This window comes from Ascaphus truei, chromosome 7 (genome assembly GCF_040206685.1).
Source record: "Ascaphus truei isolate aAscTru1 chromosome 7, aAscTru1.hap1, whole genome shotgun sequence".
Taxonomy (NCBI): Eukaryota; Metazoa; Chordata; class Amphibia; order Anura; family Ascaphidae; genus Ascaphus; species Ascaphus truei.
The window spans coordinates 30,770,290-30,842,378 of record NC_134489.1 but is presented as its reverse complement, the minus strand read 5'-3'; the positions used below and the strand labels follow the sequence as shown (position 1 = coordinate 30,842,378).

The following is a 72,089-nucleotide window of genomic DNA, read 5'->3' as shown; positions in this document are numbered from 1 at the left end:
GACACACACACACAGTGACACACACACACAGTGATACACACACAGTAACACACACACAGGCACTCACAGTGACACACACACCGTGACACACACACACACACACACACACACACACACACACACACACACACACACACACACACACACACACACACACACACACACACACAATAAGCCCCCTCTCCAAATACACACATAACAAATAAGCCTTGTCCCCCCTTGTGGTGGGAAAGGTGCCTGGGATTGTTGTATACGTGGGGTCTGGGGCATGTGAGCTTAGCTGGGGCACTAGGGTGGGTCTGCTGGCTGCAGCATGGGCTGTACAAGGCAGAGACCAGCAGGCACGCAGAGGCCTGGGGAGGGAGAGACAAATGGGTGGTACTGAGGGGAGGAGAGGGCCCTGCAGTAGAGAAGGGAGGGGGGCAGCAGCCAGGAAAGGGGAGGGCCCGGCTTGCCTGAGGAGGGAAGCTTGGGGTGGTGCTGAGGAAAGGGTGGGTCTGGCTTGCCTGCAGGAGAGAAAGGAAGGGGGCGGCAGATAGGAAAGGGGAGAGTTCGGCTTTGCCTGCACAGAATGGAAACTGTAGTTTTGCTGACAGGGAGGCTGGGCCCCTTGACTGGGCAGGCCCAGGACAGCAATACTGGCTGTCCCCTCCCTGTCGGCGGCCCTGAGCATAGAACATATCTATTTTGCAAAACACAGAACTACTGTAGCTCCGTTTTCAAAATAGATCAATCTGTCAGCAAAGTGATTCCTGCTTTGATGATGTTTTGCCTTTCAGCTGCTCTATTATGTCAAAAAAGTAAACTTTAACAACACTGCTGGGGAGACAATATTTTTTGATGAGAATGGTGATGCTCCCATGTATATGGATATCTTGAACTGGCAGCTCTACCCTAATGGGAGCAGTCAATATGTCCACATTGGCAGCTATGATGCCCGCTCTCCGAAAGGCCACGAACTGCAGATTGACCAAAGCAGAATCTTATGGAATGGAGGACGGAGTCACGTAAGTATTATTATACAGTGCTCAGTATAACTTATATAAGCTATTATCTGTTTATCTGTGTACTTATAGCTGCTTCCTGATGTAAGTACAGATCTGTATTTAAACTGCAAATTCATAATTAAACTCATTGGCATTTACAATAAGTTGAACTATATAAGTGATGTGCATATACTTTACACAAGACTAAAAAAAAGCTGTGTGTGCTGTGCACGCGCATAGTAAGTGAAACTTCTTTGACTTTTGTCACAGAAATTGTGTTTGTGATGTTTTAATTAAAAATCAAAATACAATTTCTTTGACAAAACGCAAATAAATTTGGACTTAGAATGTGCGTGCTCGGCACACATCCCCTGTATTAGCTATTTGCACTAAGCGTGAATTCCTCGTGCGTGTGACTGTGTGTGTGCGTGTGACTGTGTGTGTGTGTGCGTGTGACTGTGTGTGTGTGCGTGTGACTGTGTGTGTGTGCGTGTGAATGTATGTGTGTGCGTGTGACTGTGTAGTGTGCGCGTGTGACTGTGTGTGTGTGCGTGTGACTGTGTGTGTGCGTGTGTGATGTATGCGCACCCATCCTGCACCTTGCATATGCCCCTGCACCTCGCATATGCCCCTGCACCTCGCATCACCCCCCTGCACCTCGCATCACCCCCCTGCACCTCGCATCCCCCCCTGCACCTCGCATCACCCCCCTGCACCTGGCATCACCCCCCTGCACCTCGCATCACCCTCCTGCACCTCGCATCAAACCCCTGCACCTCGCATCAACCCCCTGCACCTCACATCAACCCCCTGCACCTCACATCATCTCCCTGCACCTCACATCACCCCCCTGCACCTTACATCATCTCCCTGCACCCCCCTTCACCCCCCTGCACCTCACATCACCTCCCTGCACCTTACATCACCCCCCTGCACCTCACATCACCTCCCTGCACCTTACATCACCCCCCTGCACCTCACATCACCTCCCTGCACCTTACATCACCCCCCTGCACCTCACATCACCTCCCTGCACCTCACATCACCCCCCCTGCATCTCACATCACCCCCTTCACCTCCTCACATCACCCCCCTTCACCTCCTCACCTGCACCTCCCCTCACCCCCTGCACCTCCGATCACCCCCTGCACCTGCGAGCACGGCGGCAGAGCAGTGTGGTAGGAGGAGGGATGGGCACAGGTTGTGTTGCCCCGCAGTGCCGGGGATCAGGGCAAGGAGGACGGCACATACGGCGAGGAGGCCCATGTGACGGCCCCCCCCCCCAGGGAAGAACACCATAATGCCGGTGGGGGGGTGTGGGGGGAGGAATAGAGGGGGTAATTGGGGGGAGAGGGGTGGGGGAAGGTTGAGACGCGGCCGCACCGGGCCCGCCGTATACGTGGGAAGCGGCGCGCTCAAACCCCCCCGCTTCCCACTTTACCCGAGCAGGAGCCAGGAGTCACTGGCGCCATCGCGCATGCGCGGCACGGTAGTAGGAAGCGGGCGGGGAACGGCGGCCATTATGAGCGGCGCCGGCGGCTATCGCCGCCGCCGCCGCATGTCAGCGGCTGTGTGGGGGGTGCGGTGGCCATTAGGAGTGGCGCCTGCGGCTATCGCCGCCGCATCTGATTTGTGGAGCGGGTGTGATGTCAGTGTTGGGGTCGGGCTGAGCCAGAACACAGCCCAGCCTCAACTGCCAGCACTGACGTCACATCCGTTTCATTTCTGTCTCCACAATCCATTTTTGCCCCATCACGAATGAGGTGCCACTAAAGAAGTTTCACTTCAAAAAAGGACCAGCATGAAACACTCCCCCCCCTTAGTGTGTCCAAAATAGCATTGAACAGCAGGGAACCCTGTTTCTGACACAATTACAAGGAGTAATCTATAAGTGTACATTCTAAAAACATATAAGGTGAGATTCGCTAAGTTTTGGTAAGTTATATCAGAGCTAGATCCTGCGCTAAAGGCAGTGGCAGATAATGTGGGATGGAGTTCTGATACCCCTTATCGGAGATCATTGATTTCCAGCTATAGCAATCTTTTATATATAAGGATATACAGTATAATCAGAAAATCTGAATGAGAACATACTTTGAGATCCAAGACTGGAACATCAATTCATTTATAGGTTTAGGATTGAATAGCCATTCATACCTCAGTACCCCCTCTCCCCCCCCCCCCCAAAGGTAAAAGTATGTGAAATTTGCACATGGTATATGTACAGGTATGGTGTGTTTTTATCTGCTGATATACCTCAGCGTGCCAACCCCATTGATAATGGGATACCATGGGCAATAGAAATCCTAGTTTGCACTGGTAACCCCAGGAATTGAGAAAAAGGTTGGAGATGGACATTTGATGATCAATCTTTTAAATATCTGGGTGAATAACAGAGACAACAGGGATATGATTTTGCAACTGCTATATACAGCATATACTACACCATAATGGCTTTGTATTCTGAACTACAATACCACCAACCACAAAATTCCTAACTGATTCACTGCAATCACTACTTTTATACCCATGATTACATATCATGGTCCTAAAAAACAGACCTTGTGCTTGTGTTGATGCTATTGAATTATAGACTCAATAGACACACCCAATTGGCAATCCCCTGCATAATCTGTGTGACGTGACATAATTTTTCTGAACTCACTTTCTTCCAGGCTCCTTTATCAGTCTGCAGTGCCCCATGCCCAAAAGGCCACAGAAGAGCCACACGTCAAGGACAAAAGATCTGCTGTTTTGATTGTTTACCATGCTCCGAAGGCGAGATCCTCAATCCTGCTGGTGTGTACAGTAATACTTACCCTTATAATTACTGTACTTCCAACATTTGATACTAATTTAGTTACTAAAAATATTAGCATTCATATCTCTGAAATCTATGGTTAGTCCTTACTATATCTGAAGGCTGGATATAATTTGTCGGCAACCACAGATCGTTCATATATCTGTACGTATCATCTTACTTAGCAGCATAGGAATAGGCATAGGATGCAGGGATCTGTAGTTCGGCTCCAAATTACAAATTCTCAAAAAGTCTGTGTGCTGTAGACATAATATAAATTATTGTTTGCTACAGTATGTATGAAAAGATTGGAAAACAAGGATCTAGAAAACCATATTAAAATCTTGCCTTGTGTGAATTCTTTCACAGTTGAACAACTTCATCTCCAAGACAGGAGCAGTGACTGTGTTAGTCTAATAATTATTTTTATTATTTTTTCCAGATAACAGTGAATGCCTCAGGTGCCCAGAAGATAAATGGCCTAATACCATAAAAGAGGTGTGTGTGCCAAAACCCAGCCAGTTCCTCTCCTATGAAGAGTTTTTAGGAGCCTCTTTGGCTGGTATTTCACTCTTTTTGTGTTTGCTCACAGTTTCTGTGCTCTGCTTGTTCATAATAAAGCGCAAGACTCCCATAGTAAAGGCCAATAACAGAGAGCTGAGCTACCTCCTCCTCATCTCCCTCATTCTATGCTTCCTCTGCTCCTTGGTATTCATTGGCCGCCCGACCATGACGACCTGCATGCTTCGCCAGGTGGTGTTTGGGGTCATATTCTCTGTTTGCCTTTCCGTGATACTGGCCAAAACTATCACTGTCATCATGGTGTTCAGTGGTACCAATCCGGTCAGCAGGATAAGAAAGCTGGTGGGATTCAGGATTCCCAGATATATTGTTCCTTTCTGTACAATGATCCAGATAATCTTGTGCACTGTCTGGCTGGCCAGTTCTCCCCCCTTTGCAGAGCTCAATATGGCAGCAGAGATTGGAACCATCGTTATTGAATGCAATGAGGGATCCAAAGTGTTATTTTCATGCGTTTTGGGTTATATGGGTCTCTTAGCCTCTATTAGCCTCCTGGTTGCATTTCTGGCCAGGAAACTCCCTGATATCTTTAATGAAGCCAAGTTTATCACTTTCAGCATGCTGGTTTTTGCCAGTGTTTGGTTGACATTTATCCCAGCTTATCTCAGCACCAAAGGCAAACACATGGTGGCTGTAGAAGTTTTTGCAATCTTATCTTCAAGCTCTGGGCTCCTTGTTTGCATATTTTTTCCAAAATGCTACATCATTATAATACAGCCTCAGATGAACAGTAAAAAGTATATAACAGGGAGAAGCAGTGATAAGAGAGGATTGTGAGTAGGACCTGGTACATCTCACTCGCTGATCATCTCAATCTGTCTATCTGGCTTAGATCTGAAAAACATGGATAGGAATACTGGCCACATGAGTTGAGCAGCGATAAGGGAGGATTGTGAATAGGACCTGGTACATCTCACTCACTAATCATCTCAATCTGTCTTAGATCTGAAAAACATGGATAGGAATACTATAACTCAGAGGTCTAACACTCCAGTATGAGTATACAAATTTACAGTATATCAGAATAAACACATTTTTAAAGGGAGTCAACGTTCCTATTAAAATGTAGCCTCACAAGTGTGTGTGTGTGTATATATATATATATATATATATATATATATATATATATATATATATATATATATATATATATATATATATATATATATATATTTATATGTTAGTTCTTTTAAAATAACATACTCCTCATGGCATTTTGGTATATTAGTCCCTCCAGGATTTTTTGGTATATTAGTCCCTCCAGGATTTATGACATGGTCCGTTTCTCCTTTAAACCCCCATTTCTATAGTTACTAGTGTGGTAGCAATTAGTAGATTGAGTTCTCATTGTTGTAGTGTCCATTCCAGCTGGTTCAAGGGGTTGCTAAGCTACCATTTGTGTATATATATGCATGCGTCCATCCCCTCTCCATCACCCTTTGATAAAGTCGCCCGTGTGTGACGAAACGCATCAGGGAGCGCCATCACGCAAAACGTACGGACATTACGTCATCACGTGTGCGCAGGAACAGGCAGGTTCGTGTGTTCAACATCACAGAGGCCATCCAGCAAGGAGATTTTCTGGGATTCTAGCACGATTTCGTTGATACTTCCTTCACGCCCTGAACATCCTGATGATCACGGTTCCTTCACCTCCTAGAGACTGACGGACGTTTGATCAAAGTAAAGATACCGGATGGTGGTGATATTATCACGAAATGCTTTTAATACTTGTACCCTTGTAAGTGTATTTTTCCCCCCCCTCCCCCTTCCCATCATTAAATATTCAGTTTTATACTATGGGGCGTGCGCTCTCTCCTCTCTCTTTTATATATATATATATATATATATATATATATATTTATATATATATATATATATATATAGAAGGAAAAAAGCTGCGCCTTAAAGGAACATATAAACTATGTATGTCTATGTAGAAATATCTGATGTATAACCTAAATAGTCTAAGCAATATTGTAAAGGTATACAGACCTATAACCATAAGATAGGCCCATAACAAACTTACAACAACAACACATGAAAAAAAGCAAATGAAAGGATAAACCAGTCCTCAAATAGTTCCGATGATGAATATGGGTGCTGGTATGTAGGGTCTCCGGCAGCTCTCAGTGTGGACCTACCACGTCCACAGGTTATCTAAAAAGGAAAAAAGAGGAGAGAGCGCACGCCCATAGCGTATAAAAGTATATTTAATGAAGGGGAGGGGGGAGGGAGGGGTAAAAAACGCACTTACAAGAAGTACAATAAAATCAAGCATATGTGATAATAATCACCACCATCCGGTCTAACTGCAAGCTCTTGGGGCAGTCCCAGGCTCCGTTGGTGAAGGAGCAGCGTCTCAGCAGATTTCCAGGACTGATGTAAGTCATCCGGTCAAAATGCAGACTTTGGGGGCATTCCCAGGCTCCGTTGGCAAACGAGCAGCGTACCAGCAGTTTCCCAGGGCTGGTGTGCTGTGAATAGTCCCAGACAAAAAGTTCCGTATAGGTAGTGCCTGCAGCACTAGCGCTAGGATCAGTCCGCTCCTGCGCTGGATATAGACTTCAATGTCAGTGCGTCTGACGTCACGACGCTCCCTGACGCGTTTCGTCAGTCTCGGCTAACTTTTTCAAAGGGATAACGTGAGGGGGGAGGTCCGGTATTATATACACACTCCAATGATGGTAATTGATGTAAAAACACCCCTACTCAGCTGCAGTCATTATCCGTGCTATCAACACTATAGAAAACATAATTACATAAAATACAGATATTTACCCTGAAAGAATTGGAGGAGATGATGAAATAAAACTAAGATATACATTCAATATCCAATCATATTACTAAATATACATATACAGTTAACACACAGTTAAATATATATTAGATATAAAATAGTTATCAATAACCAATTATAAAACAACATAATAAAACAACATAATTCTCTAGGGCTCAAACCCAAATTGAAAATACTAATCCTGTATGTGAATCAAACCCCATCAGTTGTAACCATGGGATACATTGCAATACATCAACATGGTGCAATGATAATACATATCTAGATCCCACCTGTAGATAGAGGGATGATCACACACAGGCCAGTGTGGAGTATATTACTTAAATATTGATGATGGAACAGGAGATCATATGACATTATATACATATACATATATGCAACCACAATCAATTAAATATTAAATATTGCACCCAGATGAGTGCATAAATCAAATACCAATTCCTATGTTCCCATATGATTGGACTAAGGACAGAATGAAATTAGATATAAATTTATATATAAATTTAAATATAAATAAGGATGAAAATTTGAAATTTGAAATGTGAATATAAATGTTCATACAAATGAAAGCCTAAACTCAAAAGGAGAATATATAACTGGAGTCTGTATGCCACAAACAAGGCAGGGGCCCGGAAAGTATATCTGCATATATGTGCTATACTGTGATCAAGTAAGATAAGTGTTGTGTGGAAATATTATATGTGTGCTATGAACTATATACTATATACCTATTTTTACCTAATTCTATAATGGTAACTACCAGGCCCTAGTTGGCCATACTAAGTGAATATCTAATTAAATAAATTGAATATGTATATATAAAAGTGCTATTTTAGTGTTATACAGTGTATATAGGATAAATTCCTCGTATCATCTATTTCACCCAGTGTCCCTAGTTAAAAGTGTCTATTTTATGAATCAACATTAATGTGCAATGAATGGATCATCCATCTGTCAGACGGAAGGGAGGAGGGTGGGGACTGGGAAGGGAAGGATGGAAAAGGGCGGGGCGGGGGGGGAAGGGGGGGGGGAGGGGGGGGAGGGGGGGGAAGGGGGGGGGAGGGGGGGGGGGAAGTGGGGGAGGGGGGGGGGGAAGGGGAAGGAATAGGGAATAGGAATGGGGGGACCTCTGGAGGAGATCCAAACAAGTGATGAACTGAGAAGCAGAGGAGGAGAACAGGAAGAGGCATCCGAGGAAAAACTAAACTAAAGTACTAACGTCTAAACATTCGTTTAGTACCCCAGGACTGAGAGTGCCCAATTGGTGAATCCAATAGGATTCCCGCCTGCAGAGCGTCTTGAACCGGTCGCCTCCCAGAACACAGGGAGAAATGGTCTCTATTCCCATAATTTGCATGGTCTTGGGATTCTGTTGATGAAATAATTTAAAGTGTCGAGGGACACTGTGATTATTCAGACCTTTAATAACATTTCTCCTATGTTCTAGGAAGCGAGTTCCCAGAGTCCTGGTGGTTCGTCCAACATATTTCAGACTACAACCGCACTGTATAAGATACACAACATAAGTGCTGAGACAGGTGATAGAGCTACTGATGGCATACGTGGTACCCCTCATTGGAGAACAAACATGAGTTTGATTCAAAAGATGCCTGCACGTAATGCATCGACTGCGGCCACAGGGATGGTTACCCAATGGTCCCTTCTGTTTTACAGTATCACACTTGGAGGATGATTTAAGCCTAGTGGGAGCTAGTATGCTTTTTATACTCCTTGCTTTCCTATATGTAACAGTAGCTCTATCCGGCAGGATAGGTCCTAGATAAGGATCACACTTTAGAATGGACCAATGATCATTTAAAATCCTATTGATAAATTTGGATGACTGGTTGTAGGTGGTAATAAATCTTACAGTCGACCTCTCCATCTCTGAATGTATTATTGGGGTGTCATAACCTGAACGTTTTCCTCTCTGTTGTTTATTTTGTTTGCTTTTTGATTTCTCAAGTAAAGTCGATCTAGCAATGGAACTCACCTTACTGAGAGAGTCGGACACCACGACGGGATCATATCCCTTGGAACGAAACTTCTTTCCAAGTGTGACCGACTGGTTTTCAAAGTCAACATCCCTTGTGCAGTTCCTACGAATTCTGTGGAACTGCCCCAAGGGAATATTGTTGAGCCAGTGTTTGTGATGGTTGCTGGACGCATGGACGTAGCTATTCACAGACACAGACTTGAAATGTGTGGTGGTAATGATATTCAGGTCTGTGTCTATGCTCATTAGAAACTTTAATGAAGGATGAAATGAGACATTGGTGGGACGCTTGTTCCTTACAAGACTATCTAGACCGTAAAATCATCCCCAGAGGTCTAAGGGTAACTAAATCCCCCACATTTGAAACCAATCCAGAATTTAGCAGGGAATGGAATGAGACACTTGATAGGTGCTCATTCTCATTAATGAAACTTTTAATAGATTTTAGAGACAAAAAAGTGAAAGAATTGGAGTTGGAGATTGAGAAAATTCAAGGGGTACTCAAACCTTATTGTGATACTGAGGAGTTCAAGGAATATGATGATAAGACTAGTAGGAGAGTCATTACCTTTGAAAAGGAGATCATTGACAGGAAAGATACGAAACTCAATCGGGATAAGGAGGATTATGCCACGAACAAGGTAAGGGTCTGGAAGCGACCACATAACCCCAATTATAGAAAGGGAGGGAGATATAGGTCTGGCTCCAGGTCTGGTAGAGGTGGTTCCCATACATATAGGGACACATCCAATCACGCCCCCCCCCCCCCAGTCATGTTGAGCCTGAAAGGGTTCGGGGCCCACCCAATGGTTCCTCGCACATACACACTAGTGGGAGATTCTCGGTCCTGGAGGTAGAGTCTCCCACAGGAGACACTGGGGTGAGCTCTGACAAACCTCATGTGCGGGATACAAATGGTACATCAGCTGATACTGCTAGAGGGGCCAGGCCTAAAGAACCCACCACCCACCATAGATCTGCCCATTTTTTAGACGGGACCCCGAGGCGGGAGGGGGGACTGAAGGGGAGAGATCCGGACAAGCACTATCCCCTTTGGGACCGCGAGGCCCCAAACAGGCCTTCGGGCCAAGGGAAAAGAGGAGCAGAGGAGTTAGGGCAGGCAGAGCTGTCCAGAGGAAGAAGGAAAACAGAGGAAGAATAGTTACACCATCAGAGTGTAGTAATATTTTCAATCTTTCATCCACTGTATTGACTGAATGTGAAAAGTCTTTATTAGAGCGGGGTTTATCCTTTGCCCCCAATACAGGCCCTAACTTATTTCAATTGTTTATTGATCTCAACAGTTTTGTGAGGAAAATTACATTAAATAGACACTATAAGATTCAGGAGAATAATATCAAATGTACTGACCCAAGAATTGTCTTTAATACACAGGAAGAACAATGCATTGATGCACTCACTTCATTGCTGAGGGAGTCGGATTCACCTTCGGGATCACAGGTATCTCTTGACTACTTTGAGCGGTCCACCAATCCGACCAGGTATTTGGAGGGAGATTTAGATGAGGATTGCAATATTTTGCACTCACCTTTTAGACCGAAATCAGTCTTCTTCCCATACCAGTCCAAGGGCGGATTTGTGGATACGTTCTACAGCCTGGTTTTACGTGACTTTGAGTCCATGTGTGCAAAATCCACCAAATTTAACCCCAATTTAACAAAAGGTGAACTGGGCGCATTGGGCGGGCTGAAGATCAATCATGATATAGTTATTAGACAGGCCGACAAGGGGGGGGGCATAGTCATCCAGGACTTACAGTAGCGACATCTTTTATTCGAGTAAATGCCGGCGGCATGCCGGGATCTACCCCAGCTGCCGCCAGTCAGAAACGCGCGCCGCCGCGTTTCCCCCACGCACCCCCCCTCCACATCGCGCGCAATTACCCCCCCAAAGACACCCCGAACCCGGCTTCTACTCTGCCCCTCTGCTTCCCCGCACCCCCGCTTACCTAGATTTGAACTCCAGGGGTGTCGGGGAAGCCTGGGGAAGCCGGGGAAGACGGGGAAGCCGGGCGCGCTTGTGACCGTGACGTCACAGTGCGCCGCCACGCGCCGCGGCTACCCGCTTCCCAGCCTCATTCAGCCAGCGGCATTTGCTCGAATAAGAGCTGCCGCTGCTGTATCTGCTATCTCACAGAGGCACGCAGACTCCTGGGTGACTCGGCCTCCTATACCTTGTTGGAATCCGATCCAGTTGACACTTACCAGTTGTTGCTGAAGGAGCTCCTCACATCTGCACAGGGTGATGGTATTATTTCAAAAGTGGAATTTAAATTTTTGTTTTGTACACATCCACGCACTCCCATTTTTTATCACCTCCCCAAAGTGCACAAATCCTTGTCCAATCCCCCTGGTAGACCCATAGTATCGGGCGTGGAGTCGATGACATCGACCCTATCCCAATATGTAGATTACTTTCTTCACCCCTATGTAACTGCACTGAGGTCCCATGTTAAGGATACGCTCCATGTCATCGACTCCATTTCCAATATCAGGTGGAAATCCACCTATCTATGGGCTACATGTGATGTATCATCACTATACACCTGTATTGAACATACCAAGGGGTTAGAGGCAATTAAATATTGGTTGGATAAGGATTCACGATTCCCAGACAAACATAAGCGATTTATTTTACAAAGTATTCACTTTATTCTCACGCACAATTATTTTTTATTTGAAAATGATTTTCACTTGCAAATCTGTGGAACGGCCATGGGTACGAGATTCGCTCCCAGTTATGCCAACCTCTTTATGGGGCACTGGGAAGAATCCCATGTCTGGCAAAACACCTCACTTGGAGCGGGTCTCGTATACTATGGCCGTTTCATAGATGACATCATTATAATTTGGGACGGAGAGGAGTCGGTCTTACACGATATCCTGAGCTCCTTCAGCGACAACTCGTTTGGACTCAAATTTACTTTTGATATTAACAACTTGTCCACTGTATTTCTGGATCTGGCCCTGAGCATAGACACAGACCTGAATATCATTACCACCACACATTTCAAGTCTGTGTCTGTGAATAGCTACGTCCATGCGTCCAGCAACCATCACAAACACTGGCTCAACAATATTCCCTTGGGGCAGTTCCACAGAATTCGTAGGAACTGCACAAGGGATGTTGACTTTGAAAACCAGTCGGTCACACTTGGAAAGAAGTTTCGTTCTAAGGGATATGATCCCGTCGTGGTGTCCGACTCTCTCAGCAAGGTGAGTTCCATTGCTAGATCGACTTTACTTGAGAAATCAAAAAGCAAACAAAATAAACAACAGAGAGGAAAACGTTCAGGTTATGACACCCCAATAATATATTCAGAGATGGAGAGGTCGACTGTAAGATTTATTACCACCTACAACCAGTCATCCAAATTTATCAATAGGATTTTAAATGATCATTGGTCCATTCTAAAGTGAAGATTGTTGTCCAGGGAGGGGGGAAGTTCCATACCTTATCAAACCCTGAAGATGGTCCACATTTTCTGGGAGGCCTGGGTCTGCCCCACGCAAGCGACGGATCAGCCCCTGAGGATACAGTGGAAGCGCAAATCAACATCAACAGGCGAGGATACCAAGAGCATCTCAGAGAATTGCCACAGAGAGGACCCCAGTTGGGGAGGAATGAGAGGAACCAGACGCTTCACACCAAACCCCTACAGTATTTGACTGACTACCCTGCCTCCCTTCCCCCCTTCGGGCTTCTACGAAGACTCGTATGAGGTTTCCCTACTTCAAAATCACACTACTAACTCCCGCGGCTGTGGGAATCCCCCTTGACCCAGGAGCGCTATGGCGCCTGCGCCCCTTCAGAGGCCCGCTCTCAGATAAGACTGGAGTGGCACGACTCTCTTTTGGCTGGCTGCATACACCCCAGACTGCATATCGTGGGGAAGACCCGAGCAATGACGCCTAAAAGGAGTGATCATACCTTTAACTCCCTCTCCGTGCGACAGATTGGAGCCACCTACACCACCAGATATGGCTACCCGAAGACCGACTCACCTTCCCCTCTTCTGTGGTCCGTGGGAGGGGATTCGATCTGCTGTCCTTGGAGGTCCAAAACGCGATCGATACCCTGGTATACCCTGTCTGAGGAAATTCTCGGAGAAAATGAACGGAGACAGCTACTAAGAAATACCTTAGAAAGCTTCTAGAAACAAACAATCTAAACTAAAGAGGGAACACTTAAAGACACAGTTGTACAATACTTTGATAAAGGGCATGGGGTGGCCAACTCACCACCAATGTTAGATTAAGTTTCCTTAGATTATAATGTCCATTATAAATGAATAGATATAAGGTATTGTTTATTATAATGCAAAATAATCCAAAGCGTGTCCTAGGTATATTTGGACTCATAACTCCAACAGTAGTTACTTACACAAAAATCAGACAACAATAATGCAATTGCACCACCTAGTGAAATTTTATATATACAGTAGGGGGGGGGGGGGGTGAAATAATAATACTAATTGATATAACTTTGAGTCCCAATATAGAAAGGCTTAGATCTCAAATTGGATTATAGATGAGAAGAATTTTAAGATAAAAAATTATGTTTACACCTCTATTGAAGAGATGAGAGTTCGTTAAGGCCCTTCAATAGGAGGGATTTTTATCTAGGGACCTAGAGATTCTAACTATTTGAGAAAGCAAAAGACTGTAGTGTCATGTTAAGACTGGTTATAATGTTAAGATTGGTTATAATGTTTTTTTTTTTTTTTATGTATAGGAGGGGTCTGTACTCTCCTTGACGAGTTCCAGAATGCGGAACTCAGGGAAGTCTCCCAGGGGCACTATGCCCACTTCCCTCATTCTTAGCGAGATGAGGGTTTCTATGTTAGGGTATATTGCCCACCTTCTGTTTTCTTTTTCTCTCCTTCTCTTCTTCTCTTTTCTTTCCCACCACCCCGACTCCTGTCTCCCTCCAATACCCCTACCACATACCAGATGAGGAAAAGTTTACAGCAACAGCAGAACATCCACTCGGACCAAATATTGTACATAAAGGTTAGTGTACTAAAAGAAAAAAGAAAAACGACCCCCCACCCTGGGAAAGTGAGGGAGTTTAAAGACTTACTGTGTTCAGGAAAAAAAACAAAATGGCCAATAAAATGTCATTAAAACTAATAACGCTAAATGTAAAAGGCCTAAACTCAGTGATAAAGAGAAAACTTGCCCTTCAGGAAATCAAAAAAATAAATGGAGATATCGTGTTTTTACAGGAGAATCACTTTAACACAACAACTCCACCAAACACTTTTTAGAGAGCCTACCCCCAAACATATTATGCATCCTTCACAGCCAAAAAACGAGAAGTGGCCATACTATTTAAAAATAATGTGCCATTCATCCTAAATAAAAAGGTTGCAGACCCAGAAGGCAGATTTCTAATTTTATATGGATCCCTATCTGGAGTGGAGACAGCATTGGTCAATGTCTACACTCCAAATAAAGGGCAAACAAAGTTTTTGAGGGAGGTTTTTGAATCCATTTCAACTCAACCCAATACTGCAATATCATAGCAGGAGACTTAATCAAGGGCAGACGCCTGAAACGCGTAAGAGATTTTTACTCACCACTTACCATGATGTCAATCATGCAATAAAGGACTTTTATTTATCTTGGTGTTTAGCCCCTGCATTTGCTCTGCTGTGCTCCGCTTACCTCCCGCAGGATTTCTTCTACTGTTTATCATCAGCATGACGCACGCCAAAGGAACAGCTGATATCTGCCAACCGTGAGTACCCCAGTCCGCTTACCTGCGTTCTGGGGCTAATGTTCCTTGTACCCACACAACTCCTAAGGGGGACATTATACTGTTCTTAGGTAATCAGATATTTTACACTGATTTCACCGTTAGATACAGGTCCCGCCCGCCACAGAGGAGCAAGGGTTAACTGTATGGAACACACGGTTTACATGCTTCATAAGACGGATTCTCCAACTTGTTATTGATTATATGACATATACCTACAATCATCTTTACAAGGAATACCACTTAGCTGAGCACGGTACTGGGGATTTATTTTTCCCTATTTTTTTTTCCCTATTTTTTCACTGACTACCTTGGAATATTTTATGCTGAACAAGGGATCGGTGGAATCCCCAGCAATGCTATGGGAAGCCCATAAGGCCACAATAAGGAGAGCGATTATCTCAATAGCATCATACAAAAAGAAGGAAAAACAAAAACTTTACAAAGAACTAGAGGAAAAAGTAAAACTACTAGAACAAAAACATAAAAATAATCCTTCCAAAAAATTATATAAATTACTAGATAAAACCAGGACTGAATTCAAGCAGATCCAACTGGATGAGGTAGAGAGGGCACTAAGATGGACCAAGCAAAAATTTTATGATAAAGGTAATAAGGCGGATCGACTCCTAGCCTCCAAGCTTAGAGGCCTAAGAGTTAAATCACAAATTTCGGTTATACAAACCAAAACGGGAGTAAAAACATTAAACGACAAACTGATAGCCAAGGAGTACTCAGAATTCTACTCCGAACTCTCTAACCTAAACTTTCCCCATAGTAGAGCCTCGTTGTCCGGAGGCTATTTCTAGTTACTTGGAAAAATGTGATCTCCTGGTACTGTCCGAAGCAAACTCCCAGGACTTAAATAAAGCTATATCCCAGGAGGAACTATCAGAGGCAATAAAACAACTAAAAATAAATAAAACGCCAGGACCAGATGGTTTCTCAAACCGATACTATAAGAAGTTTAGGAAGATATTAGCCCCTTATATGCTTGATGTTTTCAATTCATTTCTGGAAGGAGCAGCTATCCCGCCATCAATGTCAAAAGCAAATTTGGCAATCATCCATAAAGAAGGAAGGGACCCACTACAGTGTGGTAATTATAGGCCTATTTCTCTCCTAAACACAGATTTAAAGATCTTCAGTAAAATTTTAGCAAATAGGCTTACCCTTATTCTGACAAGTCTAATACATATAGACCAAGTAGGTTTTGTCTCGGGAAGACAAGCCTCCGATAATATAAGGAAAATTATCGATATTATTGACCATGTACATCTCTCCAATACGAAGGCAATCTTATTGATTCTAGACCCTGAAAAAGTGTTTGACAGAATAAGATGGGATTTTTTAGATCAAACAATGATCAAATTCGGATTTAGGGGCCAATTTCTTTAGGGAGTTATAGCTCTCTATAAACTCCCACAGCATTTGTCAAACTCCCTGGAGGTCACTCAAGCCCTATAAAAATTACTAATGGTACTAGACAGGGATGTCCCTTATCTCCGCTTCTATTTGCACTCACTATAGAACCATTGGCAGCGACAATCAGAGACGAAAAAAATATCAAAGGAATTGAAATTGGAGGGACAAATTACAAAATGTCCTTATTTGCGGATGATATCATCTTGACAATAGCTAACCCTTTGACCTCCCTCCCGAATCTACAAGCCCAATTAGACCAATTCGGGAAAATTTCAGGTTATAAAATTAACACAGATAAGTCAGAGGCACTAAATATTACTATGTCAGCACCTGAAATTAAATTATTAAAAACAAATTTTTCTTACAAATGGAGTGCTTTGAAAATCAAATATCTGGGAATACAGATAACAAGTTCATACAAATCCCTATATCAACACAATTTTCCCCCAATTTTTGCACAGATCAAAAAAGATCTACAGAGCTGGAACGAATATCAGATATCTTGGCTAGGAAGAATAACCACAGTTAAAATGAATATCTTACCAAGGCTTCTATATTTCTTTCAGACTCTACCAATCGATATCCCCCTTCCCGAACTCAAAAATATCCAAAATAAAATTTTCCAATTCATCTGGAAAAACAAAAGACCACGGGTTGCCAGATCAATTTTATTAGCCCCAAAAGAATGCGGAGGTTTGGGGGTCCCAGATATCATTAAATAATATCAGGCGGCCAAAATGAAACAAGTTATAATGTGGTACAACAACCCAGCAATGTGCTGTTGGATAGGAATTGAGTCTACTATGCGAACCCTCTTTCTCTCCTAGCCGCCCTTTGGTCTGACAGAGGAGGAGAGATCTTCGCTGAAAATCTTAAACTGGGTGCAATGAGATGTACATGGAAGATATTTTCTAAAAATAAGGAGAAATATAAATTGACTTGCTCCCGTCCCTACTCACCCCAATAAACAACAACCCTGAATTCCCACCTGGATGCCTCCCGAAGGAACTCAAGCATTATAGGGATTTAAACATGTTAGTAGCTGATGACTTTGTAGCTAAAGGCAAAATCCTGCCATATCAGGACCTACAAAACAAATACAATGTGACTAATCTTCCGATATTTGGATATCTTCAGATTGGCCACTTTTTACAAACAATTTCGAAAAAATTGGGATTTCAACCCCTAACAAAATTTGAGAAATTATGCAAAAGAGGCTAATATTTTAGAGGTTTGATATCAGAAATATATCTGGGAATGGCGAGAAAGGCGGCACACTCCGACCACAGGTATATGCTGAAGTGGGCCGAAGAATTAAATGTTGAAATAGATAGAGATGACTGGGAGGATATCTGGGAAGCAGCATCTAAAACATTGATCTGTACAACTATTAAGGAAAACATATATAAAATTCTATTCCAGTGGTACCTCACCCCGAGTAGGTTGAGCCAGATTTTCCCCGGATCCCTGGATTTGTGCTGGAGGGGATGCGGACAAAGAGGGTATATGGCTCACATCTGGTGGAACTGCCCCAAGATCATGATCCAAAACTTGACCCGAGACCTCCTGGGGGTGGAGGTGGGAATGGACCTGCTGACCCTGTTTTTTTCTAGACCTACAGAGGGCCTCCAACCTCAAATGAAGAGAATGATCTCACATGTCCTTACAGCAGCCCGCTGTGCCATTGCAGCGGCCTGGAAGAAGATCAACGCTCCCTCAAGACAAACGGTATTATGTAGAATTAAAGAGATTAAACTAATGAAACTTCTTATAGCACAACTAAATCAAAGAATAGACCAGTTCTACAAGGTCTGGGAGATCTGGCCTGATGATTAAGATAACCAAGATCCACAACCAATAGAGATACCTGAAGGTGTCCTCCTGTGACAACAGGTGGGATGGAGAGGAGGAGGGAGGGTGTTTCCTTCCCCTCCCCACCCCTACAATATCCTGACATCTTAATCCCTCCTCTCCTTCTGTCCCCCCCCCCCTGGTTCACCCTCCCTTTTTCTCCCCCTCTTTCTCTCACCTATTCTTCTACTAATCTTAAAGAGATACTAGGAAGCGGTGGCTTACACATTGAAAAGGTGGAAGGTAAGGATGCCAGACATTAAAAGACAGATAATACATAAGGTTCTATATTAATAAATATGTATAAGCAACTGTTACCAACCTATCGGGCCTCACGGAAGACCTGGTATGAGGCCTCATTTCCCTGTCACACCTCAAATGCTTTATTTGCTGTATGTTTTATATCTCTTGATAAAACAATAAAAAATTTGAAACAAAAAAATAGCTGGGAGATTTATTAAAAAAAACATAAAAAACTGGTCTCTGGACATACACAGCTAGAACAATAGCAATACATATAAAATCTATTTGTCACACAATAGTGGAGGGTTAATCAATATGGAGAAATGTGATTAAAAAAAATATGACCAATTAATAGTCCAATATAACTACTGTGGAGGAGTAAAGGATTAATGTGGAAAAAAATCAATAGTTCCTTACTACAAAATTGCTGAATGGTTTGATACCGGTGCAGGAGGAAAACAAAGTAGCCATGTAAGTAAATGTTTAGGAAGTGATACTATTCCTGTATCAATTGTTGGCTGGAAGATATCCTCCGTGATATTATAAATGCTGGAAGCAGACGACAAGCATTAACAGGGACTGGGGGTAAGGGTCGATCTCACCAGATTGTGTATACACGACGAACACCAAGGGTCCACGCGTCCTTCCGTCAGCTGCACCAAGTGAAAAGACACTACTCGGTGACCATGTGTTGCTGATCCAGGTAACACTAGAGACAGTCTCTTTTCTTTCCCCCAGCCTGCCTCAAACTCGTAGATTTTTAGCTGCACACTGCAATGTGTGGATCTCCAATTCAAGCAAGATAGTGTCAGTCTCAGCCGCAGCTGTAACAAAATAACAGACTTCCACTTGATATAACCGGCTGTATTGCAGGAGACATGAGTTACATTCAAAGGTGATACTGCATGTTCCCTAACAAGCCAGGATCAGTAGCATATTCTTTTTCTTCCCTTATTCCTTCTTCATTTTTTAAAGGATTTTATTAATAATTAATTTTTAATAATGGTGAATAAAAGTTGTTATGGTCAAGGAAAATTAACTTATAATATCTTTTATAGGACCAAAATTAAAAAAAAATACATTAATGTTACTGTAGCAAAAATCGGTTTATAACTTCTGCTAATAATACTGAAGTTACAGTAAATTAGTAAATTGCTTATCTCATATTACCTTAAAGCATGGTTTCTCTAACTGGTTCCCAAATCGTTTTATAATGGTTCCCCAAAAGTTTTAAAAATGAGGCAACTCTCACCTGTAGCCTGTGACATTTGTAATTGACTCATATCAAACTAGCCATATTTTTAGTGTGTGTGTGTGTGTGTGTGTTTCTGTCTGTCTCCGTGTGTCTGTCTCTGTGTGTCTGTCTCTGTGTGTGTGTCGTTAGCAATAAAGCTTTGGAAAAAAATTAAAAAAAAAAAAACTTGGAGATTTTCTTAATAGGGAGCCACGCTCAGAATGCGTTATCTGCGGATCCGCGTTGCAGCGGATCACGCTATAACGGGGTTGAGCTGTATAAATATATATATATACTGTATATACTAGCTGTAGCGACATAACATATGCCATTCTAGCAGATCTTAAAGGTTATTTATTAAATATCAATATTTATATATAATATAAACCCTGATCCACCCAAGCCCCTCTCCCCCACAATAGTCCCATGCCATTCCCCATCCCCTACAATAGCCCAACATAAACCCCATCTTCCGAAGCGCAGGAGGAGATACTAAGCAGTGGTGAGAAGGAAGCCCGGCTGCTGGATGGTACTTCCAGTGCTGGGATCCCGCTCTCACCAGGCACGGGTCTCATGTTCCAGTTCTCTCTGTTGTCGACTCTGCGGGCACAGCAACCTTGTTTTTCTGTTTGTGTGTATCTCTGTGTGTGTGTACATACATGGTTATTGTTATTCTTAAAACGTTATTGTTGCTTAGAAACCCTGTAACAGCTGAACCACTGTACAGAAACATACTTAAGTCTTATTGAGATAGATAGATAGATAGATAGATAGATAGATAGATAGATAGATAGATAATGACAGAGACTGATGAGGCTTCCTGTGCCTAGATCCAGCTGTTGTTTAAACAGGTATGTGAGCAGGAGATGAAGCAGCAAGTGTTGTGTGTGCAAAAGGTTTATGCCGGTGTTGGGGGTTACTGAGGATGCTTTCAGTGGTCTTCCCCCCTCCCCCTCTTTCCCCCTCATGAGCGGGGTCAGAACATATTCTATATCTATATACATACCACGGTTCCGCAAGGATTTACAATATATGACTCTTGTTTAAACACCTAAGACCTCTCTAATTATTGCACAATCATCATTAATTGTGCAATACTTTGAGCACTGTATATTGGGTTTTCACCCATCCTCACCAACCCATGACGTGTTTCCACACAGCTGTACAGTGAAGACCAAACTCACAAAGTTTCTGATGTTTATTTAGGGTGGGGCCTCCCAAACTCACAACTAAATATTTACCTAATTATTTAAACACCTGATTCTAATAATCCCCTTTAATTTAGCTGATAAAACAAGGGGTACAATTTCTTTTTCACATACCCTTACATACCCTTACATACCCTTCTAGATCTTAAACCTAAAAAGGGAACACAAAAGCCATTCATTAAAAAAACTCTTTAGGTCCCATCTGGAAACCAAGGATAATTTAAAACAGTTACAATTCGAGGACAAAGAAAAGGCTACAAGGTGGATGAAAGAACAGATTTTTTTAAGAATAATAACAAAATGGACCACATCTTAGCAAGTAAACTAAGAGGCGTGCATGCGTGCAATAAATGCCATTAAAATTAGGAATGGTGGGGAGACGCATGAGCGGCGTGGAGCTGAATAGAAGCAGTGTAGCTCAGCTCTAATCGCACAGTGTGGAAAAAAAGAAAAACGGACTATAATCCGACCAAAATCCTGAAATAAAAGGGGGCAACACCAAGGAGAAGACCTCCAGGACCCAAATAATCTAACCAGAGGGCGGAAAGACTCTACACCGCAGGAGATACTACAATTTTAAAAAGAGGAGTGGATGGGTTTGCTCCCCCATGAGCCGTGGTTCGGGCCCTTCGAAGGTCTGGGAAGACTTGGCAGGAATTCCGCCGGCCGATAGGAGTTACTGCCCACGAGCGGTGGTGATGAAAAATCACCCCGTTTAAGCCCCTATCCAGTCCTGCAGAAAGATGGCTTCGGGTGGCCAGTGAAGGAGGGAGGTGTCCTCCTGTGGTGCAGCCATGGCGCACAGGTTTGCTTCCTGCAAGGGCCCTGGCAGTCGCCAGCCGAGCCCTCCATCAGGTTGGGAGATCCTGGTGTTTAACATCCCCTGCTATTGGGGTCTGCATGGGGGCAGGAGGAAGCAGGACCACCCAGCTTGTGTCCCCACAGTGGGAGAGGGCTGCCGTGGCCTGTGAGGCAGAACAACTCAGGGAGGGGCAGTCAGAGGAGAATGGGGGCAGTGAAGGGGGGGGGCTAGGTTGTTTGTGCTGATAGTACCCATCTCATATCCCCAATCCCTGGTGATATACTGTACAAGCTTCTGCAGAGCTCTGGAGACGTACACGGGCGCTCGTGGCTGGATGCAAGGAGGAGATGCCCGACACTGGCAGAGGGTGATCTCTCCTGAATAATCCTCATAGATTCCTGGTGAGACACGACGTAAGAGAAGATGGTCGTTTAAAGACATGCTCTGTCGACCCGCACTCCTACAAACCTATAAATACAAGGAAAAAGTATAGAATAATTAATTAAAAACAGAGGAATGGCTGAATGACTGCAGCCCACTGGACCCATGACACAAACTATATAATGTGCCACAATAGGACACCGACAAATAGCTGATTCCAGCACCGGAGACCCGCAGACATTCTGAGAGATGCCTCCCAAGCAAAAGAAAACCAGAGTCTCAAGAGGTAACCCATTTTCCCCCTTATGTGACCACTCCACTACAACTCAGAGAAATACAGCATCTCCCATCCCCACCCCCTTTATTAAAAAGGATTTAGAAAACTTATTAAAGACAATCACTAATACATTCCAGCAGCAATTACAAAAGGCAATATCAGAATTAATAAATAGACTTAAATGCCCTAGAAGAAAGAACCAGGAATATAGAAAACAAAATGGAGGAATTTCTGCAATGGCATGTTGCTGCGGATGACAAAATCGTCAGACTAAATGACGAGATACAGTTTGCTTCCTCAAAAACACAATTGAGGATAACGAGACAAAACCTCTGTATTAGGAATATCACGTGAAACGTTCTCAACAGTGATCTGCAAACTTATTTGATCAGACTATTCTGTTCACTGATCCCAGATCTGATGGATGAAATACTCTGCCTGGACAGAGTTCATAGGGCTCTAGGCCCCAATTTGAAAAATCCAAACAGATCAAGAGACGTAATCACCAAACTTCACTATTTCTCCACTATAGAGTAGATAATTGGAGTCTGTAGAAATAAACCTGACCTGGCGTTTGAAGGTTCCAGAATCCAGATCTTCAAAAAGAACGTTATCTGGGTAAAAGTTTGCCAGAATGTATGTTTCTATTGATTTGAATGATTAAACGGTTAACTGTTGGTTTACAGATCGTAACATTTTTATTAGGGTCTTTATAGGTTGGAATCAGCACAGACCACTAATTAAAGTGGCCGGGTCCCGGACTAGCCAGCAGTGGTTACCCCCCTTTTCTGGTCCAGCATGCCCCCCCTCCCACACCCCGGGAACTAACTGCCCCTTCTGATTGCCGATTTTATAGGCAATCGGTGTTAACTGTTAGATCACCCTCAGGGGTCACCCTTTTCATGTACCCATATTTTTCTCCCCCATTGCCCAACCCTCCTATTTTACCCCTCTTCCTCCTCTTGCAAGGAGAATTTTTGAACACTGATTTAACTCATAAACAAGCTGGTCTACAATGTTATACCCCAATGAGAATCCTGAACTCCTTGAACTGTAAAATGAGTGCCCTATCATCCTCACCATTGAAAATTATTTCAATAAATACAAAAATGCTCAGCACAAACCAAAAACGCATTCTCGCTCTCTCTGAACTGAAGCGGTCATGGGGTGATATAATATATCTCCAAGAAACTCATTTTGGAAAGAATGATCCTCCGGCGATATTTAACAAATATTTTCCCAAAAGTTTTTTTCGCTTCTGGGCAAGCCATAAAAGCTAGCATAGCTATTCTACTTAAAAAGGACGTTGAATTAGACGAAGTTGGCAGATATAATATAATCACAAGTTCACTGGCTGGTGAAGAACTTAGATTTGGAAATTTATATGCCCAAACGATAAGCAAAAAGATTTCCACCCCAAAAAATATTCCCGACTGTCCGATTTTAATCCCAAATCAGTGATACTTGGGGGAGGGGGGGATTTTAATTCAGTCCTAAACCCTGATATAGATAAATCATTACTCCATGGCCCAGTCCAATCCCTTAAAACCTTATCTCTATCTCAAAAACTCAAAGACCTTATCAAAAGATTACATTTAACTGATATCTGGAGGGCAAAACACCAAGGACAGAGGGACTGTTCGTTTTACTCCTCCCCCATGACACATACTCCAGAATTGATTTTTTTGTAATTAGCCTGGATCTAGTTCCTTCCATTTTTGCCTCCAATTTTTGACCAATCCCCTGGTCGGACCATGCCCCAATCCAAATTGACCTCTCCCTCTCAAAGAAAGGTATCTCCCCGACGTGGCGGAGAATAAATGATAACATGCTCAACTGATCAAAGAAGGTAATATAACTGCTCACCTATATCTTATTTGTCCTAATTGTCAAAGGGTAGGTGCAAGGGAGGTAAACAATATATGTATAACAGAGAGAACTCAAAAGAATGGGTTCAAAGCACCCCACTATTTGCACTCATTACCTAGTTAATAAACAGATGCCCCTAATGCCAAATGATCAGATCCCTTGCCAGGGAACTGTAAGCGACGAGAAAACAAAAACGTTTTATTATACAAATCATTAATACACTCAAAAGTTTTAAAATATATAAAATCCCCATGGAGGAGTAATGGAGAAGATGGGATTATATTATCTGCATTACTATATCACGTCAATAGTCAGTTAGGATCCCTATCTTCCCCTGCGGTTGGTATAGTCATGCGATATCCACTGATTAGTACAAGTGGGATTGTGATTACATAAGGTTGCAGTTTAGATAGTGTGAGCTTGCAATTAATTATTGCCTGTTTGTCAAGGTAGATATATCCCAAAAAGTTATTTGCCTTACTGAGACAATATAATGCCCAAATTAGGGTACACCGTCTTATGTGTGACCTAGGTACTATTAGATCAAATCAGAATCTCACTCTGTTTAAACAGCACAATCTATTCATATCCAATCTAGCCACCGGTGAATACAGGGCAACACAGGTTTACAGCGAACCCAAGGATTGTGTGAGCCCTGTGGGGCTACTGTGTATCAATATATCAGCAAGGTTGCAACGAGTTGTATCACACTATTACATTAGCATAGCCTCCATGAGTATAACAAGTATGTTGCATCTATTAATAGTGTATACAGATATAGGGCAGCACAGGGTTACAGCAAACCCAAAGAATATACTAGCCCTGTATGGCAAAAAGAAGAAGAGCAAAACAGTGCACTGCCAGGGAGCCAGGTGGTGTAAATATAAAAAGGTCTATTTATTCAGCAACACTTCAAGAAAACATACCCCCCAGGGGGTGAGACAGTACCTCCTACACGTTTCGGACCATGGGGGTCCTTTATCAAGGAGTATGGGGGACAGGAAGAAGGGGACTCCTTTATATACACCACATCCTTAACAAATGACCAATCTACAGTTTTACAATTGGTGCCAAAACTGGGTGCGCGCTGCTATGACGTCATGTGTGTGAGCCCCCTGTGCTGCGTCTCAGAATAACCCGATCACACAGCCTCTGGCCACACCTCCCCATGATGTCAATTCGGCACACCCATCACCGTGACGGCTGCAAGGAAGGAGGAGGGAGTCTCCACCCCTGGGGGAGGGCCCGTAAGGACAGACAGGGTCGCGTCACAGGCACAAACGGCCCATGTAAATCGCTGATCCCCGATCTGCCCAAGATAGCAATGCCAACTCCACAGAGGGGCGCACCTCCCCCCCCTTCCGAATCGATCACGGGACAGGGAATAGATAGGTGTATATAATATGGATACACACAAAGTGAATTCTTACTGCAACAATAAACTATACTGTGCAAAAGAAATATGATAACAAATAAATAATAATAAAAAAAAACAGGGTCCCCTTGTTCTCTCCTCCATATAAACAAATCTAAATTTACAGTTTAAAATAACATGAAACAACACAGATACAGGTTCCTTAACTTATTCATCATCAGAAATGTAAACACATAATGCAGTTACAAGGAAAGGAACCTGATACTGACAAAATTGTTTAAAAACATTAAGTTAGAAAGACAGGTAGGGTCAAGCTTGCTGTTTTGAGTAATGGTATAACCGTTGCATATTAGAATGAGGGTAAAGTACCAGAGTAGAAGGAAGAATGAATAATTTGTGTGAGTGTAGGGATTAGAGTAGGATCAAGAGGTCTTAGAATATGGGAGGGTATGGGGTCAAGAGGGAAAATAGTAGAGGTACAGCAGAAGAGGAGATCTACAACAATACATTCTCCTCTGTGACAGCGGAAAAAGAGTTGAGCAAGGCAGGAGGAGAGTTAGAAAAAGGTGTAGGATGGGAGGAGGATACAGAGGGTATGTCATGACGTATGGATTCCACCTTTTCCTTGAAATAGTCAGCAAAGTCCTGAGGTGAGATGGAGGAAGAAAAACATGCAGTAGAGGATGGTCTGAGCAGGGAGTCAAAGACAGAGAAGAGTCGGCATGTGTTAGAATTGGGCGTGTTGATTAGTAAAGAAAATATTTTTTTTTAGCCTGGAAGAGGGCAGAATTGAAAAAGAATAACATAAATTTGTAGTTAAGGAAGTCTGCAAGAGTGTGAGATTTCCTCCAGAGGAATGAGTGCAGGAACGCAGCATGTGTGTATGGCAGTTTAGCCAGGGTATGCGGTTAGAAGGGCGAGAACGGCAGAGAGAAAGGGGGGCATGTAAATCAAGAGGGAAGATAGGGCACAGTTGTAGCTCCTGACCAGGTTGTCAGGGTCTAGTGCAGAGCTGAGAGAGGAGAGGGAGGAGCGCAATGTGGAATCAAAAGCTGGTAGGGTAATAGAGCACAGGTCTCTGCAGAAATAAGGGGTAGATGGAGGTTGAGAATGGGAGTTGTGAGAGAGAGAAAATGAGATGAGATGATGGTCATATATTGGAAAGGGGGAGATGGAGAAATCAGAGAGAGAAAAGTTTTTTGTGAAAGCCAGGTCTAGGTAGTGGCCATCCTTGTGGGTTCTGACTGCAGATCACTGTTGAAGGCCAAAAGAAGAGGTCAGAGAGAGAAAGCGAGTTGACATCCCCAAGGAGAAAGAAAGGGAGTCAGGATTCAAACATAGAGAGAAAGACAAAATGGGGTGAGTAGAGGTAGGTGGGTGATAGATGACTGTCACATGGACAGGGAGAGGAGAAAATGGTTGACAGTGTGAGCCTCAAAGAAGGGAAAATAAAGAATGGGTGGAATAGTAAGGGTTTGGTAATGGCAGAGAGGAGAAGAGGATCCCCACACCTCCACCCTTGCCATCAATGCTCGGAGTGTGGGGAAAAGAAAGGTCACCGTAAGAGAGGGCAGATTTCATTGCAGAATCAGACAGAATGAGCCAAGTCTCCGTTATAGCAAAGAGGAGCAGAGAGTGAGAGAAAATAAGTCATGCACAGAGAAGAATTTGTTGGAAAGGAAGCAACCATTACAAATGGCACAGGGGAAAGGGAGAGGAGGGAGTTTGATAAGGGGTGGGTATGAGGATAGAGGGGTTGACACTAGAAAGAATAAAAGTTGCATGTGGGTGGAGAGGAGGAGAACATGTAGAAATAAGGCAGGGACCAGGATTGGGAGAGATATCCCAGGAAGCAAGGAGGAGAATCATGGAACGAAAGAGAATGTGTGAGGATGATTTGTAGAGGTGTGTTTTAGTGCAGGGGGTATAGTTTTATTGAGTCAGAAGGCGCAGGTAAGAAAGGAGTTAATGTGAACTGAGAAGTGGAGAAGGAAGGAGAGATGGATATATGTGAATAGAGTTAGAGACATAATGAGGCTGGTAGAAAGAACCGCATATTTTGAAAAGAAGTGAGGTCAGAGCAAATATAAATAGTAGGGGGGCCTGGCAGCAAAAGTTTAGTGTTGAGATGTGAGGCCCATAAGACAAATGTTATTTCTAATCAGACAGTTGTCTGACTCAGATGTTAGTAGTTACTAAAATATGCTCAGCAGAGGGTGAGTTGGAGATATGATTTGTGGAAGTACTTTACCTACGTTGATGTATTTTCGTGTTTATATCACTATGACTGTTTATGACAAATATAATATTGTCATTTTTTTCGCGGTCTGTTAAAAATTATTTTCTACAACTGGTGGTGTTCTCCATTAACCTTCCCCCTGTAATGATGCTCGTCTCTTATCAGGAAGCAACCCGCCAGGATTAGATAGTATATAGATCACCGACCTGAATCAAGAGGAAGATTCCTGAATTGAAAATAGAATAGTCATGTCACAGACTGGGTTCGAGGCAGGTGGTTATGGAGATATGCCGGGTCATAGGCAATGGTCGAGGCAGATGGCAGAGGTGCAAGGTCTGGGTCACAGGCTGGAAACAAGGCATGGTGAAAAGCAACAAGAACACAGGAGCCAGCCAGACAGAAACAAACAGTAACTATGCTCTGGCCTATCTTCAGGTGGGGAGGGGGGGGGGTGGCGCGTGCACGCATGGTAACCGCGATCTGCGGTCTGTGGTGAGATGCAGGAGATTGTGATGGGGAGGCATGGTGGGGGTTTTGCAGGGGCGTGGCCATGATCTCACATGGCTGGTTCACCCTCATTGGCTGAACCGCCAGCGGGGACATGGCCACCTCTACAATTTTGTTGTCTTCGCAAAAACTCGTAGAGCGCGGCTGCCAAATGCGCGCTAAGGTACATAGTGGGCCCCGCCCCAATTGAGAGGCGGTTCTTGTTTGTGCAGCGCATGCTATGGTGTGTGCTCAAAACAGATGTGTCTTGTCTGTATAAAGTGCTACAACAAGACTCCTATCAAGTTTGCCAACCTAGATGTTACATTGGGGGCTGTTGTAGCAGTCAACAATTTTATGCAGGCTTAATGAGTGGTAACGGAATCCTATTGGTTTTTAAGGACAAAATAGAAAAAAGAGAACCACATAAACAAAGAATAAAATAAACTGATAATTTACGAGTGCATTCTAACTGGAAACTACAGTGCATTATATCAGGGAGGTGAAGGTTGGACATTATTAAAAGTAAAATAATTCCACTTGGGGGGTATTGTCCACCTCACCTGTGATGCCTACAGGAAGGGAGGCAAAGTCAAAACCTTCCCAGACTTCAGAGGACTTTGAGAAGGTGCACTCTTTATGGATACAGTAGTGTACCAGTGCCTGGAACACCAAAATGTTCATAGTGATCTCCTCTACTGCTTCCTGGTCTTGCATAGTCATCTTGACTAATGTCAGGAGCAGACACATCATGGGTGGCCAGTACCCGCTGGCCAGTAATATGGCTAAAAATTATGTGACCAACCTCTGAAGTGTGAGTCACAAGTGACTCTGGGTCTGGGAACTCGAGGGCAGGAGTAAGGAATGGAAGCAACTCTGCATCACCTGTTTGTGCTCTGTACTCAATCTCTGGTGGGGATTAGAGCTAAGCACAGGTCTTTTCAATCTCATTCCAGACTCCTACTGGGCTGGGAGTTCTGATTCTGGGACTTTGGAGGCGTTTAATTAAAAAAAAAAAAAAAAAGAAGATTATATCCTTGGGACCGCCTTAATTTTAAGGAAATACAAATGTTAAACAAGTCAAGCACTGGGCCAACCTGGATGTTATCTAAATGGTGGCTGGTGGTTGGCCTGCAGAAAGTAGAAGGTGTCAATTCCACCCTAGATGTTATAGAACTGTCTGGCATAGCACGGCAGATTGGGTGTTGGCTTTTTTAGACCCCCACTATATGTTCAAATAAAATAGGATGCCATTTTTAATCTTTTGCAATGAGAAAATAATAATGATGATGATTGAACGTGGTGTGCAAGTGGTGATCGTGTTCTGGACACACACAACAAGCCACTGCAGACAGAGTCAGTGAGTGATGATGTTATTTGGTCAGTAGTTGTAGTGGAGTGGACACAATCCTGTTGATGTGGAGATCCAGTAATAGCAGTATCTATGTCACCATGGACATTTGTAAGTCAATCATAGCTTACCATTTAAATCAGGCCTGCACAACTCGTAAAGCGAGAAGGGCCGAACTGCTCCAAGGAAAAAAAAATTGGGCCGCACGGGTAAAATCATCATCATCATCATCATCATCATCATCATCATCATCATCATCATCATCATCATCATCATCATCATCATCATCATCATCATCATCATCATATATCTCCCCCAGCACCCCTCATCATCATCCTCATATCTCCCCAGAATCCCTCACTATCAACCTTTGCGATACTCCCCATCTATATCTCATACCACCATCTCTCCCCCTCACCCACACACATAATACTCCCTCTCCACATCAAACACACAATACCCCCTGCACACCACACACATCCCACCCCCCTACACCTCACATACTTCTCCCCCCTGCACCTCACATCTCTCCCCCCCCTGCACCTCACATCACTCTCCCCCCCTGCACCTCACATCACTCTCCCCCCCTGCACCTCACATCACTCTCCCCCTGCACCTCCAATCACCCCCCGCACCTTCAATCACCCTCCCTTGCCCCTCCAATGACACCCCCCTGCACCTCCAATGACCCCCCTTCACCTCCAATGACCCCCTTCACCTCCAATGACCCCCCAACCTCCAATCACCCTCCCCTTCACTCCAATGACCCTCCCCTTCACCTCCAATGACCACCCCTTCACCTCCAATGACCCCCCTTCACCTCCAATGACCCCCCCACCTCCAATCACCCTCCCCTTCACTCCAATGACCCTCCCCTTCACCTCCAATGACCCCCCTTCACCTCCAATGACCCCCCCTGCACCTCCAATCACCCCCTGCACCTCCTGCACCTCCAATGACCCCCGTGCACCTCCAATCACCCCTGCACCTCACATCACCCCTACTGCACATCACCTCCCCTGCACCTCACCGCCCCTTCACCTCACCCCCCTGCACCTCACCCCTCTGCACCTCACCTCAATGCACCTCACCTCAATGCACCTCACCTCAATGCACCTCACCTCACCCCCCTACACCTCACCTCACCCCCCTACACCTCACTTCAATGCACCTCACCTCACCCCCCTGCACCTCACCTCAATGCACTTCACCTCACCCCCTGCACCTCACCTCAATGCACCTCACCTCACACCCCCCCCCCCCGCACCTCACATCACCCCCCTGCACATATCCACGTTGGGAGCAGGGGGGGGGGAGCAGCCGCAGAAGAGCTTTGCTGGCTGTGAATTCCCCCTCCGTCCCACGTTGCGAGCGGGGGGAGGGAGGGTTGGGGGAGCAGGGAGGGGGGAGCGGGCCCTGCGCATGCACGCCGGGACCACGGGGTATCGCAGCCATTTTTTTTTTTTGTAAGTTTTTTTTTTTTATTTATTTATTTTTTTAAATTTATTTATTAATCTGGTGCCCGGCCGGACTCATTGCGGGCCGCACAGATTGGCCAGGTGGGCCGCATGCGGCCCACGGGCTGTATGGTGTGCAGGCCTGATTTAAAACAATAGTCATCATCACTGACTGCAATAAGAACAGTTTCACATACAGTATCTCAGTCTCTCAAGTCTTCATCACTATTTGCTGCTGCGACTTTTTATACAATGAGGTAGATGTCAATATGATTGTCAAAGCTACAGGAAAAGTGCATTAAATGAAATGATAAAGCATTTTTCATCATAACCCGTGCATTACTGAGAGATGGAACAGTAACTGCGGGTTAGAATATACAAATGTTCAACAAGCCAGCACTGTGACAACTATTAATTTAGATATTACATAATGGCAGCTGCTGGACGGCCTGCACACAGTGCCACATTTCAATCCATTTCACCCTCGATGTTATGTTGGGGAACTGCCTGCCATGGCACAGCAATTTGGGTATTGGCTTGTTTAGGCCCCTACTAGATGGTCGGTCCCAAAAATATATAACTAATATAATTCATTCATGATGCCATATTTGCACGTTTTGACAATAAGACAATGATGTGGTGTTATGGAACTGCTGGTGATAGATTTTGTGTCAGTGGGAGACTGAAAAGCAAAACACAACAGGACACTGGGGCCTATTCTAGTAGGTTTGATAACACACTCATCAAGCTTTTTTGGCACTTCCCATATGATTTGGCAGATTTGCTATTCAGAATGCTTCGATTACTTGCCAAACTCATACGGGGAGTGCATTTTCCTGAATAGTTTGGCTCCTGGCCAAACACATCGAGCGGAAGCTTAAAATAGCAAAATAATGCCATTTTGATAAAATCACGCTATTCTAGTAGCCTCGAGAATCTCTAAAGGGCTCTGAAATAGCGAGTTTATCAAAGATCTCATACTGCCACCCCAAGAGACTCCCTGATTCAATCCAATGAAATAAATAATAAAAATATATTTACAGGCAGCTTCATTACCTTAGCGGGTATGGTAACATAACAATTGAAAACAAGCATTTGTCAAAAAATGCATTGTCTGTAACTCTATTTATCAATAGCCAGATATGGGCATAGATAAACACATTGGCAGTCAATGGGCAACCTAAAAAAACAAGCATAAACAAAACTGAATTATAAAAAACCAGCATAAACAAAACTGAATTATAAAAAACCAGCATAAAAAACTCCACTATTAGAAAGACCTAGGGGCCTATGCATTAAAGTCTGAAGAAAATCGCCATTGTTTTTAAATCGCCATTTTTGATGGTGTTGCTATCACGGTATGCAGAAAGCTTCGAATACCAGTGATAGCAACATTTGCAAAAATGACGAGTAGCAGCGGCGTGATGATCGATGCTCTGAAAACGTTGAAATGACGTGGCGTGTAAAAAACAGTTTTTCCCATTGTGCGACAATCTCGTGAGACAAGTAATTTCTAGAGCAGCCTATTTAAATGGTCGATTAATTGTAATCTTTCTCTGTGCTGTTGGGTGAGTGAGAGACAGACAGAGCTCAGCATTTTGAGTTTTTTGGATTGCTAGATTTGTTGTGAATTTTATAGGCTTGTCTTCTGTTGTTTTGTTTTGTTTAAATATTCTTTGTCTTGTGAGTTTGAAAGTTTTTGGTGATTTATTTCTCTTTAATTTATTTCTCTTATTTGTGAGTGGTTGAGCTATGGACGGGAGGCGTGGGAGTCAGAGGAGTGATAGTGGGGTGACTGGCATTGTGAGTGGTGGTGCTGAGGTGAGTCGTGTTCAGTTGAGTAGGCGTGTGAGTGCCCGTGGGAGTCAGAGGAGTGATGGTGGGGTGACTGGTGGGGTGAGTGGTGGTGGTGGGGTAAGTGGTGGTGGTGGGGTGACTACTTTTTTTTGTAGGGTGTCTTAATTATTTATTTTCTAATAATAATAATTGATAAATTATACATTATAATTAAAATAAAATAATAATTTATAAATGATTTAATTTTAATTATAATTTATCATTTATCATTTATTATTTTATTTATTTTATAATTTATAAATGATTATATAAAATAATAATTTATAAATTATATTATATCATGCAGGAATTGAGCCTAGGACCTTTCATATGCTAGTACCAATTCTGCAAGCCACAGGGATTGTGTGATGTTACAGACACTAAACAGCACTGTGCTGTAGATGTTAAGTATATTAATAGAGTTTGTTTTATCCAACCAATCCTGTGTCATAGCAAGTAGGGAATTGGTACTAGCATATGAAAGATCCTGGGTTCGATTCAGGCATGTGTATTATATAAAATGTATTCATTCATGTTCAATTCCCACATGGTGTAAGCGTTCGTTTCATCTATTGCTGGGCCAAGGAATTGACGTCGGGAGAACCGCAAGTGCTTCTTGGTCGAAATTAGCGACGTATTTGAGTCACTGTTGAAATCACTGAAACTTTTTGGGCCTCCGGAATCTCAATTATAATTGTTATAAATAAATAAGTTGTTTTTAATAATAAAGAAGTTCTTTTGAATATGGCTCCGGATAACAGGAAAGTACCCAAAAAACAATATATACTGTAGATCTGAAATGTAAACATAGATCATCTGCATCCTAATTTAGTAACAGCACATAAGGTCAAGCAGATTTTTATGTGAAATTTAAAATTATCATAAATTTATAAATTGATTTTTGACAGTATGCATTATTACACACGGACATAAATATACTGTATAATGATGTTTATACACATTTGCTAGGAATTATTAATACTCACTGTTTCCACACTTTGCTACATCTCTGTTACATCCCAGATGTTGCTTAAGATGATCAAAATAGCAGGCACCATTGCTGTAAAAATGTTGTATGTGTTGAATATTATTTATGAACAAGCATCTAGCAAATAAGTTACAAGCACTGACATATCGATAAATGCAAGTGAACGGGGGCCTACATTATGGCATGCGCGATCAGAGATTTACATTTGCGTATGTGCATTATGAGTTCATTGTGCCGTTGACTGTGTTTTGCGCTTAGCGCGGTTAGCGCAATAATTATTCATTAGTCCTGGCACACTCACGATGCATGTGCGCGCCGTGCCCGAACGCTCAGGTGCGCTATGCGCTTGCCAATACAGCTTAAATGTTAATTTTTGCATGTTGAAGGGTCAGGTGACATATTCAGCCAATCAGTGCCAGTCACTGCCTGGCCACTTCCCCAGACACGGCATCTCCGCTTGAGCAGCAACAACATTTGCATGACAGCCGATCGCACAAGCATGAGCGCGGGCAGCGGCACACTGCAATCAGTAGTATTATCTCATTTTTGTCAAATGGTTCCCACGGCTCTGATTAGCCAGTGAAAACTATGTGCTTGTCTTTTTCTTTTGGTCACGCCATTTAAAGGAAATGAAGCCAGCCAATCAGAATGGCTGTGCTTCATTTTATTTTAACATTACGTCATCAAAAGCAACATGGCTGCTGTCACATGGTACTTGAGCCAATCAGATCGTGGGAACTATATCCCTAATCTGATTGGCTGTAGTAGACCTTGTGAATCCCTTTGGATGACGTCACATCCTTTCGCCAAAAAACTCTGTCACATGGTCTACTAAAGCCGCGAATAGCTGCTACGTTAATGAATTATTTTTTATTGTTATGTGTGTTTTCATACTAGTGTGGATGAGCAGGGGCTCTCCTGAGCTGAACCTCATTGGTTTCAGCCTCGGGGACACCCTACTTCATGAGATCCAGGCCCCGTTATGGGGTGCTGGTACCACCCTGCAGAATTTAAATCCCCCGGTCCCCCGACCTTTGGCTTCACTTTTTAATGGCCAAGCAAAAATGTTCCAATTGGCCGCAAAAATGCGCTGCTTAGTGCATAGCCCCTATGAATTTCACAGCCCTCAGACACAGCACAACACCTCTTGTAAGTATTGTATATAGAACAAAGTTCCGTGATTACAGTGCTCAAATGTGTCAGGACACTAGACACATAAATGTAGATTAGTCAATGTATAGCTTGATTGAAGACAACAAATGAAACAGGGGACCTGAGTGACAGTGAGTGCTGCAATATACAGGTATACGCTCATGCGTGAGATGCAAAAGGAATATGTCCTGGTAGGTGATACATGTTAGAAAGCATAAATACCACCCACTACGTCACCTCCTATTAGGACTGCTTCTCCAGAGTATGTGAAACCATGTATTTTGTCCCAGCAAAGCCAATATGTATCAAAATTGGGCAGTACTCACATAAGGTCACTCTTTATATACTATACTCTATAGCTATACTCTCTGCCGAAGCCCCGTGTGCGGTGTGAAACGCGTAAGAGAAATCTTTTACTTGTCTGCACCATGTTGTCTTACAAATAAAGCAATTTTCATCGGATCTTTGTGACCCTGGATTCACTCCTTGCTTGCATAGCTGTGCTCCTTCCTCTTCCCCTCTGGGACGACCCATTCTACCTCTTGTAAGTATTCTGGGATATGTTGTATTATCACATTAGGGGAAATAGCACCAGCTACATGTGTAAAATGTTATTCATTTCGCTGTTTTTTAAATGCTTCTTTTATCTTATCATGGTTTTGCGGTGTTGATAGATTATGTAAATACTCAGCATCCGATGTGTATTTATTACTAAACTGCATTTTTCCTCAACACAGCGGTATGGTTAAATACAGGAGATAAATTAACCCCTTCCCTGGATAATATGTCTATGCTTCCACATTAGAGAAATCCTTGCAATGTCAATAACAATAAAGAGAAAAACTCACCAATTTATCCTACATGAATTTCTTCCATTGTAACATATAACAATAACTGCTTCTCTCCAAGAAGAGTTTTCTTGCTCAGAAAGTCAAAACTGTCACAATTAGCAAGACCATAATTTTAGTCTTGACCCTAAAAGGATGCTCTTAATCATGGATTGCTATTCAAAGGTATTTAATTATAATGATTTCTAGAGATAAGAGTCCACACTATTATTTATTTTTTAATAGGTATAATTATAGCGTACATACACCCTCAACTTCCTTTTCTGTTCCAGGAAAGCTGGGCTTATATAAGGGCACTGGAAACCATCCCTTCACAGGTGCTTTGAGCTTTGCATGTACTGTACTGTATAGGTACTATAGGACAAGTTACTAAAACACAGAAGCTTTCTAAGTATATTAACAGTTGGGGCACATTACTAAGAAGATGGCAAAACGGAGTCTGATTGTTTAGATTAAGGTGTAACCTGTGTATTAAAGATCTAGCCAATATAAGGTATTTCTAACGATAATCCTGTCTAATTATATGGAGTAAGATCATGAAGATTCTTTGCAGGGAAAATAGCTATTTGCAGTATTGAATTGTCTATGGGATAATTGTTGACAGTATGGAAATGAAAACAAATTCTGTTGGAAAAATGTATATATCTATTTATATTACGTTTAAAATAATATGGTGCCTGTATTGAAAAGCAAATGACAAGATGTATATATAAAAAATATATATGTATATATATATATGATTCAATGTTCAAAAAATTGAATGCAGATCGTATAATTAGAAGTAGATCAAATTTGTATTTCAATGAAGAAGAAGAGTTTTCAGTGACTTAAAGGTTGGCATAAGGCGAAGAAATGATAAGAACTGATTACAGTATATTTATTCCTTGAATTAATACAATTTTTTTGTGATAGGGTGGGATGAAAAGCATAACATATTTGATGAATGGGAGGTCTCCAGGATGTAAGACGATTGGACAATTGTTTCTATCTTACTTGCATCAAACTCGACAGCAGATCAGTGATAGGGATGCAGAAGAACTATCTGACTCCTAGATTCTAACCAACACACCTATGAAACATTTGGGTAGCCAGTGTGCTGATAAAAACATTGATTGATGATAAACTTCTTATTCCAGAACAAGATGCAGCTGCCTGCATGCTCCCTCCCATTTTGCCTTCTGCACTTCTTGCTGCTGCTGCTGTGGTGCTGTGACAGTGTATGTGGAACATCAGTGAAAGGATGCAAACTTTCTAATGCAGACATTGCTGGCTACTCTGCAGCTGGAGACATCACGCTGGGGGGACTCTTTGCTGTCCATCTAAATGTACAATACCCAGAGATAACATTCAGGAAACAACCACAGCCTCTTCAATGTCGCAAGTGAGTTATTCTGTCTGGACTCCATATTTACTATAGTACGTGGAGAAGTTGCGGCTCAGTGAGTATAGACACAGAATCTGTAAACAACAACACTGAGTTTGAATCAGGGAAATCTGGTTCAAATCTCAGTGTCAGCAAGTCACTATATCTCCCTGTGCCAAAGGCATCAGAAATATAGATTGTAAACTTATGGGCTGAAACTGTGTCTGTAAAATTCTTATCTGCTGCCTAATTTGCACAAATACTGATATCATGAAGAGGTTTGAGGTCCATTGGCAGAAATGTGCTATATGAAATAAAGTTATTATTCCTGTACTTTGCCTCTTATCACAAACATTTAACAGCATAATGAACTATAAGTGCTTATGTGCTTAAAGGGTCAATCCCTCCTAGGACAAAAGCATATTAAAGGCAGTGATATGTTTAATCTGAATGACTGAAACGTTTTTTGTTATCAAAATTTTGCACCTTTAAGAAAAAGCCACAGAGAAGCCCAATGCTACATCCAATATGACAAAAATACACAGTAAAATACTTATATATTCTCTTGAAAAGGGGTAATTTAGTTTAACTCTTTAAGCCTGTGAGCTCACAGGCTTACAATGCTTTGGCCGAAGGTTAAACTAAATGACTCTTTTTCAAGAGAATATATAAGTATTTTACTGTGCATTTTTGTCATGTTGGATGTAGCATTGGGCTTCTCTGTCGCTTGTTGTATACATTTGCCACGCTCAATAGCTCTCCTTTTTGACACATATATATAGATATATAGATATATAGATATATATTGTGGGGGCTCAGGGGCTTGCTGGGGTTCTGTGTGACCTTTAAGAACAAGTATTTGTTTGGAAACAAAGCAAGCTGAGACATGGGAGGGTTTCCCTTCCTCTGGCGAGTTCCTTTGTTGTGATGTCACTGCGTGTTCAACAAGAATTTGCACAGAGAAACTTCCTCTTATATGTTAAATATTCTAAGATGAGGAGAATGTGGGATACGAGTAGAGGAAACAATTCCTGAACAAACACTGTCCCCTTCAGAAATGGATTTTGTGCTTTATTTCTAATAGAACCAATGCAGCTATATCTTTGTGTTAATCGGTGTTACGTGTGTTTGAGGATGGCAATTAAATGTATTTTTTAATTTTGATAAAATGCTGCTACCCGGGCGTAAACCTTTTAAGTGAATTACTATTTTTTAGGTCCTTAATGCAATGACCTTTCCAATTTAGTATTATTCACATAAAATATTTGTGCCTATTTACAATCGCCAAATTATTTGTGACCGTGTAAAATACAAAAAAATTGTTCCAGTGAGAAGTATTACAGGAATGTACCTTAACCCACCTGTAAAATCCCTGGTTCTGTTGTGCGTCGCTGGAGCTGTGTGGTAGATAAGGGTGTAGATGGATGGAGTGAAAACGAGAAACAGATGGAAGGAGATGTAGAGAGTAAAGATTCGGTTGGCCAATGTTTTTCTCTAACTTCCAAAAAAGTTTCAAAAACCACAAAAACATTTCAATAGAGCTGTTTAGCACAAAAAAAATTGAGAGTAACATTTGTCAAATTTAGAGGGAGAGACTTATTTATTAGATTACCCAATGCATTCATCTATACAATACGTGTGAACACATTTGAGACACAGAACCTGGTCGATGTGCTCATTTTAATTACATTAATGTAACTGTTCTGTAGGCTGTGTAACACCTTCATTACCATGCAGGGGATAATAACAGTCATGCTTCAGGGCTTTAATGTTGGCCGTGCAGTCCTGAAATGATCCAATGTAAGCTGTGACAACAATGGGTGGTATTGAATGTTACTGCACAAAGTTACACTAATGTGGTTACATTGATCTATGGAAATTGTAAGGTGTATAATAAGAGAAACAATTAGGCAATTAGATAATAATAATAATAATAATAATAATAATAATAATAATAATAATGTTGGGATAGAAGTCTACAGCTAAGAGCAGTGGTGAACGACATGATATACTTCAAGGTTTAAGCCCTCAAAGAGCCACACATTATATGGTGCACAGGCAGAAGGGACGTTGCAGCCGTGGGTAGGAGCTTCTACCCGCTCTGGTGAGCTGAATAATGCCGCAAACACTGATAAATACTGTCCTGCTGCTCTTCTTACACTGGGAACGAGCGATTAGCACAGATGAAGAGAAGGGCAGTACTGTATTTATCAGTGCACTGACATGCTGAGGGAGCAGGGAGAAGCTACGATCCTCACCAGCAAAATCTCCACTCTCTCTGCAATGAGGAGAGAGGGAGAGCAGACTACAGGGACAGCCAGAGGATGGGGGCCACAGGTGCAGCCCTCAATGGCCACATGCCACCTGTTGCCCACCCCGAATTTAGAGGGAGACAGTCTGTGTTTATTGTTTATCGTTGCTTTTCCGGGCTTGATGATGCAAAACATAACATGCAAGACACACATAAAATAAAAAAGCTATAAATATTGGTTAGTCACATAAAGTATGTTTTTTTTTTTTTTTAAATTGAGCTTCGTGAACAAAGAATCCAAGCTGAATACATGTTCAATCACAGATATACTGCAGGATTGTATTTTTATATATATTTTGCAGAATTGGGAAGATCAATGGTGCACAGTAGAGATGGCAATTCAGCCCAAATCAATTTCCCAGATGTTTGCGGATTTTCCCTCAAAAATCCATTCCGCAGTGTAAAATCCACCGGCGATTGTTCCAGTTTAAATCCGTGCGGATTAATCCAAGAACCCCATTGGGTACAATCAGCACGGATTCTGACAAACCAATCCGCAGGTTATGCAAACAATTGGAGGATTCTAAGTGTACAATGCGTGGATTTCTGCAATCCAATGAAGGGTTTTAAAAGTTTTATCCGTGGATTTCGTAATCCATTGGAGGATTTTTAAAATGCAAATATCCCCCAGCGGTTTGCGGAATCCGCGGATTGGATTGTTAGTGATAAAAATTTTTTTAAAAATCAGGAAAGGCGAATCCCCCTTTTTGAGACTGATAAGTGGAAACCGCCCCCAAAAATGTGCCCATCTCACAGTACTTCTACTTTATTGGGGAGGAATATTTTCATGGTTAAAGCAGGATTTCATTCCAAATCCTATGTGTTTTTGTTTTGATAAATAAATCAGTTGTGTAGCATTAGAGAATATTTGTTTTCACTCTTCATGCCCTTGTTAATGTTTTTTTTTAATGTATTAAGTTTCCTTAGGTTTATATACAGTACCAACTATTTAGAAAGCTACACCACTTCCTCTTTAGAATTAGGCTGCCGTATTGCTTATCCTAGGGAGTAGTATCTTCACTGATCGACCATAGGAGAACGGATCAATCAGCAGTTAAGATAATTGTATTACTGTAAAGAACTGCTACATTTATTAAAACAAACAAATTGGGCAAGAGGAAACGCCCCTTTAAGTCAACCAGCACTAGGGAAGTTATTCATTAAACTGTTATGGTGCCAATCAGGGCACTAGAGAAAATCCCATTTACTTAAATGGGATGTTCCGTACGATACTGCCCCAATCACACTTTCACAGGTTAATGAATGACTCCCCAGGTGTCTTCAAGGAAGAATACGTTATTTTAGTTTGGAGAATATGACCCTCTATTGTAGACAGGGGTGTACAAAGTACTGGTTGAAATCTGTGCACAATCAATGTAAATAGGAAATTAATAATACTAGATCGTACTGGCAGAGCCGGAGGAAACCTGTAATATCCCTCCATATATTCACATAAAATACAGCTATAATGTACACAGCAAGACAGGAGCTCCGGAACCCCAGGATACACCCTGTAAAGAACATCTATTTACAGAATAAAGCATCAATGTACAACATTTTGGATGTTTTTCCTCCACGTGCAAAGAAGCATAAGATGAATTCTGTAGGTTACAAGGTTATGGGATGAAGATTTTGGACTAGGACAGAAGAAGCTGATAAATTGGCAGAGAAGCAGGAACAGTGATGCGGAGAAGGAGCATGTTCAGACTGAAGGCCAAGATAAGGAAACAACAATAATTCTATTTGGATTTTAATTTTTGCAACCTTTTTCCATTTTCAGATTTCATATCCGGTATTACCGCTACCTCCTATCTATGGTGTACGCCACAATGGAGATTAACAACATGCCGGATTTACTGCCCAATGTCACATTAGGTTTCAAACTCTATGATTCCTGTTACAATGAAGTGAGGTCATTAATGGGAACAACGTGGATTTTATCAGGAAAGAAGGACATTGTGCCAAACTTTAATTGCTATGAGAAATTCATGCCATCGGCTATAGTTGGAGACATGCCATCAAAGGCCTCAATGCTTATAGCCAATATTCTGGGACTCTACAGGTATCCTCAGGTAAGCAAGATATATCTCATCACTTTGAACATTCTGCCGTAGAGACTATGCAAGTCCAGCCAAATACAGAGTATAAGTAGAATGCTGGCAGATACAATGACAATGGTGGAATCTTCATGTAACTGAAGCAAAATGACCAAAGATTGCTAAATACTACCTGATTTAATGTAGTTTGGTAGTGCCAAATATTTAGGGTTTATTATATATCCGCTGAAATAACTCGTCAGGCCATTTTCCATTGAAATTCCCAATTTAAGTCAATAAGGAATTTCATCCAAAAAAGGGCCAAACGCCCATTTTAGCTGATTATAGAGAAACCCTTTAACTCATGAAATTAGCCATAGTAGTGACAATATATTACACAAAATATTTTACTTACCTTCTAAAGGACTCAATGGCCGTTCTTAGTTAGTATATCATATTAATAACACTATATCATGACCTGGGAATAAACTATACTGGTCACATCTACACCTCACATCATCCACTTAACTAATGAGAGACAAGTAGGTGGCACTACCACTTTAAGGAAGTCACTGGCAAACCATGGCTAAATCTCCCACTCTGTGCCACAAATACCAAAGTCCTTTCATTTTGACTTATAGTAAAATGTTATTCTTTTAAGAGTATTCCATTTATATTTGTAAAAAAAAAAAAAACCAGCCTTTGATCTGGACATAAGATCCTAAGCTGTGACCAAGATATCAATATATATATATATATATATATATATATATATATATATACATGTAGAGGTATCAATACCGTGTTAGTCGAGCTTCGATAATCAGAAAATAAATAGATGATACCATTCTGTGGCTAACGAAATGCTTTTATTTGTGCGAGCTTTCGAGATACACTGTTTTTAAGTATACCCTTGCTTCATTCATTGTAACACCGCCGGAAGAAGAGATCAGTGTATCTCGAAAGCTCGCACAAATAAAAGCATTTCGTTAGTCACAGAACGATATCATCTATTTATTTTTTGATTATATATATATATTTATTTATATATATATATACATACAGTACAGTATGACACACAAGAATGTTCAGGACATTCAGTAGGGGAAAGTATAAGAAAAGCAACTGATCTGGTCAGATGTGGTGCAAGCAGTGCAACCAGGATCACCATCCAGCAGCACAAATAGACAAAATCCTGATGTACAAAATCCGCAGCACTCACCGATTCAAATGCAGAAACAATTTAATGTAGAAACACAAGCATCAGGGGTAACAGCAGGGAAAAGAAGCGACGTTTCGGACCTCCCGGTCCTTTCTCAAGCTCCCTCCAGGAGGTCTGAAACGTCGCTTCTTTTTCCCTGCTGTTACCCCTGATGCTTGTGTTTCTACATTAAATTGTTTCTGCATTTGAATTGGTGAGTGCTGCGGGTTTTGTACATCAGGATTATATATATATATATTTTTTTTTAATATATATATATATATATATATATAGATATAGATATAGATAGATACTCAAATCTAAATTAATATAAAATCATCAAAAGTGAACCAGATTGGAGTCAATGATTTCTTGGCATCCAATCTGCGGTTGGATTTTGTTGTGTGGATCGCATTTGGTCTAAAAAAAATAAGAATATCTGCGGAACAGATGTACTGTATGTATGTATATCTATTTATATAGCGCCATTAATGTACATAGCGCATCACAGTTGTAATAGACCTGACAGAATAATATAAGTTACAAATAACATAATGGTAATAAGTGCTTCATACATAAAAGTCACATAAGAAAAGGTCCCAGCCCTGAAGAGCTTACAATCTAATTATACCAACCAGTTTGTCCATCTCTTTTAATAGGGTTCTAAATTCTATAACAGTGTTGTTTCATTCTTCCTATTACTCCATATATATATATATATATATATATATATATATATATATATATATATATATATATATATCATACAGAACCATTTTATTTATTAGTTATTTATACATGTATATTTAGGCACTGTACCGTATATAAGTGTTTTCTGGATGTGCACTGAGCTTTGTCTGTGTTTTATGTTATGTCTCTGGTTTTAAATATATATATTGCCATGCTCAGTAGCACTCCTCTGTGAAACTTATATGCTTATATATATGTTGTGGGTATTTTTGGGGGTTCCATATGAGCTTGTAGGTGTTCTGTTTTTTTTATAATTCTTGTTCAGCTAGTCTTGGCTGATTGGAGGTTAGCAACCTCCTATCTAATTGAAGCTCACTCCCTCCCACATTTAAATGGTTAAAAGCTCACTCCATGGCATCTTCACTATCAGGGGAACTTGCCTGCATGCAGTGTGATTGTGACAAATCTATTATAGAGTGCTTTTCCTGGTAATGTACAGGTTAATAAAAGCTTCAATCAGACTTAGAACTTTTGCAACTAATATTGACAGATTTATTATAAATCATTCTTCCTGGCAATGCACAGGTTATTAAGAATCTATATGAGTGTAGGGACCCTTGAAACGTGGTCTGCCGTGCAGTTGGCTCAAGGGCTTACAACATGTTAAACTAAAAGACCATTTTATTTATTAGTTATTTATACATGTATATTTAGGCACTGTACCGTATATAAGTTTTTCTGGATGTGCACTGAGCTTTGTCTGTGTTTTATGTTATGTCTCTGGTTTTAAATATATATATATAATATATATATATATAATTTAACATAGTTTTAGCAACAGAAATATGTAAAACATTGTGCGATTATGGAAACCTTAAAATGTTGTCTATTATCTTATCTGTCAGGTCAGCTATGCCTCAGCTCACCCCCTTCTCAGTGATAAAACAAAGTTCCCATCCTTCCTCCGGACAGTCGCCAATGACAACAGTACAGTTTTTGCCATTGCTCAGTTGATGATATACTTCAACTGGACATGGGTGGGTGTCATCACCTCAGACAATGATCTGGGAAGGTCAGGTAGTCAGCTGCTAATCAAAGAGATTGAAAAGAATGGGGGCTGCATTGCATTCCTAGAGACTCTTCCTACCTACAGCTCCATGGAGTCTGTCTTCAGAATTGTAGACGTTGTTAAAAATTCAAGAGCCACAGCGATTGTTGTGTATTCCACAATGGAGAACCTCATCCCTTTAATGGAAGAGGCTTCCTTTCATAATATTACTGACAAAGTGTGGGTTGGCAGTGGCAGCTGGTCCATTTCTTCAGATTTTCCCAGAAAAGACATTTTGAAAACCTTAAATGGAAGCATGGAGGTCGCTCTACAGACCGGGAAGATTCCAGGCTTCAAGGAATTTCTTTACAGCATCCATCCTTCCAAGTTTTTAGATGACATCTTCATGAAGACATTTTGGGAGAATGCTTTTGGCTGTATTTGGCCAGCAGAGGAGACTAACAATTATACATCTACAAAACCTGAGGAAGGAACCCCTCAGTGCACCGGCAAGGAGAGACTGGACAGTATTGATCCATCTGAATATGATGTCTACAACTTCAGATACACATACAAAATTCACAATGCAGTTTTTGCATTGGCTCATGCTTTGCACCAGATGAGCTCCTGTGTACCAGGTCAAGGACCATTCAAAAATGGATCTTGTGCAGATATTTACAATCATCAACCTTGGCAGGTACAACCTAGCACATAAATACAGATGTACAGTAGCAGGATTTGTTGTTCCCCCTGCTCAGATATGTCAGGATATTGTGCACGCATGAGATAGATGTACACAACACACCCACACAATATCAATATATCAATATATTGAGAGAGAGAGAGAGAGAGAGAGAGAGAGAGAGAGAGAGAGAGAGAGAGAGAGAGAGAGAGAGAGAGAGAGAGAGAGAGAGAGAGAGAGAGAGAGAGACGAGAGAGAGAGAGAGAGAGAGAGAGAGAGAGACCGACCGACCTCTTGGTGCCTATGTGTATATCTGTCTTTGTGTAACTAAAGGTGTCTCTCTCTCTCTCTCTCTCTCTCTCTGTATATACCATGTATATATATATAAATCTGTGTGTATTAACTTTGTATCCACCTGTCTGTATATGTACCTCTCTGTATGTGTTTGTGTGTGTGTATATCTCTGTGTGTATCTGTGTATCTACCTGTGTGCAGCCACTGCGAGTATATATATATATATATATATATATATATATATATATATATATGAGTGAAAAGAGAAAAAAGTAACCCGTATGGGAGTGCTCCCATACGGGTTACTTTTTTCTCTTTTCACTCATACTATTTACAACCCGTGAGCACCGCCAATTCTTACTGATGTAAAGTTATTTATTGGCTTATGGTGGCATTAATATTGCAAAAGTAGATGCGAGGTTTTTTTCCCCACCTTCCCCCCTTTTTTCCCCCCCTTATTTGAACATATATATATATATATATATATATATATACATGTAGAGGTATCAGTACCGTGTTAGCCAAGCTTCAATAATCAAAAAATAAGTAGATGATACCGTTCTGTGGCTAACGAAATGCTTTTATTATATATATATATATATATATATATATATATATATATATATATATATATATATATATATATATATATGCAAATATAGCTGTATGCTCATCTGCATGTCTTAGGCAGGTCTGCAACCCCGCCTTTCCCCATTATCACCCAGCATACAGCACTTCCACTGCAGCAAGGGATTCTGGGAAATGACATGCAAATGAGCACACAGTGTCACTTTTTGCCTCAATAACCATTTTTAACATGGTTCCCTATAGGCTTAAGCTTGCTGCATGGTCACAGCTTTGAGCACAGCCAGGGTTATATATATATATATATATATATATATAACAACAGGAGAAAAAAGAAACCCGCTAGGAGCACTCAGGTGTACCAAAAATGAAAAATTACAATTTATTAATTGACACATAAACATGAAAAAAACAGTGCAGAATGATTAAAATATGGCGTGGACCCCTGACACGAGCACTACAGAAAACACTGTTGTTTTAGGAAAGGTGAACTAACACTGTAGTCACCAGTAGAGCTGTGACATCGCGTTTGTGTTGGTGAATTTGGAGTCCCTGGCTTCCCTGCACTCCGGCTGGCGGTAATTTCAAGTGTTAGCAATCATTGTATGAGGGAGCAAAGGACGTGGATGCCTTCATATCTTGCTGCCAATTCATGGTGAACCTGGGCTGTTTACATCCACTCTGCAAACCTGGGACTCACTCTACCACCGCAGATGATCACAATAGAGATTTCTGTCCCACGAATGGTTCTGTTTGAAATCCTGTAAGTGCACATTTTTATGGGTTGCTGATTTTTAAAATAAATGTACCTTATTTTTTACTCAGTTACGTGCTATGGAGTTTGCGCTTTTGTTTTTTTTTTGTTCATATATATATATATATATATATATATATATAGATATATATATATATATATATATATATATATATATATATATAAATAGTGTTTGACAATCCTATACATTTACACACCCGGGGCGGGTGGATTTAACCTCCGGGCGAGTAAATATTGGCCCAAGCAGCACACGTGTTTGTTTTTTAAAATTCCCTGCTCGCGCTCAAAATTTCCCTGCTCGCGCAGAAAAAAAAAAAAAAACTCCCCCTGCCTGACAGCTGATTGGCGTGCACTCCCAGGCTTTGTGGGTGCGCGGCCAGGCTCTATATGAGCCCGCCCCCAATGAGCGGCCATTTTTTTTCCCAAGGAGGACACAGTAAGTATTATCTGTGCCTTCCCCCTGTCCCCGCTTCCCCCCGTGTCAGCCCGCGGGGCCGGGAGATTGGAGCGGGGATGATCCCTCAGGTCCCCACTTCCGCCCGTGTCAGCCCGCAGGGCCGGGAGATTGGAGCAAGGATGTCCCCTCAGGTCCCCGCTTCCCCCTGTGTCAGCCCGCGGGGCTGGCAGATTGGAGCGAGGATGTCCCCTCAGGTCCCCGCTTCCCCCCAATCCCCATGTCAGCTTGCGGGGCCGGGAGATTGGAGCGGGGATGCCCCTCAGGTCCCCGCTTCACCCCAATCCCGAGTCAGCCCACGGGGCCGGGAGATTGGAGCGGGGATGTCCCCTCAGATCCCCGCTTCACCCCGATCCCCGTGTTAGCCTGCGGGGCCGGGAGATTGGAGCAGGAGGGGGGGGAGCGGGTGGTACTGGTCGCGGCCTTTCCTCTCTCCCGACCCTCCCCCGTGTGTGTAGAGTGAGAGCGTGTGTGTGTGTGTGTATGTATGTGTGTGTGTATACATGGTAGTGTGTGTGTGTGTGTGTGTGTGTGTGTGTGTATGGGGGAGTGTGTGTGTATATGGGAGTGTGTGTGTGTATATGGGGAGTCTCTCTCTCCCCTCCCTGTCTCTCTCCCCTCCCTGTCTCTCTCCCCTCCCTGTCTCTCCCCCTCCCTGTCTCTCCCCCCTCCCTGTCTCCCCCCGCCCTGTCTCTGTCTCTCACCCACACTCTCTCTGTCTCTCACCCACTCTCTCTCTCACCCACTCTCTCTCTCTGTCTCCCACCCACTCTATCTCTCTCTGTCTCTCACCCACTCTCTCTCTCTCTATCTCTCACCCACTCTCTCTCTCTGTCTCTCACCCACTCTCTCTGTCTCTCACCCACTCTCTCTCTCTGTCTCTCACCCACTCTCTCTCTCTCTCACCCACTCTCTCTCTCTGTCTCTCACCCACTCTCTCTCTCTCTCTGTCTCTCACCCACTCTCTCTCTCTGTCTCTCAACCACTCTCTCTGTCTGTCCCTCACCCACTCTCTCTCTCTGTCTCTCACCCACTCTCTCTCTCTCTCTGTCTCTCACCCACTCTCTCTCTGTCTCTCACCCACTCTCTCTCTCTGTCTCTCACCCACTCTCTCTCTCTCTGTCTCTCACCCACTCTCTCTGTCTCTCACCCACTCTCTCTCTCTGTCTCTCACCCACCCACTCTCTCTCTCTCTGTCTCTCACCCACCCACTCTCTCTCTCTCTGTCTCTCACCCACTCTCTCTCTCTCTCTGTCTCTCACCCACTCTCTCTCTCTGTTTCTCAACCACTCTCTCTCTCTGTCCCTCACCCACTCTCTCTCTCTGTCTCTCACCCACTCTCTCTCTCAGTCTCTCACCCACTCTCTCTCTCTGTCTCTCACCCACTCTCTCTCACATCTGGCTTTTATTTCTAGATCCAACATTTACTTACACACACACACACACACACACACACACACACACACACACACACACACACACACACACACACACACACACACACACACACACACACACACACACACACACACTTCTCCTCCGCCTTCTATTATCATGTGTAGCCTTCAGTTTTTCTAGAACATCGGTATTAACCCTCTCCTGGCCAGGGCTGATGCTGTGGTGATGTGATTCCTCTATGTAGAACCCTTCTCCTTCCTGTGAGGTGAGCTGTGAACACTATCAGAAGTAGAAGGATCCTACATAGATGAATTACATCACCACAGCATTAGCCCTGGCCAGGAGAGGGTTAATACCGATGTTCTAGAAAAACTGAAGGCTACACATGATAATAGGAGGCGGAGGAGAAGTGACTCGAACCACACTCCGGAAAGAAGACAAAGTACCCTTTGATGTGTTTGTGCTCACAAAGGCCCCTGTGAGTATATGTTGATTTATTTATTTACATACCAATTATCACCATCCCCACCTGATGCTTCTTTACAGTGCATTGACTGAGGTTCGATCCGCACCCTTGTGCACTGCATTTTAGCTTCATTAAATCGGCTACAATAGTCAGCCCATTGATTGCTCTTTATACAACCATATATTTATCCGCGCTCCCCTTGTTTCTGTTTTCTGCCTCCTGTTTGGGGAACTAGGAATTCCCCTATAGGGTTCGAGCTGCGGACAGGGGCCCTCTGAGGTGATCACGGAATTAGGGATTCACGTGGGTCCTCTGCATGGTAATATTTTGATTACATTATTGCACCCCCTTTTGAGAGAGAGCGCCCAGGTACACATCACCTCACAGTAATGGGCATTAGTCCTATTAACTAATCATTCCTTTGGTCTGTGAACCAGTATAAAAAATGGCAATTCGCCTTTTGCGGATTTATTTTTTAACACCGACAGTCCTGCTGCGGATTCCGCAATCCACTGACGGATGTTAAGAATCCAATCTGCGCATTCAGCAATCTGCGCACAGATTGCTGAATCCGTAAATTGGTATCTTAAAATCAGTCAGTGGATCGTGGAATCCGCTGATGGATTGTTAAAATCCACTAGTAAATTGTATCCAATGGTGATTTTGGATTATTCTGTGTGGATTGAAACTGTAATAATCCGTCTGTGGATTTTACATGGCGGAGCAGATTTTGAATTTGAGAAAATCCGGGAAACGGATTTGGACTGTTTCGCCCTATCTCTAGTCTTTCTTTTCAGCTGCTTCATTACGCCAAAAAGGTGAACTTCAACAACACTGCTGGGGAGACGATATTTTTTGATGAGAATGGTGATGCTCCCATGTATGTGGACATCTTGAACTGGCAGCTCTTCCCTAATGGGAGCAGTCAATACATCCACATTGGCAGCTATGATGCCCGCTCTCCGAAAGGCCACGAACTGCAGATTGACCAAAGCAGAATCTTATGGAATGGAGGACGGAGTCACGTAAGTATTATTAAACAGTGCTCTTACGACGCTTTGCAACGTTGTTTATGTGTATGTGTGTATACACACATACACAAACAACGTTGTAAAGCGTTGTAAGAGCGTATATATATATACAGGCAGTCCTCGGTTATCCGACACAATGCGTTACTCAAAATGGCGTTGGATAGCGAAACGTTGTAAAGCGAAACAAGTTTTTCCATAGGAACACTGTTTAAATGAAAGGTTCTGTTCCTGAAGGCATTTTTAATGCTAAAATACACAAAATATTTTACGCAGACAATAAGATATGCAGCACACACATAAATTATATAATACATATACTCTATTATATATATAATATAACATCATTTATAATATAATATAAAAATATAATATATTATATAGTATAATATAGTATAATATATATATTATATACACATAAACAACTTTGCAAAGCGTCGTAAGAACGTTGGATAAGCCCTTTTGGCGTTGTAAAAATGAACATAGGTATGCATTGCCTAGCGTTGGATAAGCCATTCGTTGTAAAGCGAAGCATTGTAAAACAAGGACTGCCTGTATATATATATATATATATATATATATATATATATATATATATATATATATATATATATATATATATATATATATATAATAATATATTATACTATATAATATTATATTATACTATATAATATATTATTTACTATATTATATATATAATACAGTAAGTACACTATATAATTTATGTTTGCTGCATATCTTATTGCCTGCGTAAAATATTTGGTGTATTTTAGTGTTAAAAATGCCTTCAGGAACGGAACCTTTCATTTAAACAGTGTTCCTAAGGGAAAACATGTTTCGCTTTACAACGTTTCACTATTCAACGCATTGTGTCGGATAACCGAGGACTGCCTGTACATATATTATGGTCCTAGAAAATAGACCTTCTGCTTGTGTTCACACTATTGAATTATGGACTCAATAGACACGCCATGTGAGTGAGGCACTACAGTACATCCCATGGTTGATCAACTCAAGGCCGCAGACAGCTTTCCTGTGCCCCTGAAATAGAGTTTCCACTGGGGCCCCTGCCCCAAGTGTTGGTGGCCTTTGAGAAAAAACCCCTCCCTCAATCACACCCACACCCTCTCTCCCACCCTCACCTGTCCCCTCTCTCTCTCACACACCCTCCTCTCCCCCTCCCTCTCTCACATCTCACCCCCTACTGTACACTTGCACCTCTCCCTCCCATCAAACCTCGAGATCGCCCTCTCCCTCACACCCCCATCTCTCCTTCTCCCTCACACCCCTACCTCAGGCTCTCACTACCACCTGTCCCCCACTTCAAGCTGTCCCTCCCACTCCTCTCAACCATTAGACTCTACCTCTCTCTCTATTACTCCCTTACACCCCCATCTTCCTCTATCTCCCCCCGTTAAACCCTACCTATCTCTTTTCCCTCCCTACCTCTCCCCCTCTCTCTCTGTGTCTCTCCCTCTGTCTATATAGCCCCCATTCCCTCACTCTCTACCCTTAAAAAACCCCAACACCCCTCACCTACACTGAATAACTCCCTTCTCCAATACACACAATAACCCCCTTCGCCCAATACACACAATAACCCCCCCTTTTCCCAAAACACACAATAACCCCCCTTCTCCCAATACATGCAATAACTCCTCTTCCCCTAATTCTTCCCCTAATTCATGCACTTTACCCCCATCCCTAATACACACTAACACCTCCCCAATACATACAATAACACTCCCTTTCCCCCAACACACTTTCCCCCTTCCACAACATACAATACCCCTCCTCCAATACATACAACAAGCCCCTCTTCCCCAATACACACATTGGGAGGAGGCCTCTGGTACAATGCTGATCTGGAAGTTGGGCCCCAAATTCTGGCAAGTGGGTGGGTTTAAGTGAAAGCCGCAGCTGGAGAGAGTTGGGGCATGGCAGCCAACTGACCCCTGGTTGGGCCCAACTTCCAGCACCGGCTGGGCTCCCTGCAGCCATCGAGCCTAGGACAGCTGTCCCAGCTCTCCTTCCGCCCCCACCCCCTCCTGTCATGATCCTGGATCTAGCACATTGTCTTGTACAATGGATGCGACATAATTCTTCTCAACTAACTTAATTTCAGGCTCCTTTCTCAGTCTGCAGTGCCCCATGCCCAAAGGGCCAAAGAAAAGCCACACGTCAAGGGGAAAAGATCTGCTGTTTTGATTGTTTACCATGTTCCGATGGGGAGATCCTCAACCCTGCTGGTGTGTAAATGTTGTCTATGCTGTCGTTGTTGGCAAACTCACAAACATACAGTAGGCTTGTTTGATAATGAGAAGTTTATTGCAGAGTATTATAATACACATTCAAAAGTCTATAAGACTCTCTGCCAGATTATATCAATTGATTCTTACAATAACGTACTCATTATTGGAATTCCGGCTCCCGGACAAGACTTCAGAGACATCATGGCCTCATGAAACACTCCACATTTTAACCTAATGGCATTTCAAAAGGTGCCTACCTTATCAAATTATCATAGCGTTGAGTGTTCCATTGAGAGCCGTCTGTCTCTAGGTCCAAGTGTCCGAGATTTTGGAATCCCATCGCCTCGGCCAAAACTGTCGTTGTTTGCAAACTCACAAACATGGGTCATTTGATAATGAGATGTTTATTGCAGAGTATGATCATACACATTCAAAAGTCTATTAGACTCTCTGCCAGGGTGTGTCCAAAAAGCCTTCATATACATGTTTTATTCCTTTGTTCAAAATAGGTTACAGGCAGAATATACTAACCACTCCTTAATTCTTAAACCAATCATCTTACAGATCACTAAAACTTGGTTAAAACTGGCTTAATACAGCTCTGTATAGAAACCAGATACAACCTTACACTAGGAATGTGGGCGTAAACTACAGACACAGTCGTAAATCTACTTAGGAGCGAGACTTCCATCTACACCACACACACATTCCTACACACACAATGGATACTAAAAACATAACAGACAAAATGGAAACAGAACATCGCCTTCAATCCTTCTCCAGAGACCCCTCCCCAATACAAACTCTACAGTAATAATGTTATCTAATAATTATTTTCATTTGTTTTCTCCAGATAATAGTGAATGCCTCAAGTGCCCAGAAGATAAATGGCCTAATGCCATAAAAGAGGTGTGTGAGCCAAAATACATCCAGTTCCTCTCCTATGAAGATTTTTTAGGATCCTCTTTGGCTGGTATTTCAATAATTTTGTGTTTGCTCACAGTTTCTGTGCTCTGCTTGTTCATAATAAAGCGCAAGACTCCCATAGTAAAGGCCAATAACACAGAGTTAAGCTACCTCCTCCTCATCTCCCTCATTCTCTGCTTCCTCTGCTCCTTAGTTTTCATTGGCCGCCCGACCATGACAACCTGCATGCTTCGCCAGGTGGTGTTTGGGGTCATATTCTCTGTTTGCCTTTCGGTGATACTGGCTAAAACGATCACAGTAATCCTGGTGTTCAGTGCTACCAATCCGGACAGCAGGATAAGAAAGCTGGTGGGATTCAGGATTCCCATTTACATTGTTCCTTTCTGTACAATGATCCAGATAATCTTGTGCACTGTCTGGCTGGCCAGTTCTCCCCCCTTTGCAGAACTCAATATGGTAACAGTGGTTGGAAACATAGTTATTGAATGCAATGAGGGATCCAAAGTGTTATTTTCATGTGTCTTGGGGTATATTGGTCTTTTAGCTTCAATCAGTCTCCTAGTAGCATTTCTGGCCAGGAAGCTCCCTGGCACCTTTAATGAAGCTAAATTTATCACTTTCAGCATGCTGGTTTTTGCCAGTGTTTGGGTAACATTTATCCCAGCTTATCTCAGCACCAAAGGCAAGCACATGGTGGCCGTGGAAGTTTTTGCCATCTTATCTTCAAGCTCCGGACTCCTTGTTTGCATATTCTTCCCAAAATGCTACATCATTATATTAGAGCCTGAGATGAACAGTAAAAAGTATATAACCGGGAGAAGCAGCAAAAAGAGAGGCTTGTGAATAGGACATGGTACATCTCTCTATATACCAGGTCTATCCTCCGCTATTGATCTACATGCCCCTCATTTTCCCTCCCACTCTCACCCTTATAACCCTAGTTCAAGGCTAGACTGCCACACACACATGCTTCACTCCTGCACTCACTCCTCTGAACGCCTCTGGAGAAAATCTCATGGTCTCGTAGACTTCCTTCAGTACAAATTTATTTTATCCTTTTTCCATTCTGCCCTCTCCCAGGCTAAGCAAACCTACTTTTCAACACTCACAAGTCTAACCAACACAAATTTGGCTCTGTTTTTGACTCTCCACAGACCACAGTCTGTTACTTCTAGTTTTCTTCCTCTATTTCACCTCAGACACCTCAGACATTTGCTGACTATTTCAAGACAAAGGTGGATTCTATTTAGCAAGACCCCCCCTCTGTATCCTCCTCACATTCTACATCTCTTCCTAACTCTTCTCCTATCTTCCTTGTCTCCTTTTCCTCTGTCACTGGGGAGGATGTGTCGCTGCTTACCTCCTCTTCCTCCTCTACCCCATGTCCTCTTGACCCCATTCCCTCCAATATCCTCAACCATCTTGCTCCTACTCTAATCTCTCCCATTCACATATTTTCAACTCTTCCACACTTGTATCTTTCCCGTCTCCTTCAAGCATGCAACATTTATACCATTACTCAAAAACAATCTACCTGTCTCTCTAATTATCACCCTTTTATGCTAGATCAATAATCTGTCTTCCGCACTGCTCCCTCCACTGAAACAGCCCTCACCAAAATATCTAATGACCTCCATGCTGTAAAAGACAAAGATCATTACACCTTGCTCCTTTTACTCAACCTCTCTGTATCCTTTGATACTTTAGACCACCCTCTTTATTCACATTCTCCATGCTCTTGATATATGTAACAGAGTACTCTATCCTGTATTTACTCTTATCTGTCTGATCATACGTTCAGTTAGAGATGGACGAACCAGTCCAAATCCATTTCCTGGATTTTTCCTAATTTGACATTCAAAATCCGTTCCTCTGTGTAAAATCCGCCAATTGTTACAGTTTCAATCTACGATATTATTCCAAAACCGCCATTGTCCACCACGGATTCAGCAATCTGCAAGGATTGAATACAAAAAAGAATGGGGGAGCACAGTTATAGGAAACGGGCAGTTAATATGTCTTACTGAACTGGTAATCGATATGGTAATTGACACATCTATTGAAGTGACAGTTCATGGAGCAGATGTGTCAATTACCATATCGATTACCAGTTCAATAAGACATATTAACTGCCCGTTTCCTATAACTGTGCCCCCCATTCTTTTTTGTATTCATTGCCAACAAGGGTCCCGGATAGATCCTGCTGGGGTTCCGACTCACAGGAGGACATCACAAGAATACTATTTTCAGGCAGTATCATACCCACATTTTTTTACATCTTTACATCTTCAATACGCCTATAGAGATAGTGCCCGGGTACCTTTTCAAACAATCTGCAAGGATTGTCAGGGTTAAAAAAAAACCCACATAATTCTTTACACTGATCCACAGAAATCCATGGATCAAAGGAACCCGCCCCAAAAAATGACCATCTGTACTTTCATTGTCTCGTTTGCTCTCGCTCCCCCACCCCCCTGTTCCTCTCTCGATCTCTCTGTGGAGGTACCCCAGGGCTATGTCCTGGAACCTCTTTTTTCTTTACAAACACTCTTGAGGTGACCTAATCATATCTCTTGGTTTCAAATATCACCGATGACACACAAATTTACCTTTCAACCTGTTTAATCTGATTTTACACCTGCTGTACATACCAAAGTCTCTAAATGTTTTTCTGCTACAGTATATCATCCCGGATGGCCCTCCGCCATCTCAAACTTAACATGTCAAAAACAGAGCACCTAAAATTTCCTCCCAGGCCTGGCCCTAAAACCCCCTTCTTTTTTTCTATTGGCAGAACTATCATACACACAGTATCACAAGCATGATTCCTAGGGGTCACACTGGACTCCTCCCTCACATTCCCCTCTCACAATCACATTGTAGCTAAAACCTGTCGTACCTCTATAACATTGCAAAGATCCATCTTTTTCTCTGTCGCTCTAGTGTTAAAATTTTAAAACAGGTCCTTATTCTCTCCTGTCTCGACTATTGAAACCTTCTACTGTCAGGCTTTCCTGCCACCCCTGCAATCTATCTTAATCTAGAGATGGGCTAATCAGCCTAAATCCATTTCCTGGATTTTCGCAGATTTTCTCCCCAAAATCTGTTTTGCGGTGAAAAATCCGCAAACGGATTTCATCGGTTTTAATTCATATGAATTCATCAAAAAACCCAATCGGATACAATTCGTTGACAGATTTGTAGAATCCAAATGCGTGGATTTATCAATCCGTTTGGGGATTCTTAAAAGTCCGCCAAAGTATTACGGAATGTAGTGGCAATAATAAAAAATCCACAAAAACAAATCTCCCTTTTTGAGATAAATCCGTGGACCAAAGGAACCGGCTGATACGCTGCGGATCCAGATCTGCCAAAAAAATGTGTCCATTTCTATCCTAAACGCTGCTGCTAGAATCACTTTACACTGTCTCAGCATCTCTCCTGCTGAAATCCCTCTCCTGGCTTCCAATTAAACTACAGTATGTATCATTTACAAAATTCTCCTCTCACTTTTAAAGATATACACTCTTCTCCCCCGCCTTATATCTCAGCACTAATTTCTCGCAATACACCTTCCCGACTCTTGCGTTCTGCTCAAGAATATCTTCTGTCTCCCCCTTTTGTATCTAAAGCCCCCACCTGCCTAAAACCTCTCTAACTCACTGCCCAAAGCCTCTGGAATGTCCTTCCCCTCAATATCCAACTGGCTCCCTCTTCTCCACCTTTAAGACCTATCTAAAAAGACATCTCTTTAATGAACCATATGGGTAGCTCCGCTGTCTGATACTATACATCTCGGATGCACTGAGCTTAACACCTTGCAGACGCACTTACCATAACACCCTCCTACTGTCTCTGTAAGTTCTCCCTACTTACCACTTTGATTGTCAGCCTTTCAGGGCAGGGATTTCCATTCCTATTGTTACTAACATGTCTGAAGCACTTACTGTATTTCCATTATGTGTTATACTAAATCACGTGTATTACTGCTGGGAAGAACTATGTTCCTGGTTGGCGCTATAAAAATAAAGACATATATACATTCACTGATGATTTCAACCTGCCTGTCTGCCTTAGGTCTGAAACAAATGGTGTTCTGTCCCAAGCTCACAGTGGCAAGTGAGTAGAGTCAGGCAGCTTAACTCACTCCCTCTTCTTTAAACTTTATTGTAAAACAACAGTAACAAAAAGGGGGGGGGACTAGGCAGATAGCAAATATAAGGGAGAGGTAACTTACATTAGCTTTACCAAGAGGTGAGGGAGTTGTGACTATTCACAATGGCTGCTTGTTCCAAAATGATGCATGCTTGCCTGTACAAGCAGGAAATAAGCTAGAGCTGTTCCAACTACAAGGGGGAGGAGGGGCAGCCCAACTCACATAAGGCCGAGTTCAGGGTGGATGCTGCGGCCGCAAGCACCCGTGCGCGCCTCTGCAGCCCAGCGATCTGTGCCTGGGCTGCAGAAGTTGGGTAGCGGCCTTTGGGGTGTGGCGGGGGGGCGTGGTGAACGTGTCACGGACCTGGTTTGCTGAACCAGCTCACGTGGCGCGACTGAAACCACAAAAAATATTTTGGGTTGTAGCGGCAAAAAGTAGCAGCGTCAACATTGTACTTTGTAGCCAGTGGAGTTTTCAGTTTGAAAACTCCCACCGAACAAACCGAAATTGCGACAGACGTGCGTGCGCATGCACGGCGCATAGCATCCAACCTGAACTCTGCCTAAGAGCAGAGGGGAGTTGCCAAGGAAACTGGCTGAGAAGCCAAAGGAAATAGTTGCATTTGAAACAACATACTAAAGAGTAGTAACAGCAGCCACATACTGTAACAGGGAGAAAATACATACAGGTTCCAGGACACATGGCTAAGGACACTTATACCTCAGGGTTCTAACATTCCAGTATGATCATTCATGAGTATGCAAATAAACAGTACATGAGCATTTTAAAAGGAGTCAACGTCCTAATTAACATGTAGCCTCACAATGATTATATATATATATGTGTAGCCCTGCTTCCTATCGGACACAGGCCACTACCATATGCTGTATAATAACCTGTAGGCTCCTAGGGCCAAAGCCTCTGCCATGGAGAGCCTGGGGTGCTCACAATACTTATGACTTGGTGCAGCGCCTCCACCTGCGACAGCTTCCGCCCTAGGGGAAGTGGGTCTTCGCAGGAACTTATATACATGAACACACACACACAGCGATATACCTTAACCAATATACGTTTACTTGCAGCAACCAACAGATTAAATAACAGGTGTCCCTCCCTAGAGGAGACACTACTACCAGCGTCCGCTGAACGCTCACTCTCCCTCTCCCTTCACCGGGTGATCCCACCCCGTATCCAGTTCCTATGCGGAATAAGTTCCCCCACCCCCAAGTGAGTCAGTGGATGTATAAGTGTGTGACTGCGCAGCCACCGTGTCCCAGAGTGAAAATGGTACCGTTGGTGCACTTGGAGTTTACCTGCCGGGCACTCCTGTAGCCGGTTCTGCAACTATCTTCACAAAGGATCAGCGTGGACGTAGATGATGTCACCCGTGAGTGTCCGGGGCGATCCCACCCAGACACGCTGTGACTAGTGGCGGGGCCTGGTCCCAGGCCTCCCACTTATAAAGAACTGTCCTGATAGCTATCGTATTCACAGAAGGGGGTCCGGAACCAAACTATGGCCCGTCCCTAGCTCCGCTGCACTCTACTGGGGCGCAGGGCCTAACTGGGTCTGGGGCCTGCGGCTAGGTAGGGGCGGCCTGCCTGCCTACACCGGAGCTCCTTCTCCTTCCCCGCCAGCTAGCTCTGACTCCTCATGCGCCCCCTCACTTCCTTTTCCTCCCTATTCAACCTAATTGGTTTGGTCGTGTCACGGGGGACCGCGGGGGCTGCTGGGACCTGTAGTCCCACTAGGTCTGCGCTGGCGCCACCCTTAAACATGGCGGCTCCCTTAACGCGGAATCTCCATTATTGGAGCGTTCCCTGGGTGCGACATAACCCACCACACACAACAATTGGGCAAGAAACGGGATCCCGGCTACATATATATATATTCAAAAATGAATAAACGATACCTGTTCTTTGGCTAACTCCAGGATGAACAATCAAGCCCCAGAAATCAGGCAATGGAAATAGAGCTTAGTCTGTGTCCGTTGTGGGAGAGATAACCTGTATGCGTAGTAACTGCTGCAGGGGAGTTAGGCTGCGCCGGCGCTTCCTCCACCAGTATTCGGCACCACGTGACTGCGTCACACTGCAGGCAAAGCAAGCTGCAATAAAACAGGAACCAGAGACTCAACGCAAGTAGATTTCTGCGTTTCGCTAACAGCTTCCTCAGGAACCCGCAACCCCCCCGCAAGTCCTAAACTGACACCAAGGGCCAAATACCCCCTTCACTAACCCCCGCTACCCACAATAAAGCGGGCACGATTGGTTAACCCCTTCATTGCCTTAGCGGCTATATGCTATGGTAATGAAGCAGCATTTCTGTATTTTTAATAATATTGTGCAGGAGCAGGGGGTTCCCTGAGCATTCATTTCTGGCTCAGGGAACCCCCTGCTCACTGTACAATATTATTAAAATACAGAAATGCTGCTTCGTTACCGTAGCACATAGCCGCTAAGGTAAGGAACGAGTGTTTATTTATATATGTTTTTTATTCACAGTGTAGATGTGCAGAGGGTCTCCGAAGCAGAACCGCTGTGGTTTTAGGTCCGGGGCCCCCCTGCTCCCCGAGATACAGGCCCCTTTAGTGGGTGCCGGTATCCCTCTGCTTGGTTTACTTGCCGCGGTCACGTGATTGGGACCTTTAAATGCAGAGGGATACCGGCACCTCATAAAGGGGCCTGTATCTCGGGAAGCAGGGGGTCCCCCGACCTGAAACCAACGCGGTTCAGCTCCAGAGACCCCCTGCACATGTACACTATGAATAAAAATTAACAGTACTGAATGTTAGGGGTTATAGGGGACGGCTTCAAAGACAACAGCTCGCAAACGCCCCCATGTGTTTTTACACGGCATTGCAGTATTGCAGCCAGCGGGAATAAAATGCTTAAATCACAGCCGGGAAAATAACGCAATACACTCCGGGCGAAAACGATACAAAACCGAACATCACCGGGATATACTGAAATATGCGGAACTAGCCGAGTTAGAATAATGTTGGTCGCCTCTGTACATAGATACTTCATGTAGAGCATCGTCAATTGTATGTGTCTATTTAGTGTATAATTCAATAAAGTTAACACAAGAAAAAGGTCTGTTTTCTAGGACCATGATATGTACAGTAGCGACATCTTTTATTGAACTAAATGCCGGCGGCATGCCGGGATCTACCCCAGCTGCCGCCAGTAATAACCGCGCGCCGCCGCGTTTCCCCCACGCACCCCCCCTCCACTTCGCGCGCAATTTACTCCCCTTCCCGACCCCGAACCCGGCTCCTGCTCTGCCCCTCTGCTTCCCCGCACCCCCGCTTACCTTAATTTGATCTCCAGGGGTGTCGGGGAAACCTGGGGAAGACGGGGAAGACGGGGAAGCCAGGCGCCCATGTGACTGTGACGTCACAGTGCGCCGCCACGCGCCGCGGTTACCCGCTTCCCAGACGCATGCAGCCGGCGGCTTTTACTCGAAAAAAAGCTGCCGCTGCTGTACAGAGGTGACCAACTTTATTCTAACTCGGCTAGTTCCGCAAATTTCAGTATATCCCGGTGATGTTCGGTTTTGTGTCGTTTTCGCCCGGAGTGTATTGCGTTATTTTCCCGGCTGTGATTTAAGCATTTTATTCCCGCTGGCTGCAACACTGCAATGCCGTGTAAAAACACATGGGGGCATTTGCGAGCTGTTGTCTTTGAAGCCGTCCCCTATAACCCCTAACATACAGTACTGTACATTTTTATTCATAGTGTACATGTGCAGGGGGTCTCCGGAGCTGAACCGCGTTGGTTTCAGGTCGGGGGACCCCCTGCTTCCCGAGATACAGCCCCCTTTATGAGGTGCCGGTATCCCTCTGCGTTTAAAGGTCCCGACCGCGGCCTGTAAACCAAGCAGAGGGATACCGGCACCCCCTAAAGGGGCCTGTATCTCGGGGAGCAGGGGGTCCCCGGACCTAAAACCACAGCGTTTCTGCTCCGGAGACCCTCTGCACATGTACAGTATAAATAAAACACATATATAAATAAAAACTCATTCCTTACCTTAGCGGCTATGTGCGACGGTAACGAAGCAGCATTTCTGTATTTTAATAATATTGTACAGTGAGCAGGGGGTTCCCTGAGCCAGAAATTAATGCTCAGGGGACCCCCTGCTCCTGCACAATATTATTAAAAATACAGAAATGCTGCTTCATTACCATAGCGTATAGCCGCTAAGGCAATGAAGGGTTAAGGCAGAATAAACAATAAATACATTAAATACATATTTTTCATGTGTGTGTTAAACCTCCCTGCCTTCACTGTAATCTATGTAAAAAACCCTCCCCCTATTGTGTGTGTTAAGCTTCCCTGCCTTCACTGTAATCTATGTAAAAAAAACCTCCCCCTATTGTGTCTGCTAAGCTTCCCTGCTTTGACTAATCTGTGTAAGACCCCCTCCCTCTATTGTGTCAGTTAAATCTCCCTGGCCTGTGTTTCTGTGAGTGCAGTGTACTGTATGTAAATGTGGGAGGGGGATCCCGTGTAAATAACCACACCCACACCCACTACCCACTACCCACCTGCACATGGCCCCTCCGCTGCTGCAAAAAAGAGACAAAAATTAAAACATACAAAGTAATGTCCCCTAACCCCTTAATCACCATAGCGGTTATTAACCGCTACAGTCATTAAGGGGTTAACCCACCCTCACCCACCACTCGGGATGCCTACATACCCTCCCACACTAACCCCCCCCGTGAGTCCTAACTACCCTCACCCAGTACCCACAAGGGAGGCCTACCCACATACCGTTGGGGAAACACCACCCCCACCCCCAGTACCCACAATAAAAACAATACAGTGACCCACAATAAACATCATTCTATTTATTAAATACATTACCCACCCCCTGTGCCCCCCATAAATACAAGATTTATTCTTTTACATACAGGGTTCATAACGCAGCCCCACGCTAGTCCCCGGTGGGCTGGCGGGGCACCTGGACAGACCTACAGTTTACCAGCAGCTCTTTATACACAGGTTCTGGAGGCCTGCTGGTGGGTCCCGCCAGCACCATGGCCCCCAGGTGGTCTCCTTTGGTCACCGTGGGCCACAATTGGGTCCCCACGGTAGGCCCGCGGATGTCTGGGAACCCCGGGTCAGACCCACAGGTGTCTGCGGGGCCTCGGGTGGTTCCCTCGGGGGTCTGGGGAACTCACGAGTGCTCACTACGTGTCCGCGGTGCCCCCACAGAAGTGGGACCACACATCATCATCCTCGCATCTACGGATCGGAGGTGCCCCCACAGAAGTGGGACCACACATCGTCATCCCCGCAGACTATGGGTCGGAGGTGCCCCCACAGAAGTGGGACCACACATCGTCATCCCCGCATGTGTCACCCGTGGAACCACCAGCCTGCTACCCTTGGGATACCCGAGGATTCCCGCAGGTGGTCTCCAGAGGTCCCACGCAGAACCACGGAACAAACCCTGAATGTAAAAAAATAAACCTGGCCTATACATTCAATACATACAACCCCCCCCCCCCCAACACCTACAGTACAATAATGTGCAAAATAACTATTATCCAGATATGGATAATAGATTAATTGCCCATTATTAAAAACATTAACTAGCATATTAAAATAAATAAAGTACAACTGACCTCATCAATACGAAGTGTCCGTCGCCAGCAACATCCTTGTCTTGCCCACAAAATACATAGCAAATACAAAGCCAATACATTGCAATTACATTCAGATATCAATTAACCCCTTAAACACCTTACCAGATAATAACCGCAAAGGTGATTAGGGGGTTAAGCCACACTGGCCCGATACCACCCTTCACCCATGAATTTGTACAGTGGCTTCATCATGCAACTATATATATATATACAGTATATACACACACATGAACCAATATACAAATACATGTAGAAGGGTTATCAAAACCATACTGTCCTACAAATAACACATCTCCATACAGACACACTATAATACAATGAATTTCCTTTAATAATCCTAACTGATCTCACAATCTAAATCATCAAATGCCAATGAAATGCCAATGAAACACCTCACATTCCAATCAATACATTACAACCAATCAAGTAAAGAAAAATCAATTAGCAATCATTATTTACATCCCTAAACAATTGACAGTCCATCCCGAACAATGAAACAATTAACTAATTCACGCCTGGAACAGAACAATTTAGCCTGTGAAAAAATATAAGTACCGACCAGAATACAACCTTTAAAACCAAGGCTATCCCTGACCTCCCTCAAACACACAATACAATACCAAGGATTACATCTATCTAATTTTAGAATACTTTAAACTCACAATAAAGCATAGCAGCATAGACAAATTAATTTAAAACACATCAAATCAAGCTTTTAAAACAACATAATTTCTTACCCTGTATGTATATATCTCTCTAGACATATATACATACATACATACAGTGGCAAGAAATGATATACCACAAAAAAAAATACACATGTTAAAAAAACTTTTGAAAAAATTAACAAGTTAAATAAAATACATTTCTTTAGTTCACTTACCATTACTTGGCCCCACCGACTCCCGTTGCGCAGCTTACTCACGAACCAATCCACCAGGCACAGGAACCCATAAAATAATAAACCATAAAAAAATAAACATTAAACTAAAAATCCAAATCAATCCACGGGTCTTCTATTTGTAATCCATCTTCATCTGTATTCTTCTTTCTTCTATTTTCTTCCGGGCGGGGTCTTCTTCCCGTCCTCGGCCACGCCCTTGTCTTCTTTCTTCACCGGAGGTCCTTCCTCCGCGACGTCTGGCTTCAAAATGAGATGACATAGGCTTTTAAAGGCCTATGACGTTACATTTTTGTCATATGGTTCCCACGGTCCTGATTGGGCCGTGAAAATCATGTGTTTTGGCCGATAAAAATAAAAATGATGACGTCACTTAAAGGCAATGAAAGCACAGCCAATCAGAATGGCTTTGCTTCAATTGCCTTTAAGATGACGTCATTAAAAGACACATGGCCGTGCACACATGGTACGGTAGCCAATCAGAGCGTGGGAACTCCATCCCTACTCTGATTGGCTCTAGTATACCATGTGACAGAGGCTTGGGGGAGAAAGGATTTGACGTCAATGAAAACCTGTCACATGGTACTAGAGCCAATCAGAGCGTGGGAACTCCATCCCTACTTTGATTGGCTACCGTACCATGTGACAGGCTCGCTCTGAAATTTCCCTGCTCGCGCTGAAAAAAAAAAAAAAAAACTCCCCCTACCTGACAGCGGATTGGCGCGCGCTCCCAGACTTTGCGGGTGCGCGGCCAGGCTCTATATGAGCCCGCCCCCAACGAGCAGCCATTCTTTCTGGCCGTAGATCTGTTGGAGAGTAAGTACTCTCCAATCCTCCATCTTGCGGCCCCTCTGCTCCTTCCCTGCAAGCCCCCTTACTCCCCGCTTCGCGCGCGGGGCAGGAGATGGTAGTGGGGGTATTCCCCACTTCTCTCCCTGTCCCGGCTTACCCCGACTTCCCGCCAATCCCCGCGCGGGGCAGGAGATGGTAGTGGGGGTGTTCCCCCCTTCTCTCCCTGTCCCGGCTTACCCCGACTTCCCGCCGATCCCTGCGTGGGGCAGGAGATGGTAGTGGGGGTGTTCCCCCCTTCTCTCCCTGTCCCGGCTTTCCATGCGGGGCAGGTGTTCCCCCCTTCTCTCCCTGTCCTGGCTTCCCGCGCGGGGCAGGAGATGTTAGTGGCGGTGTTCCCCCCTTCTCTCCCTTTCCCCGGCTTCCCGGCGATCCCCACGCGGGGCTGGAAATGGTCACGGGGGGGGGGGGGGGGGGCGAGCGGGGCAGTGGTTGTGCTCGGTCGCGCTGCCTTTCCTATTCTTCCCCCTGTCGTGTGTGTGGGTGTGTGTGTATGCATGGATGTGTGTGTGTATGCATGGGTGTGTGTGTGTGTGTGTATGCATGGGTGTGTATGCATGTGGGGGGTGTGTGTATGCATGGGTGTGTATGCATGTGTGTGTGTTTGCATGTGTGTGTGTGTGTGTGTGTGTGTGTGTGTGTGTGTGTGTGTGTGTGTGTGTGTGTGTGTGTGTGTGTGTGTGCATTGGGTGTGTGTGTGTATGCATGTATGTGTGTATGCATGCGTGTGTGTGTGTGTGTGTGTGTGTGTGTGTGTATGTGTGTGTGTATGGGTGTGTGTGTGTGTGTGTGTGTGTGTGTGTGTGTGTGTGTGTGTGTGTGTATGTATGCATGGGTCAGTCACCCACCCCAGTCAGTCAGTCAGCCACCCACCCCAGTCAGTCAGGCAGTCAGCCACCCACCCCAGTCAGTCAGTCAGCCACCCACCTCAGTCAGTCAGTCAGCCACCCACCCTAGTCAGTCAGCCACACACCCCAGTCAGTCAGTCAGCCACCCACCCACCCAGTCAGTCAGCCAGTCAGCCACCCACCCTCTCTCTCTCTGTGTATCACCCACCCTCTCTCCCCTCTGTGTCTCTCACCTCTGTGTCTCTCCCCTCTGTGTCTCTCCCCTCTGTGTCTCTCCCACACTCTCTCTCTCCCACTCTCTCTCTCTCCCACTCTCTCTCTCTCTCCCACACTTTCTCTCTCTCCCACACTCTCTCTCTCTCTCCCACACTCTCTCTCTCTCTCCCACACTCTCTCTCTCCCACACTCTCTCTCTCTCCAACACTCTCTCTCTCTCCCACACTCTCTCTCTCCCACACTCTCTCTCTCTCCCACACTCTCTCTCTCCCCCACACTCTCTCTCTCTCTCTCCCACACTCTCTCTCTCCCCCACACTCTCTCTCTCTCTCTCCCACACTCTCTTTCTCTCTCTCCCACACTCTCTCTCTCCCACTCTCTCTCTCTCTCTCCCACACTCTCTCTCTCTCTCTCTCTCTCCCACACGCTCTCTCTCTCTCCCACACTCTCTCTCTCTCCCACACTCTCTCTCTCTCCCACACTCACAATCTCTCTCTCTCCCACACTCTCTCTCTCTCTTTCTCCCACACTCTCTCTCTCTCACTCTCCCACACTCTCTCTCTCTCCCACACTCTCTCTCTCTCCCACACTCTCTCTCTCTCCCACACTCTCTCTCTCCCACACACACACTCTCTCTCTCTCCCACACTCTCTCTCTCTCCCACACTCGCTCTCTCTCCCACACACACTCTTTCTCTCTCCAACTCTCTCCCACTCTCTCCCACTCTCTCCCTCTCTCTCTCTCCCACACTCACACTCTCTCTCTGGATATCTTATTTACCCTATATATCTTAACTGCCCTATACAACACCAAAATAACCTATACTGCTCTCTTCCAGATCTGACTCAAGCTTCACATGTAAGACATCGGAATCCCCCCTAACCCAGAAGACAGGTAGGGAGCACATCCCCTCCAATGTATAACATTGCGGGAATGAGTGTACCTGGACATTGAGGGACTGCGGATCAGGTAAGATCCCAGGCGGGATTGCTGCTTTAGATATTGTGAAGCGGGGATGTCCAGACACTGGTTAAAGGGTTCAGGAAACTAGTCATTCACACCTGGATTTTATTTCTAGATCCGACATTTACACAACACACGTAACAAGGACTAATTGTAGTATAATGTAATACAATAAATACATTTATGTCAAAAACGAATGTTCTGACTAGGAATTTATTAAATGTATTTTATGAATATATTTTATTTTAAAGCGGGGTTGGGGCGGGACTAGGGTTGGGGGCGGGACTATGGGCGGGGTTGGGAGCGGGACTAGGTGGCGAGTAGATTTTTTGGTTGGGCGAGTAGATTTTTGGGTGATTTATCGAACACTGTATATATATATATATATATATATAAAACACACACAAAAAGGAAAAGTTGCTATGGAGTAGTGACTTGCTATGCTCCTTTTCAATACACCTATATCTCTGGCAGCTGCTTTGATGACTCCTATGCTCCGATGCAACTTTGTAATTGGCTGACAATCAAGGGAGGTAGCACTGAAACTCCTCCGGTTCCTGTATAAATATCTGCACACCTCCACTAAACTTTTGAATCACTCCGGGATGAAGCCCCCCCGCTGGGCGAAACTAGTAGAGTGTGTCTCTTGGTTACCCCCATGTCACTATTTGTTGCAAGATGAACTTTTTTTGGTGCACCCCCTGAGAATTTTATTTACCATCCTGACATATGGACATTTGGAGGAAATCTCTACCATCAGGATTCCTATGGACTCATCATCTCCATTAGGAGCTGAGTATTTCCCTGCTTGTCATTAGGGGTTTTATCTTTATGGGACTGGTTTTTCCACATTCAATTTAGCACTTGTGTACTGCGGGTGGGCCAAAAATGTCAACTACGAAGGAAATCGCGAAAAAAGGGCGCTTCTTGAAAATTTAAGGAGGACTATTGTGGAGGAATTGCGGCGCTATTTTTCAATTTCAGATCCTTTAATGAAAATCGTTCGAGACTCCATTAATGGCATTTTGCGCCATACAAGGCATCGGCCCTGGAAGGACAACCTGGTGGGGATCGAATTTGCGTGACTGTTCGACTGTTGTTTATTTTTTTACTTGTTGCGTGTTTTAACTTATATTAATAAAGAAATGTTTTTACTTACACAAGACCTACACAATTCAAGTCCTCAAGGGCCGCAAACAGGCCCGGTTTTCAGGATAAAACCGGGCCTGTTTGTTGCCCTCGAGGACTGGAGTTGTGCATGCCTGACTTACTGTACTGTACACCATCCTACTGTAAATGTTTTGACTTTCTGTACTTTAATAAAGGAGATGTTGCGTGTTTTAAATTTTATGAATAATTTTTTTCCGCATGAGATGACAAACTTTTCTTTTCTGAGGAAAAACAAAAGTACACGTTTTACTGTAATGGTCAGTCAGTCTCCTACTGCAAGTTCCCACAGTCAGTCACACCAATAATTTTCTCGGGGGCATCTCCTGTTCACATGCGCATGCGCCTACTGTCGATCTGATGACATGCATATGCGTTTCAAGAAGGTTCCAATGCGCATGCGCCTAGCTTTCCACCAATTGTTCAGTATCTACTGTAGAAGCTGCTCAGCCAATGATATAGCTTATAGGAGAATCGCTTGACTGTGCATTGACGGTCGGGCTGTTATTGGAAGTCGGTGCTGGTGCTGGCACATTGCTTGCCTGCGACTGACATTTCTTAGTTGGTTTTAACATGACTTTTCGCCTTTTGAAGCCTCCATGATCATAGATATGGGAGAAATCCGGTGATATACACCAATACCCTCCAATAACAGGGGGATCAATACGAAAAAAACACGGATCGATACATAACTTTTTCCTTATTGCACGCTTCCACACATGAACATCTGGTGAAAATTTGTAAAAGTCATAGTTTTCGATAAAATACTGATAAATTTGACCAACTGTTGCCACCTTATTATCAGTTGCATTGATCGCGGCCCATATTAAATAAGCGTACGTTCTGTCGGATTTTTGGAACATGGACTGCAGTTGTGCACTCATCTCGGAACTCTCAGGACAATAGAACACCAGACAATGCGCATTTAGTTTTAATATGAAAAGCCTACATTGATACATTATTGTTATTTCTTCATTCCCAAGGCCAATTTACAATGGACCACTGTGGTATTCTTTTAAACACCTGCAAGTCGACACATTACTGAAGCGCATGCGCATTACAATTCATGAATATCTGCCATCTGGCGGATACGCGAAGAATTGCAACCAATTAAATTCGAACCATTATCAATAAACATATCAACCGCGGGTGTGAATGCAACATGAATGCGGTATGAATGCGGTCAGAATGCGGCATGAACGTGGTGAAGTGCGGTGAAGTGCGTGGCATTCGGAAAAAATCCCCGAAAAAATTTGGAGATGTTGGAGAATAAAAGGGGCCGCGGCTGTAAATCAGTGTTTTCCAATCTCTTCATACACAGCAACAAATCTTATTATATCTACAGTATATTGATTTTTTTGAGAATTTGTCATTAAGAGCAGAACTACAGACCCATGCATCCTATTCCTATGCTAAGGTGATATGTATAGAAACTTGAGTGACCTGTGGGTGCTGACAATTCATATCCAGTCTTCAGATGTAGGAAGGACTAAATGTAGATTTCAAGGTGAGGATTTGCTAATATTTTTCAGTAACTAAATTAGTAGCACATGTTGGAAGTACAGAATTGTATTGTATGTCTTTATTTATATAGCACCATTAATGTACATAGCGCTTCACATAGTAATACACATGGTAATCATATAAATAACAAATAATATAAATAACAGGTCATGAGAATAAGTGTTTCAGACATAGAAGTAACATTAAGGAAGGGGGTCCCTGCCCCGAGGAGCTTGGTAGGGAGAACGTACAGAGACAGTAGGAGGAAATTCTGGTAAGTGCGTCTGCAGGGGCCAAGCTTTATGTATCATGTGTCCAGTATTATCCACAGTGCTATTCATATGCTTCTTTAAGCAAGTGTGTCTTAAGGTGAGTCTTAAAGGTGGATAGAGAGGGTGCTAGTTGGGTATTGAGGGGAAGGGCATTCCAGAGGTGCGGGGCTGTCAGTGAGAAAGGTTTAAGGCAGGAGAGGGCTTTGGATACAAAGGGTGTAGAAAGAAGACATCCTTAAGAAGAACGCAAGAGTCGGGATGATGCATAGCGAGAAATTAGGGCTGAGATGTAAGGAGGGGCAGAAGAGTGTAAAGCTTTAAAAGTGAGGAGGAGAATTGAGTGTGAGATATGGAATTGATCAGAAGCCAGTAAAGGGATTTCAGGAGGGGAGACGCTGAGACAGATTTAGGAAAGAGTATTTGTCAGTGTAAGTATTACACACCTGCAGGGTTGAGGATCTGCCCTTCGGAGCATGGTATACAATCAAAACAGCAGATCTTTTGCCCTTGACGTGTAGCTCTTCTTTTGGGCATGGGGCACTGCAAACTGAGAAAGGAGCCTGAAAGAAAGTGAGTTGAGAATTATATCACTTCAGTTGTACAAGACAATGTAGTAGATCAACCATGTGATGTAGTGCCTCATTCACCAGGCTACTGCTGCGGCAGACTTTATTCTAACAAATCACCGGTTTGACCCTGGCTGGTTCCTGGAATGCGACACTGTTCACCTGGAGCATGCCGCGTTCCCAGCCAGGGGTCATGCGCGGCTGATGTGTCAATTTATAATGGTTCAGGATTTAATAGGCTGCAATGCTTCGCGTGTCCGCCAGATGGCATAAAATCATGAATTGTAATGCAATATATATATATATATATATATACTGTATAACAACAACCCCTATAACCCCTAACATACAGTACTGTACACATACAGTACTGTATATGCACATCAATGATACTGTACTATGGGCCGGCATGGGCGAGATGTGTTTGCAGCAGAGAGAGATCCGCTGCTCTCTCTGCGCAAACATCGGCACCAAGTAGAACACGAATTTCTTCTTGACATAATAAGGCTTACGTGTATTAAAACCCTTAGCCTTTGGGGTCAGCAGAAGGTTTTCTTTATTAACCTTAGCCTGTTGCTTTGGCTTTTGCTTGGAAACGGCTCCTGCCTTTTGCTTTTTCTGTGTGATAGGCACGGCAGAGGCGAGTGGCTTCTTGCGTCCGTAGAATCGGGGTTGATCCATGGAAGCAGATGGCACAATGCAGTATCTGGACAAGGGCAAGTTCAGATACAGATCATCGAGTGGGAGGCTATGCAAAGTGTGTAACCTTTTATGTATGGCGACGAGGTACAGGTGTTAAAAGTGGGCGTACACTAATGTGAGTAATTAACGTATAAATACACCATCCATTTTGTGGATTCACTGCACATTGAATACAAATCGACTAAACATCGAATATACATTCTAGTGCTTGTATTTCTTTCTACTCGCTGCAATGCCTGTTAAAAAGATTTCAAAGGATCTGTGCATGAGAATTAAGGAGGTGTACAAGAGCGGACACCGAATTGCAGATATCCAACGCTGGTTAGCTGCTTCTGGCCTCGTTGTGCCATCAACCACCGTGTGCTATCATGCACACAGAAAAACCAAACAATGCACGAGGACACCAGCGGTAACTAACGCGTAAGTATATTTATCTAACTATATAATACAGTATATCTATTATTGTTTATATTGCTGCATATTAATAGAACTATATAGTATAGATCTACCTAATTTTATAGTTATTTCTATATATTTATATAACTACAGTATATAATAAAGTATATCTATTATTGTTTATATTGCTGCATATTAATAGAACTATATACAATAGTATAGATCTATCTAATTTTATACTATTTTTACTGTAAATGATGTGCTGTACTTGTGACCTACTGCACTGTAACTTACCGGATTGTTGTTTTTTGTACACTGTAGGGAGACAACTCTTCTGGTCGACAAAATAAGTGAAGAGAATGATGAGACGAGTGCCTTAAGGGTCAAATACACTCTGCAGCAAAATCACAATCT

The 72,089-nt window shown here is 43.3% G+C and overlaps 2 protein-coding genes across 2 annotated transcripts in view; both read left to right on the top strand.

Moving 5' to 3' along the window:
- Positions 1-5,145, top strand: part of LOC142498499 (extracellular calcium-sensing receptor-like) — a 9,964-nt gene extending 4,819 nt beyond the window's left edge. The window contains exons 3-5 of the mRNA XM_075606732.1: positions 780-1,007; positions 3,662-3,785; positions 4,229-5,145. Of these exons, the coding sequence (XP_075462847.1) occupies positions 780-1,007; positions 3,662-3,785; positions 4,229-5,145 (1,269 nt within the window). The remainder of the gene's footprint in view (positions 1-779; positions 1,008-3,661; positions 3,786-4,228) is intronic.
- A 36,283-nt stretch (positions 5,146-41,428) lies between these two features.
- On the top strand, positions 41,429-54,323 carry LOC142498893 (extracellular calcium-sensing receptor-like). The gene is made up of 5 exons (XM_075607518.1): positions 41,429-41,713; positions 44,474-45,313; positions 50,068-50,295; positions 52,427-52,550; positions 53,407-54,323. Exons 1-5 carry the CDS (start codon positions 41,456-41,458, stop codon positions 54,321-54,323), a joined length of 2,367 nt encoding a protein of 788 aa, XP_075463633.1. The 5' UTR covers positions 41,429-41,455.
- Positions 54,324-72,089: the final 17,766 nt, after the last annotated feature.

What these genes read in the sequence shown, in the direction of transcription:
- LOC142498893 (XM_075607518.1), top strand. Translation starts at nt 41,456, where the DNA reads ATGGTGTACGCCACAATGGAGATTAACAACATGCCGGATTTACTGCCC. An exon ending in GACTCTACAGGTATCCTCAG is followed by an intron (nt 41,714 to 44,473) that starts GTAAGCAAGATA and finishes CTTATCTGTCAG; the next exon opens with GTCAGCTATGCCTCAGCTCA. An exon ending in ACAATCATCAACCTTGGCAG is followed by an intron (nt 45,314 to 50,067) that starts GTACAACCTAGC and finishes CTTTCTTTTCAG; the next exon opens with CTGCTTCATTACGCCAAAAA.